At 38.1% G+C, this 60948-nt stretch overlaps 3 protein-coding genes across 3 annotated transcripts; 2 read left to right on the forward strand and 1 right to left on the reverse strand.

Annotated features, from left to right (window-relative positions):
• The first annotated feature begins 12607 nt into the window (after window positions 1-12607).
• Window positions 12608-21914, forward strand: CTSO (cathepsin O). Its single transcript, XM_061373759.1, has 8 exons — window positions 12608-12989; window positions 13751-13856; window positions 14852-14985; window positions 15826-15993; window positions 16260-16381; window positions 17585-17748; window positions 18206-18298; window positions 20046-21914. Exons 1-8 carry the CDS (start codon window positions 12789-12791, stop codon window positions 20078-20080), a joined length of 1023 nt encoding a protein of 340 aa, XP_061229743.1. The 5' UTR covers window positions 12608-12788; the 3' UTR covers window positions 20081-21914.
• Window positions 21915-22184: 270 nt separating this feature from the next.
• Window positions 22185-34821, reverse strand: TDO2 (tryptophan 2,3-dioxygenase). The gene is made up of 12 exons (XM_061373614.1): window positions 34682-34821; window positions 34224-34329; window positions 32693-32783; window positions 31834-31904; window positions 29968-30095; window positions 27792-27978; window positions 26443-26550; window positions 25430-25541; window positions 25257-25314; window positions 24675-24754; window positions 23869-23959; window positions 22185-22743 (listed from the first exon to the last, which is right to left on the reverse strand). Exons 1-12 carry the CDS (start codon window positions 34714-34716, stop codon window positions 22590-22592), a joined length of 1221 nt encoding a protein of 406 aa, XP_061229598.1. The 5' UTR covers window positions 34717-34821; the 3' UTR covers window positions 22185-22589.
• A 94-nt stretch (window positions 34822-34915) lies between these two features.
• ASIC5 (acid sensing ion channel subunit family member 5) lies at window positions 34916-59195 on the forward strand. Its single transcript, XM_061373603.1, has 10 exons — window positions 34916-35061; window positions 47565-47871; window positions 49187-49418; window positions 50495-50614; window positions 51573-51722; window positions 52285-52432; window positions 53432-53488; window positions 55342-55510; window positions 58262-58353; window positions 58959-59195. The coding sequence occupies exons 1-10, from the start codon at window positions 35001-35003 to the stop codon at window positions 59156-59158; spliced, it is 1536 nt and encodes a 511-aa protein (XP_061229587.1). The 5' UTR covers window positions 34916-35000; the 3' UTR covers window positions 59159-59195.
• The last annotated feature ends 1753 nt before the right edge of the window (window positions 59196-60948 follow it).

Here is a 60948-nt window from a genome sequence, read left to right on the forward strand (position 1 = left end):
CAAGTCCTCTTGTAAGAGCCTTACTTTTGATCCTTCTTGGTTTATAGTTCCATCAAATTATAGTAAATTAGTTCCACTGTAAACCATTAGTTAGTCTTTGTCTTTAGAAAATATGCAGAAGTGCTCAGGACTAGAAATGAAGCTATTATAATGCTTTTCATCCCTCCATGGGATTTTAGCACAACCCATGACTATTGCTAAGTATCTGCAGTGCAGAAAAGTAAAACTGGTGATAATACTCTCAAAGGTGGTACCTGAAATACCATAAATAATTCATTAAACAGCTTCTAATCAGATTGAAACTATTCAGCAAAGGAACCCCTTCTGTCCATAACTTACTGACTCATATATACTAACTGTTCTCCTTCCTGAAACAATATTGGGTGAAAGTTGCACTTAATTCTTGAACAAAGCCTTCAAGTAACACAGTGAAGATAACACTTACAAACAGTATTTGTAAAACCAGTCCCAGTGAGGCTTTTTTATTGAAAGGATATTAGAAAATGTATTACTAACTTTAATTTGGTAGACTGTATTTACCCAAAATAAAATCTAAGCCATTTCTGGACCATGACAACTCATCAAGTTAATTTATTACATGGGAAGAATTTCTTAATTGCCTCCACAGTAATTCATTTTAAATGGAAGCAAAAAAAAAAAAAAAAATCACAAATTAATCATTCTTTTCAATTATTTCCTTCTCAACTTAGTGAAACTGCTTATCTTCAAGATTTTGTTCCTACTAGTCCAACATAAGTGAAGTCCACTGAGCATCCAATTTAGCATCACATTTTGGTTAGCGATACAGCTGCTTCCCTGACATTATCAGTCTTCAAAATGGTTACAAGAATCTAATTGAACTGTCAAAAACTAAGATGTCAAAATTTGAGTCATCTCTGATGATTAATCAGTATTCAAGAGCTAAGCTTGTATTCAAACCACTTTATCTTTCTTCTTTACAATTACGGAAAACTACTTTAGCAATCTGTAGTCTGATGCTTCAATGAACCACATGCATTTATAGGCGTATTTCATTTGGCAAGCCATAGAGCTATTTCTAGACTTTTATCATCTTGTTAGACTCTTCCTAGAGTCCCCAGAGGTGGTAATTTAGTAAGTGCAGGATTAATCCTGAAAAAGGGCAGTCAGGGCTAAAACCTACTTGAGAGGGTTTTTTTTAATGAATCTAAGGAAGGCTAACCAGGCAAGCCAGAGGGGTATGCAATTTAGCAATGACTTATCAAGTTTGCATGGTGCAGTAGTTGTTGCTATCCTAATTAGGTACTATATCCATACTTTAGAAAAGAGCTATGCTTGGATTTATAGCAAACAGACCAGATGCTGCTCTTTTCTCATATTTTGATTTGCAAAAGAGGCTGTGGGGGGAAAAAAAAAGTTACTTTTCCAAGATAAGAAAAAAAAAGGTGATCAAAACACTACAGACTGATGGGATATATTTCTGAATATCAAGGAAAATAGCTCACTGCATACTTAGCTTTCATGTGAGATGGCACTAAGCTTGTCTTTGAAGTCCTTAAAAGGGTCAACACTGACAAAAAGGAAAATCTACTAGGATAATAAGGAAGTATCAGACATTTGTCCCAACATCCAAATAAAGCAATTACTATCTCCACTTTTGTTTGCATGTGACCTGCTATCTCTTGAGCACAGGATGCCTGCACCAGCTGCTCACCACATACACACATGGCTACCAAGTCTGCCATCAGTTCTGGCTGCTGTGGTATAAAACTAGAACTCTTGCAGAGGCCATATCCTCTATGCCAAAGAAGAAGAAACCTCTCTCCTTTCAATACATTGGCTCTATCAAGGAAGTATTTTTAAGGCATATAAAGAGATAAGTTCACCCCACCCTAATAGCTCCACTTCCTTTTCTGCAATGCACTGGAAAAACAGACAGGCCAGGACTACCCCAGAAATCATGGCTTGGTGGCCATTTCCCAGACCATGCTTCCCTGCACTGCCTCCCTGCCTCTGCCCAGCTGGCCACTTCTGTTGCTCCCCACCCTGTGGCATGACCCAGAGAATATCTTTGACTATGCATAAATAGAAGACAAGAATGAGAATTATTAAATGGTCTCTAATAAAGTTCAAAGGAACAAAATTAATCGAAGTATATAGGTATAAATATACATATATACACACATCAATGATCTCTGAAAAAATTCTCCCACAGCTATAAGACCAGCCTTAAAAAAAGTGCACCCCCAGCCTTTGCTTTGCTGATAAGCACACTGTTTCTGTTTCATAGCCCACAAGGCAAAGAGGAGTTCACAGGTTATAGCTAGGGCATTGTGGTTGCAGGCTCCAACCCTTCTTTATAAAGAAAGAGCAACTCCTCTGGCAATTCAAGCTCAGCCCTGAATCCCACCTGCACTGTTTAAGGCAGACTACCTGTATAATTACTGAGGGCAGAGTGTAATGTGGCAGGCCTGCTGAGGAAAATGAGCTCCTGAAACCTCTTGAAGCTGGGCTTAGGTAAGCACCTCTTGCCACAACAGTTAGCTTCCATTTTAATTGCACACATTTCACCATAACATTGGTTCCAAATTACAATAAATCGTTAAGGCAAATAACATCTCAGCAATTTAATTGCTAGGGCCAGCCAGTCTGCACTTTATGGACCACGTTTCAGGTAATGCATATTCTTCCCAATACCAAACCACAAAAGTACATAGTAACAAACTCCTAAGCACTCATTATTGCTCATTTCCTTCTGTAGTCTACAAATGTGAAATCTAATTCGATGGTGCTTTTTTTTTTTTTTTTTTTTTTTTTTGCATTAACTTGGGCTGGGGATAAATGGTTGTATTGGGTCTGGCTGAGATGAAGTTAATTTTCCCCATAGCAGCCATCATAGTGCTGGGCTTTGTATTGATAGCTAGAAAAGTGTTGATAACGCATCAGCATCTTGGTTACTGCTGAGCAGTGCTTGCACAACATCAAGGCTGTCTCTCCAACATTCCCCCCTCATTAGCAGGCTGGGGGTGGGAAAGATCTTGGGAGAGGGCACAGCCAGGACAATTGACTCAAACTGACCAAAGAGATATCCCATACAATATGGCAGCTGTGCTGCAATAAAAGCTAAGAGAAAAAAGGAAGAGGATGGCAGTCATGTATAATGTTAGTCTTCTAGAGCAGCTGTGATGCCTACTGAAGCCATGCTTCCCAGGAAGAGGCTGGACATTGCCTGCTGATGGGAAGTAGAGAACAAAATCTTTTGTTTCTTTTCTTCCACGTGCAACTTTTGGTTTTGCTTTATTAAGCTGCCTTTATCCTGACCCAGGAGGGTTTTTTTTCCCACATCTTATTTTCTCCCCTCCCTGTCCTGCTGAAGACATCAGGTGGGCACCTGGTGTCCAGCCAAGAATAACCCACCACAATGGTGGTGTTAACTGAAAAAAATTCTCCCCTCTTACAACCAAAACGAAGTACGCTGGCTTAAGAAACCTACTCCAAACACATCCCCAATTACCCTCAGCTCAAACCAGACCTCATTTATTTTCACTAAGTTTTCAGTCTTCTCGAAATACTTAAGCATGAATAACTCAATGAGACAAACTGTGTTTTGAGCACAGAAAATATTAAAATTGTTGTTGTATGTTCATGGTCTACCAAAAGAAGCAGCATGCTTGGTGTTGGCTCTAGCCTGCAGCTATCTTCAAATCAACCCAAAGAGAAATTCTGTTCAAATTAAATGGAAAAGCAAGTACCTCAAACTCAAAATAAAAATGTTGTGTACCTGTGCATAGTAGCCTGTCAATAAAGAGCAGTGCTCTACTCCAGAGCTAACAGCAGTACACCATGAACAACTGGGAGAATTAGTTGCTTTTTTTAGTCAGAGAAGCCAGAGCATGTACCAATCTAGGCCACACATGCACACCTATCCCATAAATATCACACCTATATTCCCCAGAAATGACCGCACAAAGACAAAAAAAAACCATAGTGACACCGCCACATTTCACCAGCAGTATTACAACCCAGAGACACACTAGTAACTAACACAGGCATCTAGATGAGGTTACAGGCTCAGAGGATAAAAAGCTGTGATGTAACTTTCACACAGTCTTAGCTTGAACATTTTCCACATACATGTTTATTTCCTCAGAACATATGTTCTCTTAAGAATTACCTTAATCTATTTAACAAAGTTTTTTTTAAAAAGTATTACAGCAATGTTTATTTTAACTGAGACTTAAGCATAGATATTAAATTAGATGTTAAATCCTTTGCATCTAATATTAAGTAAGGATTACTTTCCCTCAAATTCTACCACATTGTGGTTTTATACTCTTTGATACTCAGCTATGGCAACACACACACTATAAATGCTCTGTACGTGGTAATTAAAATATATTTAAAAAACATAGGAGAAAAAATAAAAATGTCAAATGCTTTTTGTAAAAGCAGAATATACTTCTTGGGTGTTTTTTTAAGAATGTTTTTAATGATCTCTCGGATGAAAGGCTTCAAATTGAATAAACTCTCAACCTCCCAAGGAAAAGCTGAGATACAAGAAAGATTTTCTTTTCAGAAGCCAACATGTAGCACTTGCCGTGATCAGGACTTTCAAAAGAAATTGCCTCTCCGGTTCTTCTTTGTGCTTAGCTACATATGAGAAGCTATGAGGTACAAAACAGGGAATGCCAAGTGCATCACTAAGAAACTGCTCTATAAAAATACAACCTAGAAAGTTTCTACTTCCCGAGAAAATTACAACAGCAATGCAGTACCTTCATAAACCAAAACAAGCCACACTAATACCCTAAGACTTGGTATTATCTTTCTAAAAACTAGGATTAAGTTTTGCTAAGAGAGAAAGGGTGAAGTAAGCTGCCACTATGTTTTTAAATGACCCTAAATACAATAAATATTTGAGTAATTAATGGAACTTTGTTTCTTTGTGCAACAGTTTCTGACATCATCTAATTTTTTTTAAACAATGTAATTTAATCAGCTGGGAAACTCTACTTGCACTGCCATGTATGGTCTTACACAGGAGGCTGACAGTACTGGTTTGTAAGAAGAAACCTAGAAGCTGTACTAGAATTTCTCCCTTCCCCCTGACAAGCCATAGATGGAAGTTCAAGGTCCATAACTAAGATAAACATACAAGGCTCAGCTGCACTCACCATAGCATTAATTTTGAATCAGTATAATTCCACACTCACTCAAACGAAGCTCCTCTCGGTTTACATCATCTAAAACCACCACTAGGACCATGGAATAGTAGAACTATCCTTTTGCTTACAGTCTTAAAAAAAAAGGAATCAGCTTAATCAAACATTTAAAATTATATTAAAATCACATGATTTTTGGACTTAGAATGTTAAATATAAACAATTATAAGCCCAGTATTGATTTGCTTGGCTGACAATTTACCTATACGTAATTTATTTTCCTATGAACCCCTAACTTCCAAATATGCTCAAATGCCAATTCATAAAATAATTACATTAATTTTAGTGAAAGCAAACCTTTATGAACCCTGACGCATTTTGCCTTTCTGCATAATAAAAGCATTTTTGCTTTTTACTTGGCTCCAGATTTTTAATCAGTACAGTAACTGTATATGATGCATTCCTACTGCACTATTTTCTTTCTAAAAAGCAAAATTGGTTCTTACTACTAAACAGAAAATAGCTCAGAATAAGGAAGGGATTCCACTAGAAAAGCTGTCACTGAGTCACAGAAAAAAAAGCCAAGGGTCCTTATCTGTCATCCAGCTAATTTCCTCGCTCTTCAGAAAGTGAACTTTTTTCCAACATACCATTTATAAATATTCAGTGGGTATCTTCTTTTTTTTTAGCAGTTCCATGCTTTAAGACCATTCTATTTTAGCTTAAAATATTTGTTGTCTTCAGTATTGATCAATAGTTACTGTCTGACTGGAATAAGACAGACGCCAATTCCCTAGGTGTATTTGTATCACCCCTCAGAATCAGAGGACTAAACCACCAGGACAGACATAGCACTGACATACTGGGTGCAGATGCTAACTGAACATGACAACCACGGCAGGTTATGTGCTCCCCATGGTAACAAAAGAGGAAACCAAGAGCACAGTCCTAATCCTTGCTTTTTCGCCCTAAGTTTATTTTCCTGCATACTAACCCTGACATTCACAACAGGCAGCTGGGTCCTACCCTCTTAGCTTATAAGAGCTGCAAGACTTTACAAAAGCTCAGCACCTTCAGCAGCACACATGGAAATGGTGACAATGTGAATTTCACACAAGCAGCAGTAGGGAAGACAGGGCAGTCACTCCTCCTGCATAAAAGCCTGCTGTTAGAACAAAGCCTAAAGCAATAAAAAGAAAGTTAACCTTTCATCAAAACTTTATACAAAAAATCAGTATGTTTTCTTGCAAGGATTTTACCTTATGCCAGACCTTAACAGCATGTGTCATATAAACAACAGAATCTAAGCAAGACTAAAGTTAGCCACTGATGCACAATAGACCCCCTATTCCTGTGCACAGGTTAGTCATGAACACATAGACCTCATGCTTGAGGTGCAAATTTGACACTGATTTTACATTGCTGACCTTGCCACAAAGAGAACTTGAAATCTATCGATATAAAGCACTACAGTGACAAGGTATAATTTCAATATATTATAATCAGCAATAATAGTCATAACTGATTCACAGCAATGTGACTGGAAAATCAGTCCTTTTAAGTTTCACAGCAAAACCAAACTGGGAGGCATTGCATATGTAAGAGGAAGAATATAAGTCCAGATGATTCAACACTTTTGAGTTATAATAACTAGTGGAAAAAGTCAGTAACTAGATTTTCCAAACATTAGTCCAGAAATCTATGTAGGATGGAAATATCTGGATTCCTGAATGAATTTATTTCTCCTTTTTTCTTTTTTTTTTTTTTTTTTTTAATTTGGAAAGTCCTCCTACCCTGTTCCTAGATTCCTCTACCAACGGTGTCACTGATGAACTCATGAAGGATGTATAAACAAATTAACTGGGGGATTTACAGAAATTTGCAAAGTAGATTCTGCAAAACAGCATTATTTCTTCTGATGAGCACCATCTTCCATAATGTAACAATTTGATGGAAAAAATAAGAACAATTAAGGTGAATAAATGTTTAACAATGCTTGTGGCCCTAAACCAAGCTGCACCCAGTACTGTCTGAATGTCTTCCTGAAAAGCTGACCACTTACTTCACTTTCTGGGGATAATTAAATATTAAAAAGAAAGAGAAGCCAACAGGAAAATATTATTTGAATGACCTAGATCTGAAAAGTTCTCAGCTGAGAGTACTTAATGTCAAGCTATTACATATACTGGCACATAGGACTGGCAATGAGGATAGAAAATCAGAAATGGCACAGTCACCATCTTAAAAACCAATTCTCAGCTCCCTAAAACTGTCAAGATTTCTTACTTCAGTCTTACTCAGAATAGGTGTAGCTCATTTTCAAATTTTGATTCACAATTTGGTTTGAATTATTAGCTCTGCTGCCAGCCTTCCTCATTCATAATTTACTCCCTACTGACAAGACTGAAGGAGATAAAAAAAGAGCTAGAGACTTACTGGTGTTTAGGATATTCAGCTGAGATTCAGAAGAGTCAGGATTGCAGGTCCAACAGTTACTTCATTATTTGCAAAGAAATATAGCACTACCAGGGAGACTTCATGGTGAACACAGACATTTATCATGACCTAGGTAAGGCAACTCCCTGCACAGCCTGGTTATTCCTGCAAACCCAAATATTGCAATGTACAATTTTCCCTGCTTCTCACAAACTTCAAAGCCTACCTTGGGGCTCAGAGAAGACGACTTCTGAACATAAGCTACAGGAACACTGCTTATTTACCCTTACACTGCCTTAAACAAGACCAGATTTCATTGCAAGATTTCAATTTACACTTGCTTTGCTTATATTTAATAATTGTTACCAGTGCAACTATATTAGCAAACAACACCTCTGCAAGGTCTTAAAATAAAAAAATCTTTAGGCTTATCCTGAAATAATTTTTCCCAACAAATCTTTTTAAGAAAAGGTGCTCAGCTCCATCTGCTGTCAAATTTAGATTATTTCTCTCTGAGGCTCAGAACTGCACAAAGGGATTTATTTTCCATTTGTTAAACATCTTATATGCATGCAAGAGGCAGAATTACAAACTGCTACTATGAAAGTGCCTATCAAAATTAAAGGCATCCCTCCTCCCCAAAGATCCATTAACATAGCTCATTACTGCCCTTAGCAGCTGCAGTACCAATCCTTGGAAGACCTGTCTTCAACTTGAAAGTAGTTTATCGTATTTTCCCCTTGTTTGCTATGACAATTATAAACACACAGACCAAGGGGCTCTGAAGCTGGGCTGTCTAACAAGAGTCAATTTACAGAATATTAACATGCTCTCTCACTCTGACCCTGTAACACTATGAAAATCCACCCACTAATTACACTTACAAGTGACAAATAATTTTAGAAACTGGTGTTTTGCACCTGATGAGAAACAAATTCCCTTCATAAAAGAGTATCTTCAGTTACAGAAAACATCTTACAAGTTTAGAGATTCCTAAATATATGTTCATTACTGCTTCTTCCTTAAGTATGCATTGCTTGTGCTCATGAAATACTTCTAATGAATAGCCAGAACAGGAAAGAAATATGTAAAATGCCATCAAAATACATTTTAAAAATAAGAATTTACAATTATAAAATTCTAAATCAGAATTTCTGAAAAAATCTTGAAACATAAACAAAGCATATGCTTGAATAAAAATATTTTAATAACCTGTCTAGAATAACGTGTAACTAACATATGGCTCACCTGTGTCAATGAAGCAGTAAGAATTGGTAGCAATAAAACCTTAAAAATAATTTAAAAACAAACAAACAAAAAACAAACCACCAAACCACAAATTTTATACCTTATTCCTTTTTATAGGCCTCCTTCTGATATTATTTTTACAAGCGTATTTTCTTTTATCCTAATGAAGCAAAGCTAGATTCACACTGGAGTAATTAACTCCAGTTAATCCAGTAATTTAACTCCAGTTAAAAAAAACAGAGCAGGGTCTGAGTGACTATAGACAGAGCTCTCCAGGTCCTTCAGTGGGGTTTTGTTCATCTAAGCACAAGTACAAAACGGTTTAATAGCATGGTAGTTTAGTGGAAAATAAAGCATTCTGAAACACTTTGGCTGTCAGTCACCTACCTTGTGCTGTTTGCTACACTTCTCCCCGAGCCAGTCATCAGAGGAGACACTGACTTTTCTAACATTGTCTCCTCTTGAACAAGATAAATTGACATATCTACTTAGTACACAGAGAGGGCAAACCCCTTAGAAATACACTTTTCCTCCTGCTATGCTCTACGGAATTTTTAATGCAAATCAATCTGGAACATATCTGTTTTCCCAAAATAGGACGGGATTTTTGTTTGTTTGTGGTATGTTTATTTTAATTAAAATGAAAATTAACATTGCATGGCTTGCAACTAACGTTTCAAAAGTCCTTTGCTGCCCCCATGTGTTTCACAGGAAAAGTAACTCTTGAAGTCGACATAAAAAAATAGCTCTCTCTCCAAGCAAGACAACAGCTTCTCCTGCTATGAACAGACAGTCATGGAAATAGCAACAACAAAAAAAAAAAAAACAGGAAGTTTATCTCTCTCTTCTAGTAAAGCTGACCAGCTTATAATTTAATGATTATATACTAAAAATAAGAAAAAATATTCAGTTTGAGATAGTTATAATTCCCAATGAATAGATTTCAATGCTAGCAGGCCAATTTAATCCAAGTGGATGATGACAGCCTGATAGAAAATCTGACATGCTTTATTTCAAAACTTACTTTTCATTAATGCTAATTTCAGCATCTTTCCACTGATTACACTGACTGGAAAAGTAACTTCTTTCCTGTTCCATTATATTATACTATACAGAATAAAATCATGCGGCAATTGCATTAAAGCTTCTGTTTCTCTCACTATCAGTACATCCAAAACTATGGTTCCCATATCAAGCTTTCCTTTGATGTTCCTGCCAGCCACTGCCCTGCGTTTCCCCCAAGGGTCACAGTGCGCAAAGTCAGTTTGACGGATTTTTACCTCAAAATTTGGCTGCTGAGGCTAAGACCATCCGTAAAAGGGTTTCACTGTCCTCTTGTGCTACAGACTTCACCCCATCCAGTCCCTATGCTGATCCCAGACCTCATTACATCAATATAAGTTTTTAATTTATTTTAGTAACACCTCTTTTGCCAATCCTGGGGTTACAAGAATAAAACTAATCAGAATAATCAATAAAATCTGCCCTTTTAAGGTTTCATACTCTGGCTATAAGCCATAAATAGCCCTCCTGTACCAAAACTGGTGGCAGTTTAGCTGATGCCCCTGATAGCCAGTTCACAGGAAGAGGAAAGCAAAGGCAGAGCTGGATTATGATACCCACAGGTTTGCTAAATCCTGGACATAAACTATTTCGTAGGAACAGATCGTAAACTTTTATTTATACTGTCAGGAGGTTCCTGAACTGCCATGATTGTTTTATCGTTAATCTACCTGCCACCATTTAAGTGCCTTTAAAAGGCCTCAACTTCTCAGAAATGACAGTGTGTTAGATTTTCTCTTCACTACAGAAATATGTATAACTGCAGGCTATAAAGCAGAATAATGAATTTTTCTTTCCATCATTAAGAAAAGGTACCTGCATGGTAAGCATTCTGCAAGTAAACACAAGCACTCCTTCACCAGTGGGGTGGACTAGAGAGAATGGTTGTCATCTCATGACTGAAGTACTGGTGTTTGTTCTCCCTTTCCCTGACAGATAACAACTCTGGTACTGTAGTCTCACTTCAGAAAAGTGAGTGGTTTGTTGTTTGTTTGTTTTGTTGTTGGGTTTTTTTTTTTATATAAAATGACTGGTCAGTTCCTCATTAAAAACCAAACAAACCAACAAAACCAAAAAAAACAAACCCACCAAGCAAATGCAGCATAAGGCCAGCCAGTATCAAAATACTTCTGCTATAGAAAAGAGCAAAAGGCCATTTTATGTGAAGGGGGAGAGGGGGCTAAATGCCTACATATCACAGAGGACTCTGTAGTGCTGCTGATTAAAGTTATCTAAATCCTTCTTCAGTCACCAGTGGGGAGATGACATCAATCAGCACTCATGACTGAAGCTACCTGGACCCCCCTCAAACAGGAGTTACCATTCCCAGAGAGGGACACTACAACAAAGCCAGCTCACTGAAGCCAGCAAGCGTAGACATTTGGACTGGGGTGGTGAGGTAGAGAGCTGCAGCTGACAGTGGCGCTGCCCCAACTGACCCTCCACCAGGCATAGCCTTAATCCTTTGTCTTCTACTTGCCAGATCTGCCTATACCTACTGATTGAGAAATTAGAAATATATAGATCTCATTATACCTCATATAGGTACATTTCACACAATACAATTCCACTTTCAAACTTGTATTGTTGAATAAAATGCTGCATGCCACAGAAAAAAACAAACCCATGCACTGTCACAATTCTGCACCTCACACTTTACGCAGCACACACTCCTATATGACTTTGCTATTACACAGCACAGCAATGGTAGAAAAACTTCACACCCTGTAAAATTTCAGTGCAAGGAAAGCCTCATGTTTCTCATCACACTGCAAGGTTTGCGACTGGCACCACTGCACTGGGGTGGCAAAATGGTGGGGAGAAAAGCAATAGGGACAACTAAAACATAGAATAGCTTTAAACAATACAAACACTGCATAACATTGGATGCCCCATACCTGGAAGTGTTCAAGGCCACTTTGGATGGGGCTTATGAGCAACTTGGTCTAGTGAAAGGTGTCCCTGCCCATGACAGGAGGGTTGGAACTAGATAATCTTTAAGGTCCATTCCAGCCCGAACTATTATGATTCTATAAAAATATCTATTGATGGAAATTTACAAGAACAACTGTGTTAACTTATACCAGCTTAACAAAGATTTAAACATCAAACACTAACCTGCTTGATGGAGTACCAGTACTTGACTAGTTCCTAAGGAAACCTGTGCGCCACCGTAAGCATGCACAGAGGTTTCTCTCGAGCATTTTCTTCTGGCACAACCTAACTGGACACCAGAGGCTGGGGACACTGGCAAGTGCAGCACAGGGTAGATCTCTCCCCACCAATGCCCTCCCTTGCTGAAGCCTACAGGCTGCACTTCTACTGCCCCAAAGGAGCAACTACACCTTCGCCTTCCTATTGGCAGCCAAGTTTGCAGGTACCAACTACCTTTCCTTCCAGCAAAGATCTAGCATTAGGTTTCCCCTTAGTAGCTAACTGAACGGTCAGCACCTCTTCTCCCCTCCTTTGCAGCCCTGTGAGACTCGCATCTCTCACATGTAAAGCACTGCGTTAAAGTCAGGCTTTTTCCAGGTGTTGCCCAATACCCCAAAACACAGCAAAACCTCCGACAGAAGCAGGATACCCGAGTACGGCAAGGGCCGTGCTCCCAGCGCTTGAGGGCGGCGATCATTGACGGGGCTTGAGAGCCCCGCCCCGGTCCGCCCCGCGACAGCCGCAGCCCCGCTGGCTGCTTGTGCCAGGCCCACTGTAGGAAGAAGTGGGGGCTGCCTCCGGGTCCTTAAAGGTTTCAGCTCATTTCCACCCCCAAAACAGCCCGGCCTACAAGCTCTGTGGGGTGGAGGTGCGACCCCCAAGCCCCTCCCCGCCATGACATGGCGGCTGGGGGAGGGCCCGCAGACAGGGACCCGGTAGGGAGCTGGCCCCGCTGGCCGGCGCAGCATGGCGCGACTTGTCGCTGAGCCCGGCCGGTCAATGAGGGTGCGGGCGCTGGTGATTCTCTGCTGCCTGCTGCAGCTGGGCAGCGCCGCTCTCCTGGCGCCCGCGGGCACCTGGCTGGGGGAGCAGGGCGGCGGTGCTGCGCGCCGCTCGCCGTGGGACGGAGACGGCCGGGAGGAAGAAGTGGCGGCGGCGGCCCTGCGGGTATGTGTCCGTGCCCGCACTTATACTGGCTGCGGGCTCCGCCGGAGAGGGAGGGCTGCCGAGGTGCCGCTTTAACCAGAGAGTGGGACGTGGAGGAGGGTGGCACGGCTGGAGCGCTCAGCCTGGCGTACCGACACCTGCTCCGGTGTCCTCTGCTGTCTCGTTCCTCTCGGCTTCCCCCCAAGCTGCAGGCGCTGGGATTCCGCCGCTTTTCTCCCCTTCCCCGGTTCTGGCGCCAGGTGTCACCCTCGCACCGAGGAGGTGGCTGTCCGATTGTCTTTCGTAGATCAAAACCATGTTTTTCGCAGATCTAGGATTCCTGGTAATTTAAAGGTTAGGTTTTTAGGCCATTATACTGTTCCTTTCTGTCGTAAGGACATGAAGCAAAACAGGGTTAACTCTTATCATTTTTACATCTCTGAACCACAACGTTTGTTTTGCTGTCAAAGGGCATCAGATGGCTTTCACAAAATTTGTACTCAGCTTGTCTGTTTTGTCTGTCTTGTATCAAATTTTTACCCTCTGTGCACTTAAAAAGGCTTTTCTGCTATCTCTCTTGGAGTTCAAATTAAGTCTAATGGCTTTCATGTCGAGTTGCTGGGAATCCACAATGAATCTGAGGTGAACCTGAAGTGAAGAGCTGCCTTTTTACCTGAGTTCATGTTTACCGTTGCTAACCTGTTTTTTTTTCTGTCTCTGACGGTTCTGTCACTACTGCTATCTTAATAATGCCCACAAGACATTTATTTTTTTTCCTTCAGGAAAGTGCTAAAAGAATTAGCTTACTGAACTCGGCATCAAAAGATAACACAACCGCTTTCTATGGAATAAACCAGTTTTCTCACCTGTTTCCTGAGGAGTTCAAAGGTACATTTCCCGATTGCTGCTAATGCCTTTTCTGTTATTTTTCTTATTCTTTCCCAGAACCTTGTGTCTTTCATATTTACAGATTCTTCCAGTGCTGGTAGTCAGCTAGTTTACAATGTCTGATACCAAACTGTAAGTACTTCTGAAGAATACAGTGATCCTCTTCATGTTTCACTAGTTTTGCAAGGTTGAATTGCCCAGAGCCTGAATATGATTTAGTCTATAGGCTGTCCTTTCTTCCCACTAGGCCTTAAAGCTTTCTTTGATTGCAGCAGTTTTAAAATTGGAACATACACAAGGTTCATAAGTTCCTATTTCCTACCCTGAAACAACATTGATTATAATCCAGACAATGCTTGGAAGTCCATAGCTGTACAATGATATCTGTGACTTTCAGGAGCAATGACACATTTGATTATTGATTATTTTTAAGGGTTTTTTTTACTAAGAAAATTTGTCTGATACATAACCTAATCTTCCCTTCTTGCTGTTCATGTCAGCCGCTATATGTTCTACTCATCAGGGAATTTCACACCTTCTTTAATCTTTCATAATTACGGATTATTTTTTTTTTAAGTTAAAAGCCAGCAATCTACATGTGTTTCAGAATCTTTACATTATTTTCCTCTTATTTTTCCCCTTCTACCTGGCTAAAATAAAGTAATATGTTCCCAGTAACTGTTGTGAAAATTATCAAACAAAACTTGGTTTATGGATTGATTATTGATCAGCTTCAGTAGATCTTCACACTTTCTACCCACATTCCCTACATGGAATATTTCTGTTCTTTCCAGAACTAAAGGATTATTCACATTCATTCTTCAATTAAATGAGTATTTTAAAATCCATGAATTTTCTATGGATTTGAAATGAGTCGTAGTCTCACAATTGTAGCTACAGATCAAAGTTACTTCTATGCTTGTAGTAAAACATTGTTTGTGGTTGTTATTTTTTTTTTGTTAGTAAATTTATAGATGTTTGTATTCTGTGTTTAGCTATTTATTTAAGAAGCATACCTCACAAACTTCCCAGATACATAAAAGTGCCAAAGAGAAAGGAAAAGCCTTTGCCAAAGAAGTTTGACTGGAGGGACAAGAAAGTCATTGCAGAAGTGAGAAATCAGCAAACAGTAAGTCCTGGTGTTTTCTTTTCCTGGTTCTCAAGCACTGCTCAGAGACAGCTCCAGCAGGTACGTGATAGAGCACAGTGAAGGCTTTGAAAGGGACCAGCACTGCCTCAAGACTCCCTGGAGAGCTGGCACAAGTATGATTGGTTGAACAAAGTCACGTGGCATTTTATGCAAAGTGGGATTAGATTTAAAGAGGTGTAAAAGTTGTGCATTTTTTAAATTGTGCAATTACAAACTGTAAAACATCTTTTAATCTGTTTAAATAAATCTGCAAGTCTTCTGCAACATGTTTTTTTGTATTTTTCTGAAGAGACTGAGGTAAGTTCAGCACCTGACCTCATTCCTCCGTTTTACCTGGATATGGAGATAGACCCTCTGCTGTTGTTTTCTCACATGAATGAATGCCGTCAACTAGTCTATACCCATATCTTTACCATTGAACACCTCAGGGGATGATAGGAAAATAACCAGACCCTGCATGATTACAGTTAATCCCAGTGTGGTTATGGTCACTGGTAAGAAACAAACAAGCTGTTATATCCAGTGTCTTTTCTTTCTGCGCTTTACACGGTGTAACCTGACCTTAACTAGGAATAAATTCTGCTTTCTGTTTTGAATGCCACAGTTTAAATAGCCTACAACTGTAGTTTAGATTCTGTTACTGTCTAAGGAATTTTTCTGTTCTGTTTAATTTCAGTTTATTGTTTCTTAAACTATAATCTAATATATTTCTATAACATTCTTCAGACTGCAGAAAGTTGTAGACTGTCTCCTTGAATGCATTCTTTTAGAAACCACTAACCTTTTCTTTCTCTCCTGTTTCCCTTCTATTTATGCCAGTGTGGAGGCTGCTGGGCTTTCAGCGTGGTGGGTGGTATAGAGTCTGCCTACGCAATTAAAGGAAATAACCTGGAAGAACTCAGCGTACAGCAGGTTATTGACTGTTCATACAATAATTACGGCTGCAGCGGGGGATCCACTATTAGTGCTTTGAACTGGCTGAACCAGGTTTGAAACTCCTTATAAATCTCAAACCCTTCCTTAGCTTCCATATTAACATTCTTTTTAGTGGGAAAAAGTTATGGGGAAGATGGAGCATACAATTAAACTGATTTTTTTTAATGTGTGTGTGTATATGTATGTATATATGCATATACATACATGTGCATATATATTCTTGCTTATTTAATCTGGAACCAAAAGAGACTTTGTTCAAGCAGAATGGAAACTAGATTGGAATTTTATGGTCTATATATTACTTTTTCTTCTTGCAGACAAAAGTAAAACTCGTGAGAGATTCAGAATACACTTTTAAAGCTCAGACAGGACTGTGCCATTATTTTGGTCACTCAGATTTTGGAGTTTCAATAGCAGGATTTGCTGCATATGACTTCAGGTAGCTACTATTGATTCTTCTTATTTGCTGTACTTTCCCTTCTGCTTTCAGTAACTGTGGAGTAAGCGAGAGCCAATAGTGCATTGACCTGCCAAAGGTTATGAGGTTGATTGCATCAGTTCTGTAGCTGTGTAGTGGATAAGAATTAATACGTAACATTTTTGAGAGTTAAGGCTTATGCGATGAATCCACTCAACCTTGCCATCACTAGTCCTGCTCAAATTATAAAGCTATGTCTGTGTCTTGAAATTACGTCTTTTAAATTGGCTGTGTTTAAACTGGAACACTGAGTTAGTTTCAATTTTTAATATATGGTAAGTGAATGTTACACTGCTTAAGTATCAGCAACAGTAAATCCTACCAATAGTAGTTGGAATTTGTTGAAAAAAAAATTAGGAAATACTCAGTTACTTAAGTATTCATCCATTTGCACAGCCACCCTCATCCTTCTCCAGTCCATGACTTTATGAACTGTATTGTCAGCTGAATTTTGTAAAGACAACTGGTAGCTTTTTAGGTTTCTGTATTAAGAAAGTTTGTTTCTAATCTTTATCAGTACAATACAGCTGCATATTGAATTTAAAGACAATAAATTCAGTTTTGACTAGGAATTGAATTGCTGCCACATATGAGTAAGTAAAATTTATTATAGCTTCGCCAGTCTGTATTTGCCAAATTTAGTTATTGCACGTATCACCCAGTGATAAAGGTTTCCCGTTCCAGTACATTACATAAGTAAAACTGTATGAGAATGTCTGAAAGTAATAATGTCCTGTGTTTTGATGTGTTTGAGATACATATTTGAGTCTATTATTATGTGTGATAGAAGAGGTACTTCTGTATGTTTGAAAAACTAATGGGAAATAATAATATAGATGAATATTTTGTCCAGAGCTGGGTTTAGTTGAGAAGAGTGGTAGCTGAAAGTTACATAGTGCCCACCGACTTGACCCAGGAACCTGCTGCTATTTAATAGCATTATCTCCTTCTATCTGCACCTTTCCCGTAGTCAGTGTGCCCTATATTTGTATTATTGTATTCTATGAAATACATAATTACTGATTTGTTATGCGCTGCATAGAACTCACAGGAAACAGTTTAATTTTTTTTACTTTTAAATCATACTTAACAAGCAGATTACCACCTCTCAGATTGCTTTAGTGTGCTAATGTAAGTAACTTGGCATTATCGCTTCTTTCACAGCAATCAAGAAGAAGAAATGATGAGGATGCTTGTGAACTGGGGCCCTTTGGCAGTAACAGTAGATGCAGTTAGCTGGCAGGATTATCTTGGTGGGATCATACAATATCACTGCTCCAGTGGAAGAGCAAATCATGCTGTTCTTATCACTGGTTTTGACAGAACAGGTGCGTTGCCATCAACTGAAATTCAACTCAGTAGGTTTTGTGGTTTTTTCTCTTATTTGCAACTTGCCTCCTGCAGGGTAAGTGATTGAAATCCAGAACTGGGTGTTCTGCTGGGAGCTGTTGGCTTGGTGTTACATCAGTTATGGAAATGCAGCCTGATCCCAGGAGAAAAACTTCCTGTCTGTGCTCCATTACTTCTGTGGGATTTCATGTCCTTGTAAAGTCAGTAAAACAGTTGTATGTGTCTTTACGCCAGCAGAGGATATAACCAGTCTGTTCAACACTGGCATATTAGCTCTGTCCTCCATGTGAACCACATTAGGTTTTCTGTACTGTATCATGAAACCATCAGAAACGATGAGATATTAAAATGGTAATTAATTCTGTAGAATGTTAGAAGTTTTTTATGCTTCCCAAATCTCATGTTATCTCTTGTTTATGAAAATATCTCTTCCAGGTAGTGTCCCTTACTGGATTGTACAGAACTCTTGGGGGCCCACATGGGGAATAGATGGCTATGTTCGTGTTAAGATAGGCAGCAATGTCTGTGGTAAGTCTGACAAAAAATAATTAGTGGTAAAGGCCACCTGCTGGGATATGTTTTTTTCTGTGTAAGCAAAGCAATATAATGGGATCCTCGGAGAGCAAATGCAAGTCATTGCTACGTTTTAGAAAAGGTTAGATGAATTCAGATGGAAAAATAAATGAAGCAGTTGCTAGTTCAACCAAGCCATCTACCTGAGTGATTGAAAAACACCATGGAAGGGTAATGCTATATAAGGCATAAAGTTCTATTGTACCTTACCATGTAATGTATACATTACAATGGATACATTACATAACATATACATTACAAGGCAAAGTATACAGTTATGTGTCACTGTTCTAGATTAATGCCATCACTACACTCAGTGTAGATAAATCAGTTGCTGCCCATGTCTGGTGGATGGAATTGTCTCTAGACTCAGTTTAGCAAACAAGTATGGAAGGTGGATCTGCCAGTACTTGGGAGTTGTGTACCCTGCTTGTGGCTTTTCTTGTTAAGATAGAGATACATGCTCTCAGTGCTACTTCCATCTCCTAGCTCTTACTGTTTGCATGTGGCATTTCCTGGTGCTTGAGGGGGGTTTTATCATGTTAAATATCCAGTTTCTTCTGAATTGCTGAGTAACTGCTGAAGGTAAGGCAGGTGGAGCTCCTGTTTACCGCAAAGACTGCTGAGCCAAATTGCTAGGATTGGACTATTAGTAAGTGTTGTGTATCCATTGATTCTTATTTTTTTTTTTCTTCTGTTAGATAAATGCTGGAGGTCTTCTGTTGGCTTTCATTTCCATGCATGTTTCACAGTAGCTCTCAGTCATTGTAAAAGGTGTTAAGAGGATGCAAATTATCTGCAAATAAGAACAGATGGTCTTCAGTTTGCCTACACCCAGTAAAGATCAGGACAATGTATCCCATCAGAGCTTTTCTATGTTGCTGAAACTTGTGTGCTTGTATAAACAATTTGGAAAGAGAAACTTAGAAGTAGTGGTAATTAAAGCAAGTGAATTGTAGGGCTGGTCAGGAAGAACAGATGTATTGTTTTCAAATTCTGTTCTCTCAAAAAGCAAGATCTTTCATGTTTTCTGTAGTGTCCCACACAAGAACAATCCAGCAAAAGCCAGCAGTTGCTTTCTTCCCCCCACACAGGATGTTTTCTGGTTTAGAGGTGCTCTGACACAACTTCTGAGGGTACAAGGGCTATCAACCTTTGCTACCTGTCACAGGCTGTAGTCAGACTTTGCTTTTAGTGCCTGGAAGGAGTACAGCAATACAAAAAGAACTGAGCATAAAAAAAAAACCTGGTTTGTTCTGTGTTTGTATGGGTCTGAGTGTTCAAAAGTGTGTCTAGTAATGGAATTTGTGATCTCTATTCTCTTGGTGAGCTTTCAAAGCTGCACAGCTTCATATTGTCTATACATTGCTAATGCATATGATTGAAAGGGAAGAGGATATCAAGGCTTAGGTTGCTTATCAGCACCCAAATTGGACCAATGCTGAATCCTTAGAAAGGATCTAAAGTTTTGACTGGGAAAGCAGAGGAAGGAGGAAAGTAGACCACAACTATAAACAGTGTCAGGCAAGGAAGAAATAAAAAGGTTGCAGCTGGTTTCCTGCCTTCTCTTGCCCCTCAGGAGTTCACCTGGTGTCCTGGTGCATAGAGAGGGTATTATATAAATATGAATTCTGGTAACTTCTTTCTGGCAAGTCTCCACTTTCAATATTTATTTAAAAATAATATTTTGTTTCATTTGTAGGTATAGCAGATACAGTTTCAGCAGTATTTGTTTGACACTTACTGGCCAAAGACCCCAAGAATCATTTGGACATACACTGTACATGAAGGTTTACTTCAAAACAACACTTTCTAAAATAAGAAATCTCTGTAAGGGCAACTCCTCCTTTTAAGCAATACAGGAATGGGTTGGCTGGAGTTTTTAAAAATGTTTTTATTTGGAATGTGGTGTATGTCGAATCTCTCGTGGAATAAGAAGACTTGGAATCATCTGCAGAGTATACAGAAAGAAGTTACAATGATGGACTGAAAATGCGAGTGTGATCTCTATCCAGGTGTTGAATATTACTCCATAAAAAAATCTTACAGGAAAGAAGTGATGATGAATGATGAGGAATTTGGATCAAATAGTCAATATTATGACAAGGTATAATTGAAATGCTTAGAATATAAGAACTACCATGATCAGGTCTGCTTTTATTGTGCAGGGAAGAAAGTCAGAAGAATATATTCTGTTTGATACTTGGCTTTTCTAGCACCTCTGACAGACACATACATTTTGTCTTCCTCCTTTTTGTGATATCTTACTCTTCCTCTGAAGTTGGAAGAATACAGGAGGGTAACAGATACTCAGCCTTGTTGCCTGAGCATCCAGTGTCTCTGAAATGCTGCAGTTCTTCATGTTCAGTCTTCAGACCTTTGTTGGGTAAAACTTCAATGCTCTTCAGAGCAGGGAATGTGTTTTGGAAAGTGCCTAGAATATCAGTCTTCTGCATTCATTTGTTAGATGGATAGAAAAGTAATAAGTAAGTGTATTTAGACAAAGAGAGGCAGTTCTAGTGGTTTAACATCCTATGTCCTGGCAGGTTGTATGTGTTTGCACTTTCTGTGCTTTGAGAGCTGTATCAGTTTCATGCCTTTTTTTCTTCTCTACATCATGAGTTACAGTGAAGCCAACTGCAAAGTACAAATTAAAAAATGTGCTTGCAGAAAAAATTCTGAGGGTGGGGTTTGTTAATACACCTTTAGAAAGTCAGTAATTACAGGATACTCCAAATAAAGTGGGGTTTAGATTTCCCTGCATTAATTAATCGAATTCATAGATGGGAATTGCTGGCAATCAGAAAAGAGATGCCAGGTTTGCTGGCCATAACTAGATTTCACAATCAAAAATGTAACCCTAAAATGCTCTGAACCTTTCATCTATTTTGTGATGTGTATATTTTGTGAAGCACCACTGTGAAAAATACTGACGCAATTCTGTAGTTTTTACATCCAATTACTGTACCATGTTACTAGATCAGTGTATTTATAATCTTATGACAAACGCAATGAGCATTCGTAATTTTCTGTTGTAAGAATTGCCATTTTAGTCATCTACTTCTAAGTGTTAATATTTTAACAGTTTACAAACAACAAATAGTACACTTAACTTCCATAACTGGAAAACAATAGCCAAAGTTCCCAGTTGGCATTGATAAGAGTGATGCTGTTATAGTAGTATCAGACACAGATTATTCCACTAGTGTTTGTGAAGTGTGTAAGTACCTAAGGCACAGAGCAACTCAGCAGAAGTTAGGCTAAAGTGTATGTATATTTCCAAGGGAAGTGATTAAGAAGAGGAGCCTCCGTCCAACACAAAGACTACACAGTTTTATCAATATTCTATTGCCAATTTGCCTTGATTTTATTATGTATCAATTTTATCCTTACTTCAGTGATATTTGAATAAAACCCACTTTAAATGGCTATCATACTGTTTTATGAACTTTACTCTTGATTTAGAAGAAGCATTAGCAGAAGGTGAGCTTTAATACCACTGTATCTGAAATGCAAAGTAAGTGTATCTGCTACTCTTAGTGTTTCTACATTCACTTGTAGCAGATAGGAACATGATATTCAAGGCCCGCCTGGACAAGTTCCTGTATGATGTACTCTTAGGTTACCCTGCTCTTGCAAGGGGGTTGGACTAGATGATCTTTTGAGGTCCCTTCCAACACTTGGGATTCTGTGATTCGTGTTGTATGTAAAACTTCAAGATGCTTGGGTTTCTATGGATTTGGGAATTATTTTCTTAAATCTAGCTTTTGAAACTCTTAGCACAAAATTCCCTTTGAAATTCCACAAGAGCTCAGAAACTAATACTTTTCTGAAGGTGATAAGACTAATCATTAATTTATTAGAAGTAAATTAATAACAGCCATTAGGCAAACAAATACAAAAATATGTACAAATAAGACATGATCATAGTAATTCTGTATAATTTGCTGTAGGTTTTAAAAACATCCAGCTATAGGTTTTAAGAAGCCAGTGAAGAAGTAAGTTGGTCATTGAGTTGAATTGGGGTATCATTTTAGTCTTAATATAGGTTAACGCAATATGGGTTATTTTTTGTACAAAAATTAAGATTCTTCCACAAGCCAATCATACTATTCACATAGCTGTCATACATAAATACATATTTACATGCTCACACTCTATGAGGGTAGCTGTTACATTTGAGGGACAGCACCACTGGAGGTGAATGTCCTGTAGTTCTCTACAGCAAAGAGTCCAGGGAGGCAGGCTAGTCAGAGTCATCACTGCTAAAATAGGAGCTGTCACAGTATTCTGCAGTATAAAGGAATTTATGAATGCTTGGGTTCATCTTTGGTATCCAGTGTCTTGGCACTAAAAACGTTGAAAGATTGAACAAATCCACAAACACCTTGTATCTGTCACTGAAAAAGATAATCAGAACAATTAATGCTGTGGTATTGTCAAGGAATGTCATAATATCAAAACTGTCAGGAATCATTCCATCTCTATTATTTAATGAGATTTCTGCACTCCTCTTCAGGATTCCAGAGTAGAAATACAACTCTAACTGCTTATAAGGCATATCAGATCAGACTTAAAAAGGAAACATGGTTGCATTAGTCACATTCTTCTCCTAAAAATGCAGTGTGTAGGCTATAATCTCCAGACCTCCACTCTCATAGTAGATACAAAGTAGAATATACCTAGGAAGAAGGTTAACTTGAAAGCAAGGAAGAGTGAGAAAGCTTGCTGAAAAAGACAGTGAATCTATAATCTTCAATGTAATCATCTGATTTCCATTCCACCCTCTGTAACAGTGGTTGTGAAGGGAACTGTTGCCCACAGACGACCATAGCAGTCACTGGCTACATACGGTTTCTCTCTGAAATCAAACCTCAAAGAAAATGTTCTAAAGATGTTTGCTTTTTTGACATAACGCTGTTCAGGACTATCAGGCCATAGTGGCAGCTAAAGGGACTGAATGTTCTAATTAGCTAAATCCTCTAATTTGTATAAAAAAGTCAACCCATTCAGACAGTTCTGTGCTCAGGCCCTGAACAACCCTTCTAAGTTCCTTTTCTGCTTCAGCAAAAGGAATCATACTTCTGATTACTGCCTGCACAGCTTGGGAGTGTTAATTACTGTCAGCTCTCAGAATATATTCAATCCTAAATTTAAGTACCTTATGTTGTACAATTAGAGGTTATGCTAAGAAAGGAAGTTATGCATCAATAGTTGCACACAAGCTGAAAAATGCAGGGTTAATTATTGCTGCTGTTACACTAATGCCTAGATCTCTTGAGTGAGAATTATACATAGCACTTTGCATGTGCAAAAAGGAGTTATTTTTGCCCCCCTAAGGCTTTAAATTTGTATATGTCAACCTGAAAAAACAACGTTACAACCACCAGGAGGAAATGCTAGAGTCCCAAAAGAGAAACAGCAGCTCTCCATCCTTTACTGAGCTACCTGAAACCTGTCTCCTGGCATTAGAGTACGTCTGAATGGCAGTTTTGCAGGTGATGGGGGAGTCACATTATTCTTACCTCACTGTTGAGCGCAAATACTGGTAGCCTGATGAGCCACCAGTTCCAGCCTTGCTGCCAATCATTCTGTGAACCATGCAGACATGGTTATCTAAGTAACATAAAAGAAAGTCAGGATGTATGTTCACTGTTAAGGTACAACAAAGGGTCACATCAAGGTGCATCACTGAAATATTAAAGATTCTACAGAGATCTTTAATATAACACTACTAGGTATTCAGCAATGCAGGAGTTAATTCTGGCACTCTTCAGTCAGCTAATATAAAATTATTGTTAATATAGAAAGAATACATTAATTCTTTTACATTATTGTGCTCTGTTAATACAGAATTAATTCATTTCTGGATGTCTAGATAGAGAAGGAGCAGAAAGAATGTTTGCATATGAGGTCTTCATGAGTTTGGGTAGGGCTTTGAGCAACCTGGTCTAGGGAAAGGTGTCCCTGATCATGGTAGGGAGATTGGAACTAGGTGACCTTTAACATTTCTTCCAACCCAAACTATTCTATGGTTCTATGATGAAATGACATGGTCACATTTTGGGAGACATTACAAAATATATACCTGCCACTTAAATAGAATTGTATGTCATAGAAGTGACAGCTATACCTATATATCTAATGACCACAGAAGAAGTTATTCATCTTTCCTCTTGCATGAAGTTTAAAAAAAAAACCCAGTCATTCCTAAAGGATGAACTCAGTTCAGTTCTGAAACTCTGGGCGTAACTTGTCTAAAACATGGTAAAACAGAGCAGTTTGCTTTCTTCTAAAAGAGGGAGCGTCACAATCAGACAGTGGGACTTACATCTCCATTTGGTCATGAGCACATCTATATCCATAAGGGAAGTAAGAAGCTGAAAGGGAACCTGAAAACGAGGCTCCTCCCTTGGAAAGAGAAGACAGCGGGACCTTTTACAATATGCTGTATTTTTCAAAGTAGCACTTCATCAGTGTATAATAATGACACAACATATACATTTTTCCTAAATTGGTATTGAAATGTCACTAGATATTCTAGGAAGTGCTTCTGCTACAGAAGCCTGAATCTGCTTTTCCCCTCATACTTGGAAAATTACTCTAACTCTTCCTAGAACGCTTTGTAGAATAGTCTGAACAAGGCATTTGCCAGTTACACTCTGAGGAGCAGCAGCTGGACAGACATGAACCAGCTGCCCAAAGAGGCCAACTACATCCTTGAAAAGATACTCAAAATTCAACTGGATTCATCCCTGAGCAGCCCAACCTGACCTTCAAGCTGGGTTTTGTCTAGGGTTGTACAAGCTTACTTTCCAAGGCCTTTTCCAACCTAAATAAATCTGTGCTGCTCTCTTTAACCTTCACCTCCCCTCCTGCCAGTATGTATTAATGATAGATCTTCTAACTTTACCTGTAGAAGTAGATCATTAGGGCGCCCTTCAGTGCTTTATAAGACAGTCGTCTTTCTCCTGCAAAATGCAAGCATCCTTAGTCTGTTATTGATTCTCTTGCAAAAGTAATGCTGTTATGTGTTTATATAGATCATGTATAAAAAAACTGAAAGTACACATTAATGAAATCTACCTTTACTAAGCAGGTGTTCATGGCGTTTTTCATCAAATAACGAAAGTAACACATCTTTCTGTTTTTGGAATTCAGATAATTCATCATCTTTTTCTTCTGATTCTGGTTTGGCCTTTGATATTTAAAACAAAAAATGGTTTTAGAATTCAATAGGGAAAATTAAGAGCTTGAATGACCCATAATGTAACCGCTATTTTCATCATAAATACTCTGTAAGTTCACATCAAAAAAGAGCTGTATTTTCAAACAAGATAGATGAATTGCTGAGTCACTGTCCTTTAAGAAACACAATTACCACAAAACGTCCTATTAAGTATCCATCAGCACAATTCAGATGAATGAATATTCAAACAAACTGGCAGCTTATCGCTTTTATTTGGGTCTAGAGGCCTTAAAAACACTTAATCTTCAAGGCAAAAAGAAGACAACCTTGAATACCTATGAGTAAGAAAATTGTAAATAAAAAGGTTTAGATAACAGAAATTCGTAGAAAATTGATTAATTCTTATGTTATGCCTTTTTTTTTTTTACCATTAAAAATCTACTTAAAGCTACAGGTCTTACAGTATTTCAGGGATTTTCTTTTGCTAATTAGCTAGTGTAAGTCAAACAATCACATAGCAGCAAATCGCCACATACTGTTAAACAGAAATGGACTGTTTATAGTAACATTCCATACTCACAACTCAGGGCCTCAAACTTCATGTTTACCCTCAACTGTAGATGCAAGTGCTAACTAAAGGTGAAGTTGTAGTTTCAGTAAAATCAATTTCAGTCCTTCTATTGATAGTATCATTTTCCTTTTGCTATCAAAATCATACATGTATCACACACTTTAAACTGTCTTAGATGTCAAATTACAAACTTATTCAGCTTTCCTGGGCAAAAAAAATGCAATTTTTTCCACTTCTTGCAGATTAAGTGAAGCAAATGAGCATAAAGTCAAAATTATGTCAGGATGTCATTTTTACCGCAACCTTTGCTTACAGCTAGATCAAGAGTATACTGTGTACCTGCAACAATGTAAATTCCTCTTCTAGACCTTTTAAAACATTCACTTCAAATTGTCCCCAGAAATCAAATCCTTCAGCATCGAGTCCTGGAGTTCTTTCCAGCCATGCCTTTAATAATAACAATAACAACAATAACGATAATAATGTGCTCAAGCATTAATAATGTAAGTACATTACCTTACAATTTCAAGCTGCAGCAGCATAAATCATACTGCTGCAGTTGTTCAGGTTTAATATCCCATTGAGGTGCTTATTACTTCAGTTAGCATACCCATGTAGATGATTTATACCTACATAATGGTGCCATGCAAACACATTCATGGGTTCCAGGTGAGGTGACTAGTGTTGAAAGACAAAAGCTGTGCACTATCTTTAAAACCAGCTTCCTTGTAGATACAAGATAACAACCCTATTCCCCATATACAGGATAATTGTAAAAATAAATCTCAGAAGGAAGGTGTAGAACTATCTATACAACCAGTTTCTATCGTGTCAGCTGAATATTGATCAAGCAGTCTTGTCATTAATTTCCACCATAATGTGATGATACAAGACAGAAACTTACTTGTCAGTTAACAAAGCTTTCTCTTTGCTTTTGTTTTAATAATGGGAATGAAATTCAGAGGGGAAAAACTAGGAACTTTTAAGGTCAAACTCTCTTTTGAGATCACTCTTCATCTCAAAGATACAAGTACATGAAGTCGTGACAAATGAAAAGAAAGCTAGAGAAATTTCTTATATATTCTGCATTAGGTGCCATTAGTCAAATGGCTAGGGCTAAGAAGATTGGATGCTTTTATTGAGGTTTATATTGCATTATTCTGTATAAAGTTATGTAAGTTTATGTATGAAAATGACAAGGAGAGAAATTACTGAGTCATTGATAGCTCTGAGACAAAGTGATTAAAACAAGGCAAGTGATAATGAAACATTTGTTAAATGTCTTTTCTCATTTCCTTTCTGAGTTTTTATTTTTCCTTTTCTTGTTTTAACCTCTCTAATAGCCATTCCTAATAGTGGAGATATTTTTAAAGGTTTTTTTCTAAAAAGAGTTTATGGTGTGAATGAAATAGTACATTTATATTCTTAGCTCGTAGTTCCACAACGCAATTTACTAGTTTAAGAATCAAACTTTTCAGACAAGAGGAAATGCTGTGAAAAATCAGTTGGTTTACTAACGACTAACTCTCTTTCATATAAAATTCGGTAAGAATCCAAGAAACTGACTGGGAAATTGCCAGCATGCTTGCTTCTCTCAAGAAAGAAGAATTTGTCACTGGCACCAATGAAGGACATTCTTGGGGGGGGGGGGTGTAAAAAAAAGGAAGGTCTAAGACAGACGTTGCTACCTCCACAAGTTGCAGCAGTGTTGGTTCTTGCTCTGATTGAAGCAGCAGTTCATAATCCTGTCCCTTGAAGTTATCACGATAATGCCTTCTGTTATAGGGGACTCTCAGACTTTGGGGAACACCAATTTTGTTCTCTAGCAAGCGGAACTGCAGGCTCTGAAAACCTGAGGCTGGGCTTAGGTAGTATCTTGGGGAACAGAAGAAAAAAAAAGATACAAAAAGACAGGATATTATTTAAAAATGATGAAGTTTTCTGTTTCTCAACAAAATAAGAAAACATTTCACATTTGAAGAATACTGAATAGATATTATAGAATAGTTAGGGTAAATCTGAGCATTTTTATATTATTTCATTAGGAGAAAAACAACCTATTTTATAATGCAACTACAATGCATGTATTTGATGGATGGACCACTCAGTGGATAAAGAACTGGCTGGAGGGCCACACACAAAGAGTTGTGGTCAATGGCTCAATGTCCAGCTGGAGACCTGTAACGAGTGGTGTCCCTCAGGGATCGGTGTTGGGACCAGTCTTGTTTAACGTCTTTGTCGCTGACATGGACAGTGGGATTGAGTGCGCCCTCAGCAAGTTTGCCGATGACACCAAGCTGTGTGGTTCGGTTGATACGCTGGAGGGAAGAAATGCCATCCAGAGGGACCTTGACACGCTTGTGAGGTGGGCTGATGCCAGCCTCATGAAGTTTAACCTTGCCAAGTGCAAGGTCCTACACCTGGGTTGGAGCAATCCCAGACAAAGCTACAGGCTGGGCAGAGAAGAGATTCAGAGCAGCCCTGTGGAGAAGGACTTGGGGCTGTTGGCTAATGAGAGAATTAACATGAGCCGGCTTCAGTGTGTGCTTGCAACCAAGAAAGCCAACTGTATCCTGGGCTGCATCAAAAGGACCATGACCAGCAGGTCGAAGGAGGTGATCCTGCCCCTCTCCTCTGCTCTTGTGAGACCTCACTTGGAGTACTGTATGCAGTTCTGGTGTCCTCAACATAAAAAGGACATGGAACTGTTGTAACAAGTCCAGAGGGGGGCCATGAGAATGATCAGGGGGCTGGAGCACCTCCCATATGAAGATCGGCTGAGAAACTTGGGGCTGTTCAGCCTGGAGAAGAGAAGGCTGCGTGGAGACCTCCTAGCAGGCTTCCAGTATCTGAAGGGGGCCTATAGGGATGCTGGGGAGGGACTCTTCATTAGGGACTGTAGTGGTAGGACAAGGGTAATGGGTTAAAACTTAAACAGGGGAAGTTTAGATTGGATATAAGGAGGAAATTCTTTCCTGTTAGGGTGGTGAGGCACTGGAACAGGTTGCCCAAGGAGGCTGTGAATGCTCCATCCCTGGCAGTGTTCCAGGCCAGGTTGGACGAGGGCTTGGGTGATATGGTTGAGAGCGAGGTGTCCCTGCCCATGGCAGGGGGGTTGGAACTTGATGATCTTAAGGTCCTTTCCAACCCTAACTATTCTATGATTCTATAACATATTCTGATTTTCTAGAGATATATATTGTTTATGCATACACAGATATAGGGAGACACTTATGTTTGTAACGTGTTTTAAATTGGCAGGTTTGTATGTGTGATGTACAGGAGAAAACATTAGTGAACATATTTTCCTTTCCAGACAGAATAAGTAGCTTCACCACGAATGACTACTACAGAAAATTTCACATCATTAAAGTGCCAATGAATGCATTTTAAATAGGCTTGTTATACAGAATAATTGCTATGTACACAAAAGACTAACATTCAGAAGAACATTTACTGCATTTTGTTTCATTAACAGCATTCTTTCAGAGTTAAATTGTGTGATCATGCTAAAATAACAATTAATAAAAGTAATCTGAAATCCCACAGGGCTAGATTGTAACGTACTTTGCATTGCAAGTACAGGATCTGGCAGAAACAGATCATTGATTTGATCTTATGTTTGCTTATCAAATGACAGTATGTGGTTGAAAAGCAGAAGCAAGAATGCATCACAACAGACACTTAGCCCATGGATTGCCCTGCTGTAGTGTGCTGGGTGATACAGCCAGTTTACATTTCCAAGGAAAGCAAAATTGTAGTTTTGTGTGCTTTTTAGCTAAGGAGCATTAAAAATTTACCATGAGCTCTAAGGATGGGAATTATCAGTTCACAGATTACTATGGAGGAATACCAAGTATTTACCTGAAATCGAAGAAGTCCAATGCAGTCATAGTTTCCAAAACTGAGAACTGTTCCACAAGTAATTTCAGAATCATTGAAATTCTATTTATTCTAGTAATAACCTTCAGCATGTTCCTCTCATCTCTTACCTGTAGAAACCATAAATATCATAATAAGAGTGGTATTCTCTTCATATCCTATTTATTTCAAGTCTTTTCACTGTTGTACAGCACTATAGTTCCCAAGTCTTTTCTATGTGAAATCCATAGCCGCAGGATCTCATCTTGAATAGAGAGCCCTGTTTTTAACTGAAATTTGAAACTACAATTTTCAAAGATTGAAATGTTTTTCTCAGACTGATGTTACAACTATGCCAGACATATAGTTTGTTTTTTTCTTTTCTACCTTTTTGACTGAGATAGAAGTCACCACAAAAAATTAAACTGTAGACTGAAATAATTTATATCATGATCATTTCCAATTACTAAAATCCAGTTTTAATGGTACATGATAAAATATAATCATGCTTTCTATTATAATTGCTTCTACAATCATTTCTATTATTGTGAAGGAACAAATCATAAGGCAGATGTGGAAAGTACTTAAAAGTTGAGAAACAGAATAATCTCAGAGGTACACATCGGGAGAGCACATCTAAAAAGATATTCATTAGAGACACGCACTAGCAAGCAGAGGAAAGCAGGGATGACTACATCTGGTGGGAAATATAAAATATTAAATGGAAAACACAGAAGCTCTCTTCTGGCTAGGTTGAATACTTTGCCTGAAGGGGAGTCTGCTAAAATTCCTATTAGTTTCAGTGGGATTAAACTTCTCTCTATGCCCTGGGCATGCAACCATTAAATATCAAGCTACAAAAATGAAAGATGATAAGCCTTTCCTTAATTGCCTGGCTGTGTACTTAACCTTAGCATTGACATTTCAAATTCTGGTTATAAACAAAGTTTTGTTTTTAAAACAAATAAATTATGAAAAATTTTTCGGCTTAAGAACAGGGTTTTGTCAGTTATAATTTGATACAACGTTCAACTAAAAAGCCAACAAAATTATGAACGTGGAGGACAACAGAGAACATTTTCATTGGACATTATGATAAAAACGCTCCTTCTTTCAGTCATGTCTAGTTGCAAACTTTCTTCATAATCACATGCTTTTGATGTTATTTAAGGTATTTCTCAAGTTACATGCAGTCAGCCTTTTTATGTGGATGCAGTATCAGGCAGGACTTTTCCTTTGTTATTTATTATTATGAGTTGTATGCGGCTTTGGAAATATGTTTGGAAATGTTCAAAGTATTCCTGTTATATTTGTAATTTTCAGAAATTCTCATAAAATTTTATGCTGTAATTTTTATTATTGCTTTTCTGATAGAATTAAAATATTCAACTACCAAAAAGAGTTTCCCTTTTGTATAGCAGATATTGGATGGAAGGATATAGTGTGTAGACATCAAAAAACTGAACAAAGGCAGAAATGACTTTTCAGCATAAAAATACCTGGGAGCCCTCTGGTTTTCAGTTTTGCCTCTGAGTATGCCTTTTCTGCAGTAGAATATTCTCAAGTTGTTTCTGCTGTTATTCAGTACTAGTAGGAGAGTATAAGAGCCTTCTGGCCAATGAAATTGGCCATGAAGTTTGATCTGCACAAAAGGCAGACTCCAGGAGGGAATAAGGTTTTGCTGATCAAACACCTGTTCTATCAGGATCTAAGAGCCACTCTGCTAAATTTCATTACGGTCTTTGTGATGCTGTTTTTAAAAAGAGCACATGTTGCTTCAGTAAACCCAAATCTATCAGTCTGAAAGGCAGGAGGCAAGAGAAATAGAGGGCTGCATTTTCCCAGAATTAATATTTGCCTTTAACTTACATGGCCATTTTGAAAGATAACCCTCACAGAGTCCATTTCCCACAGAATCTGCTTAAACCAAAGTTCATAAGCTACAAAAAGAAAGGCATCATTAGCATTAACTTCAACATTATATTGCTTTTTCTTCATAGCATCTTACATTTTGATTTGAAATGAATAGCCTACATTTACACAGCTGGTGTACAAAAGATGCTGATACAGAAATGCATTACCTGTTACAGGATGTTGTCCTCTACCTAAACTGTTACAGGAAACAATCTAGCATTGAAAATGTCGACAGAATTTCTAAAGTGTCTTTTACACTGGAGATATTTCATGTACAGGATGTTCATTACAAAAGGAAGAAACAGAAAATCTAGATCTGATCCAATAAAAGTTAACTCCAGAGCTGCTTACAATCTTTATGTCACCTACATGTTTTCTGTTAATAACAGGAAAATAGCATTAGGTGAGTGCCTGCAAAACGCATATATATTAACAGTTAGGGAGCACCTAACCAGTGTGCTGGCTTCTAAACAGACTCCAGATGGTTAGAACTGAATTGAAGTTTCAGAGAAGGCACAAGCCAACGCACAAATTTGCCTACAATAAACTCCATAGAAGTCTATTACTCAGATGGTGAATGAATTTTGCTACTTTAATTTCTCTAGAAACAGAATAGTCCAAATTGTGATTTACCCAATCTAAAGATTATACTTACGGCTTCATAAGCATAGAGTTGATTACAGCCTTACAAATTATACAGGGACATATACAAATATAAATACAAAGCAATTGTATTGATTGTGTCTCAAATGAAAACAAACTCTGTATTCCATGTTGGTCAACCACCAGCAATGAAATCCTTCCAACCACTTACCTTGATGTGTTACAATGAAAAGATGCTCATCATGGATTTGCTTTCCTTTCTTCTCACTTTGAAGTTCTTGAGCATTCAATATTTTGTTCAGCTTAAAAATAAAGATAAGACTTTTCTGTAAAGCTCTCAATTCTGCTATTAGCAATGGTAATTCTACTGTGTAGAGCTAATATTTAAGGATATCAAATATATATCGGACTCATAGAATCATAGAACAGTTAGGGTTGGAAAGGACCTGAATATCATCTAGTTCCAGCACCCCTGCCATGGGCAGGGATGCCTCACACTAGACCATGTCATCCAGAGGGCTCTGTCCAGCCTGGCCGTGAATGCTGCCAGGGATGGAGCATTCACAACTTCCTTGGGCAACCCATTTCAGTGCCTCACCACCATTACAGTAAATAACTTCTTCCTTATATCTAACCTGAACTTCCCCTAAGTTTGGATCTGTTAATTCTTGTCCCATCACTACAATCTCTGATGGAGAGCCCCTCTCTATCTCGCATCCTTGTAGGCCCCCTTCAGATACTGGAAGACTGCTATGAGGTATGAAAAGTTAAACTAAATGGTCTCAGGTGGCACTTTTACTTTTTAAAAAAATCTTGCCTAAAACGGAACATTTAGATACATCAAGTAATAAGGTTTGGAAAATCATTTTAAGGATATTTTTAATTATGAAAAAGGAGAAAACAAAATATCCATCCTGTTTTCCAAACCTTACCGTCTATGCTGTCATGTTCCATGACAACAGAGCTCCTATACTAAAATTCTGTGTAATCATATAATAATCTCCACAAGAGCTCTTAGTTGAGGCTCTACTAGCAGTTTCATTTCTGGCATTACTGATTTTTTTTACTGAGTCAAGTTTACAGTCTAATCATAGTTGTTTTAAAAGAAATCTTTGCAAGATTCCATATCATATGTCAACATATCAATCTTCTGTTCACAAGCACAGAGTAATCTCACTTAGTTCATTATGTCACTAAAAGGCCCCACTCCATAATCTTTTATTACTTACAGCATTTCATTTTTACTTATTTCTTAATTACTGCTAGTTGTGGCATTTTTTGTTCAGTTGTTTGGTTGGGGTTTGGGGTTTTTTTTGGTTTTGGTTGGTTGGATTTTTTGCGTGTGTGTCCCCCAGTCATCACCCTACCCCCCTGATTTCTGCAATATATTTTTCCAGCCAAATGTTCTGGGCTTTCATGCAATAATTCGGGAAAGTTGCCCACAGCCTGCTGACATGGAGAAATTGCCAAGTGGTGGTTGTCAGACCAAAGAAAGACTTTCTGGTCACCACTTCACAGTTTAGGCTTACCAATGTAAGTAATTCCCTGCAGTTTGAGAAGCCATACCCAGTCCACCGGACCCATCCCAGTTGAGAAAGGCAACTGTGCCCATGACTGCACATACAGGCAGATGAAGGGCACTTGTAGACCTGTCATAGTGTCTGACTGGTGGGAGAAGCATCAGTCACACATCCTGGCTCAAGTCTTAAGAGCAACCAGGGCAGTAAACATGAAAAACTTACTTGTAGGTATTCTCCATAGACAAGTCCACCTTTGCTAGCTTTATTTATTCCTTCTTGTGATTTGTCATCTTTTTCATCTTCCAAAGACAGTTTGCTTAAGTTAAATCTAAGAAGAAAATTAAGTAAATATGTAAACTATTTAATTAAAGAGCTATCAATATACCTGCCTCTTTACTAACAGATGTATCTACAATTCAAATGCTTTGTTTTGAGAAACCAAACCACTAAAGCAGACAAAGACCAGTACACCTGAAATACCTCTTGTCACACTGACAGCTGGTAGCATTACATCTACTTCATCAAATAACAAGTGTTCAGACAACCTTTTCCTTTAGCGATAGCTACAGTTGTCTATTTATTGACAGTCATTAATTTCTCTCTGAGTTTTCATATTTTACATCAACATTCTACTGTTTGAACTGATGTTATGAAGCAAAACACAGGGATGAGGGACTCACAGGTAACTGTTCCCTGCGAAGGGGCACCCGCTCATGATTCCAGGATCGAAACTCGCTGAGCTGCGCACTGGTAAACGTACTCCGTTAGTGTTCCCAAATCACTGCAGCTCCCTTATATGTAACCTTACCTCATTGCCTAAGCCAGCCCTTAAACTCTCCTCAGCCTATCCCCACTATCCAGTAATTCCAGAAACTATCACAACACAAAGGTCAGTAAGTTCATGTGTTGTTGGCTTTCCAGATTTGGTTTGGATTTCTTTCAACCAGTCAAACCAGGAATGCCTGGTATACTTGCTTTGTCCTGTGGCACACGCTTTACATGCTTTTTACTGCACATTTTCCACCAGTTACTTCTTTGAAGATTAAGGCTGGTGTTTGGGGTAAGTTAATGAGAGGTGCGTATGTGAGAAAAAGGCAATATTTAATAAATGTAGGAATTGTTAAAGTAAGTTTTTAATTGCAGACCCCTGTATCAAGATATCAAGGTACTTTTAAGTTGAAAAAATGAAACATGGAAAAGGAAAGGGAAGAGGAAGTAGAATGTTAGACTGAATAATGATTGTAAGAGTGTTCAAGTGATACATATACTTTCAAAAAATGCACACAGATTAAGTAAAAGCACTAAAACTAATCATGTACATCTCATGCTGGTTTTCCAGTTGTTTAACTCATGGCAATTTCTTGATTTTGTTTCCTCACGCAAAAGTTTCACTTATTGACAAATGTTACTCAATTCTATTTATTCATCAGCTTAACACACAATGATGTAACATAACCAGTGCGCACTTCTTTCCTGCCTGCCAGCCTTCTCTGAAAACAAGTTGATGCTCAGTTTTACAGCAAACAAAGCTGCAGGGCCCCCATGACCTGAGACCATTTGCTCTCTGCAAGACTTGTTCTCCTTAATGGTGACTGTGTCACTTTCAGTAGTTCTAGTCATTTCAGAGTACTTGGCTCATTAAAAGTGTCATACGCAGTATGTGGGTGATGGAATGTGTACCCTGCTCAGCCAGATGCCGTACGTCAGGCTGTACAAATATTAGCTTAAAACTAAGCTGAGCCACAAGTAGGACTCCACTGAGGCAACCCATCAGGCAAGGTCAAGGTGATCCTCCTTCAGGATATAAAACTTGTCAGAGGAAAATAATCCTCTCACCACACACATCTACACATCTGCTCAGGATGGAGGCAAGTAGAGATGAAAATGTAGACCATGCACTGGCACATACAGCAGAAATAAATGCTGAAAACTGTGCTTTTCACCATCCCATTTGCACTCAAGAAGCTTGATGTACATGCTGGTACCTCTCACATGCACAGACATCAAAGACATGGACAAGTAATGTTTACCTTGTCATTTCTATACACCTTCACCTGAAACGTCCAGTCTGAGCCTCCACAGTGAAATCAGAATTTTTGTTACCTTTTCTCATGGCAGAAGCAAAGAAAGAGTGTGAACCTAATAAAAAACAAGAGTAATTGAAAAACATCGAACTCTTAACCTCACCAAAGAAGTTATCCATTTTCTTGTGGAGTTTTAGTTTCTTCTGTGGGATACAGAGAATAATAAACTTCCAGAGCAATGGTCTCTGAAATTCAACCTTTACATTGTCTACCCAGCAGGCAAAGGACTTTGAAATATCAGAGACCTTTTAAACTCTGTGCTTAACAAAACATTAACTCCCTATTTGGGAAGTAATACTACCCTCAATTGGTTCAGGGTTACCAAATTCCCTCAAAATCTAGCTGAGGATACTGTCTGAAGCAAGCACTATACTCCTCCCTCTGATTCAGCAGCAGACGAGCTTCAGTCAATCAGATCAGCCAGACTACAACAATTTAGAAAGTTATTTCCAGTATTTCCAACATGTTCAAACTCTGGTTAGGTGTGTGATAGCTGATTGGTTCCAAAGTGCCTCCATTCTAAAAACCACCAGCCTAGTAACTCTTGTGAAACTTGACAACCCAAATCCACCTGCATCTGCATTCACATCTCATCATTCTTGCTCAGTGACCATGGTCGCTTTCTCCAGTTCAACCCCCTTGAGCTGGTGCCATTAGAAAGCCTTGCTATCCCCAGGATCCTCCTGCAGAGAAAACATTCACAAGTGTGTCTGAATCCTTATCAACATTTGTTTTCCATCAGCTTCCCTTGTAATTCACTAGCAACCAAGAACCTTAAGGTATACATGAGAAGATTAAAAAATATGATTCTCCAAATCATCAGAAAACTGCAAAGACATTGGGGAAAGTAACATGAACCATTTGTTTCAAGCCCACACTTGGGCCATAAATACATTACTCTACTGAAATAAATGTTCAATCTAAAATGTACGTTAAGTTCAATCAGTATGATCTGACACTGCACTGCAGAATTTCACTGTGATTTAACAGTCCATGTTTCCCTATGAAAACTAGAAATGTTGAGATTGGCTTCATGTTAATTTGTTGAACAAAAGCCTTACCTATCCCTGCTTCACTTCAAAACCAAGCAAACCAAATGAGACCACCAGATTCATGCCTTATAGAGAGAAGCAAAAACAAGTATGGGACTTAAAGCTTATAACTCCTACCTGCACCATGTATCTACCCAGAGCAAACTCTGTAGACTGATCATTTCTGGAACAGCTGGGTGATATTATGGATAATATCATCCTCGACACCATGCAGGGAAATTTAATCTCACACTAGCTGAGTTCCGCTCTCTAACTATTCCCCAGCTACAACAGATCTCAAACTATCCAAGATCAATGGAAGAAAAGGTCTTAGTGAGGACTTGAAAACCCCTGCAATAAAACCACAGACAATACAGAACTATCATTCATTCATCTTACTGGCAGCCTTCACCGGATCTCAGCAAGGCTTCACAAGTCTGTAATGAACTTGGTACTAAGCCAATGTTTAAAAAGTGACTTGTACTACAAAACCATGAAACTGTCTGTTAGCAGCGTAGATGACAATGCAGATTAAAAGAGCCTTCAGGGCTGGGTCAGCTCAGAGCCCTAAACTCTGGCATGGCTGTGAGACCCTTAGAAATGAATCTGCTTCTGCCATGCTGCTCAAATTTGGGACTCAGTGTAGGGACCTGATTTCTGAGAGAAGCCTTTATGCCCTGACAGAGATTTTACAGCTGCTTTGCCATCTCTTTATACTAGCATTACCATAAATGAGTCTTGACGCAAAAAGCTCTTCCGTGTGAATACATCTGAAAGCAAAACACAACCTTCATTTTAACTGACAGCATTACTTTTGTTTTTCAGAATGCACCGTCATTTCCCTTCCTCATGCTGAACCCTCAGAATCACATAGAAGCAGATGTGATTCTGACTGTTCAGCATGAACGCACGCACAACTTGCTGTTCGTGCTGTGAATGGCTGAGCAAAGCCATGAAGACCAGGAGTGTGTGTATGTGGCTTTGAGCTTTTATTTAGTTGTTTATTTACTTCTAAAGCATGAAAGTCAGACAGAAAGACTTATGCTCATCCCAGAAACCTATCAAGAGAATTCTGACCTTCAGCAGACAGTGAGAATGCTCTGTTTCATGACTGGGCTGAATACAAGACCAACACAGCAGAAAAAAACCCACGGCTTCACAGAACTGCACTTTGTGGCCTTCAAATGAACTGTCACGGCCTTCATGACCAGCATGGGGATTGTTAAGCACACTTCTTAATCCACCCTCATCCCCTTTCTGTTTACCTCCCCTTAACCAGGTGGACATGGGGTGGCTGAGCTAGCTTCGCTCATCTCAGCTGCAACAGGGTTGCAGTGTGGAGACAAACTGAACTTACATAGAGAGAAGTGATTCATTCATACATACAAAAATGGAGCCTCCTTCTAGTCTGGCCAAGGCAAGGTTTGATGAAAGGTGGAGGTGGCCAGTAGCATATTTTGTAGATAACAGGTGGAGTCAAGAGTCTCTGTGTTCTTATTGTGTGGGGCTTTATGTCTAAAATATTAGTCTGATGAGGACAGGTAAGTAAGAATGACCGCCTGTGTATTGTCATGAATCCAGCAAGTGTTAGATTAGAAGTGATTAAATTAGAAGTGACTTGTTCACCTAAGCCAAATCTCAAGTTATCCCATATGAAATCACTTATGGAGGAAAAAACAAAAAGACCAAGGCACACACAGATGGTTTGGATGGTGTCACCAACTCTTCTGATCAAAATCTCATTCTGATTACAAAATCATCACAGATCAATGTGTTTTTGCAGTGTTCATTAACTTGAACAATTTGCTTGGGGACCTTCTGGCTACAAACAAGTGACGCTTGGAGCTTCCCAATGTTTGTCCCAGAATTACAGACTATGAGTTATCCATCACAGATTGCTTCTACCTACAAAACAGTGGCTTCAGTGAGTTGGATAAGAGTTCCTAGTAGGTCATGCCATGCTGAGGAGTGTGAGGAGTTTCTACTAGAAAATAGCAGATTGCTTGGAAGAGGTGTTAGAACAAAACAAACAATAAAACATTCAATAGCAAATAAAAAAACAAAAAATAAAACAGACCTAAAAAGCAAGCTTACAACGAGATAATTTCCCTGGTATATCCATCTAGCTTTCCAATATTGATAGCCCAGGACTTCCTAAGATACCCAGGTCCTTGCACTTAAAAACCCTTCTGTGAATCCACAGTCTGCAGCAATGACTTCCATAATTAAAGTGCATATCAGATGAAAGAGTATTTCCCTGTGCTAGTTTCAAACTTTCTGCCAAGTAATCAAGTAATTTTCATTTCTGCTTGGTAGTAAGTCATGGCTTATGATCTTATGACAAATAACTGCTATACCTTTATCCCAGTCACACTCTTCTGCACTTGTGCAGATTCTGTTGTGACATTTTTGAGGTGAAGCATTCAAAAGGCATATATCTTTTCAATGTATAGATGTGAGCATTGTTAGCTCCATAAAATCATGGCAATTAAAAAAGTTTGGACACCAAATGCACAACTATAATAGTGAAATGCAGTACAGAAGCTATTGGTATGTTTTGGTTGAAAAGGTACAACTCAAATTGCACAGCATAAGTCAGACCCTCACTGCGTAGGCTGCTTGCTGTACAAGCACTGAACCAAAATTACTTCCCCAGCTAGTGTAATAAAATAACAAGAGATAGACAGGTGAATAAAGACACATAAAAAGAAGAGAGGAAGATAAATTTGGCACTAAAACAGGTCCTCTGCTCAAGTGAGTGCTTTGTGATTTTCAAAACTGGACTTGCTGTTTAACAAGCATTTGAAATTAAGTCAGTTTTGAAAAAACTAAAACTTGGTGACTCAAGGCTAAAACAAACAAGCTTGAAGTTGATGCAATATTAATAATCCAATCAGACATTTGTACATGGGGGAGGAACAGAGCTCAAGGTCTTGCAAGCTACAAAGAGAAGAGATAGCACTGCAAGGATCTTAATTTGTTTTTTCTACTTAAACACAAAGAAATCTGTCATCACTTCCCACCATACCTTTAACTCCCATTTATGTTTCACACATCCCAGCACAATACCCTCACCCCACTGTCTATCATTTGTGGCTCAGCGGAGTGCAGCAGGATTTCTTTCACATTGCACAGTATCTGACCCTGTTAATGCTGGTACCAAATCTCCCTCCCCAAGAGGTGCTCGAAAAGGAACTCTTCCAAGAATACCACCAGGTCATCCTACACCTGTATTTTCTAAATATAACAACCAGAACTCATGCTGACTGCTTTCATAGGTTACCTGCAAACTGTGCTCTGACAATGAAGCAGCATGCTCTCTGAATTGTCCCAGAGGAACGATTTATCTTTCTCATGTTCTGACTGGTAATTATTTTCCAAGTATGCAGAAAATGTGCTTTCACTGTTATTGCCAAAACTTCCTCCTTTCATGTATGAAATGTGCTAATATCAGCCAAAACTATAAACTTTGGAAAAAACCCATATCTTGAATACATGCTACAGAGGTGTTCTAAGGCAAACCTATCCTCTTTTAATGCCTTGCAGCCTCACATTGCAAGGTACAGTTCTTTAGTACAGGAAAGCTCTTGTTTTTCCTCTCCTAAACTGAATCCGGGTTATGTCAGGTACAGTGAAGTCAAAATCTGGAGTCATAAGCTACACCCTTGCCTCCATGCCTCAACTTGTACTACTGTCTGCTCCATGGTACAGACGGCTAGGGAGTTCAGAGGGCTGGTTCAGGGCAAATGCTAATAAAAATTTGCTGAACTCATCCCATTCAGTATATTATTAATGACGTGCGTGATAGAATAGGTTGTACACTACTTACATTGACAAATGAACAGCCTGGAAGGGGAACAGCATGTTGTTAGATGGGGTCTGGAATTCAGAACTATCTTAATCACTGAAATAAATAATGTGCAGCTTCAGTAATGCAGAGAGTAGCACTTTTGAATGTTGGTTGCTATAACCAAACTAGCAAATAAGAAATTCTTTAGAAATTATCTGGATTTTTCAATTATTCAAAAATAACATGTTTAAGCAACAACAGGAAAAACTGTGAAAAGAGCAAATTTTATACTGGAAATTTTAAACGGGAACTTTCTATATGGCATGGAATACTTCAATTCCATATAATCCATTGTATTATGTACTGGGTACCACTCTTCAAAAAGCATGAAGACCACTTGGAATTGGCTCAGGAAATGATAGCAAGAACAACAAATTAACATAGAAAGTATGGCCCATTAAGAGAAATGGAAAGAATTATACATGACCTGTATAACTAAGAGAAGACTATGGGGCAGAAGTGATAAATACCTTTCCTCCAAAGGGAAGAGTATAAAAATTATCCATATACAAGGGAATGAGAAAAGGAGTAACCAGTTTAAATTCTGGCAACACAGACATCAGAAAACAAAATGTAACGACATTTCTTGTATCTGTAGAGCACTACAAAAAATTGAGGAGAGCTTATAATTTCTCCAGTCATAGCTGATTCTGCCTTGATGCACAGACAGACCCAATGAGTCCCCCCTTCTAACTATCTATGAGGCCCTTTTCTACATCCCCTCTTCCCCATTTCTGAATCCACTGACATACCTACTTTGAAGGAAGGAGCAAGACAGATTCTTGCATGTACAATTAGTTAACCATGTTTCACATATGCCAGTTTTTCATTTGCCATGAAAGAGCAATGACAATACATTAAAACAGTCCAGATGTTGGTTACTCTTTTTTCCCTGCTTTTTCTTTTTTTTTTTTTTTTTTGCTAGTATATTTTGTATAAATTGAGTATAAGTATTTGATGTCTGCTATATTAGCAAATGCATTCCTTGATCTGACTTAAAAGAAGGTAATAATTGAGAAATTTCTATTAAAAAAGAGAGCTAAGCAAAACATTATAAGAAGCATTAATGCTGCTAAAGCACTTGCAGAGCCTCATGCAATGAAACGTAAATTGGAAGGAAGCACTTTAACATTCTGGGGGAAAAAAAAAATGTCCAATGAAAGCTAAATATGCACTGAACACATATTTGTGCTTGTATGTATGTAATTTCTCTCAGCAGCTCACAAGAGTTCCTATGAGACATTTTGCTGCAATGAGGCTATAAAGAAATAACTTTATCAAGAACACATTATCTCTTTGTCTCAGCAAATAGCTGTGTAGTTATGCTGGCTGCAGCATTTTGTTTAAATTTATCACCTTAGGAGAACTGAACAGCACTGAGGAATGCCATTTTGAGTACAAAATTTACAATATGGATGGACAAAAGCCATCACAACCACCTCTTCATTGGCTGCTTTTCCTAACCTTTGCTGCATTAAATATTAGGGAATGTGTTATTCAGATAACCAGATACACACTGCAAGAACTGAGCGGACAAACCAAGCTGGCTGTGACTATAATCTGGAAGCTGTTTGCGCAAGCCATTTGGGAAAGGTGAACAAATACAAGGTTGGTCTTCGCCCCCTAGTGTTTGCTTCAGAATTACTGTAAACCAACTATAAAATAGTCTTTTAAAATCGCTTTCTTTTGTAAAACACAACCAGACAACACAAGCCATGTCTGTCTAAAGTATTACATAAAGGTTCTTTGTAAGACAACAACTCACAGAATTTTTACCACAAATACCAGTAGGATGAATCGTATTTGCTGTATAGAGAGCAATTTACAGTTTGTATTCCTTAACTGTATGCACATAGTGGTATAAAGACCAACATAATTTGCTTTGAGAAGTCAAGCAACTCAAGCAAGAGGCATCATCTGGGTACTGTGGATTAATGTGGTTTGCATTAATAGGACTCAACAGATCTGCAAATCAGTGCTCACTCAGCAGGGCACTAGATGTGGTTTAGTTACATACAGATGCTGAAAAAGTTTACTGTTAAGCACTTCACTGCTTGAGTAAACGCAAGTGCTGTGCAAAGCTTGCCCCAGCAAAGAGCCTCAGTGATGAGGCAAAAGTGGCAAACGGAGCTAGGATTTCCAAGAAGCCAAGTACAAAAATCTTCTGTTTGTCACACAGGAGCGACTAACTGGAGTTCAGTGCTTTAGCTTGCTGCTTGTAGTTTTAACAACATGGCAGAAAACAAGTGCCAAGTTGTCGGCAAACAACTAGACAGTGAGGCACTGAGGGACCAAGTTAATATACCTGATAACCCAAGAACACTATGGGCAATCATATGGACCATTACTAAGAGAGTGAATGAAAGAACTGGATCAGAGAGGGAATGTGCAGAGGGGGAGTTGATTATTATTTTCTAAAGAATTAATCAAGCACAGCCCAGGTCTAAAATTATTTGTATTTTTAATTGCCTTCTATTAGATGCTTAGTTTTTAAGTTGAAACAAACTTCAAACAAGATCATACCACACATCTAAGACAAAAGCGGTCTCTGTCCTTCATCTTAAGGGGTTACTGGAATGATGGACTCTGCATGCATTTTCATTCTCACCCAGAGGGTCAGTTCTCAGGAATAAGAGCTCATTTTTGCTAAAGCCCACAGGAACATGAAATCTGGAGCTGGTTATGAAGACAGCTATTCAAAGTGTGGATGAACTGAATTTTGCTGCTGGTGGGAACCTAGTGGCAGACATTCATTGCCCTCCAGAGCAGGAAGGGTTCCTTACCTAATTAAAGAGAATCTATTCAGTTCTGAACAGCACAGTATTTTAGTTTAGATAACTGGTCTTTCTAAAATAACAGGCAAAAATACAGAAAATATTTGCAAGGTGATGCAAGACACCAGTCAAGCCTGCACTTGTACTATCATTAGTATAATACTTACTTGAAATGTATATAAATATGATCCTGTCATAAAAATAATCTATTTTACATTGCAAAGCACTTTACTTAAAAGGCAAAACATAGCAACCCTGGCAGGTAAATTGCCCAGTGTTATGTGTCATTGAGCATCACCTCCCATTTAGTTTTCTATAAAAGCCATTACCTAACAATGATCACAGTGATAAGACAGCTTGTTATCCATTCCTTCCTTACTGAAATAAGCAAAGCCTCATGGACCAGCTTCGGAGATTCATTCAATCAGATGTTAAAGGTATGTGACTAGACATATTAGAGTTCTTTACCAAGAGTTTTTTTTACATTTTGGTAGGTTTTTTTCAGGACTGACAACCAAAATGAGAAAATCTGCCTCGTTTCTCTTTTAACCTTGTCCAAAAAGAGCACTAGTGTACATTTTCAAGATATAAAGACAGAGATGAAAGAAGCTTGTAGAAAAAAATAAATAATCACCCAGTTACTCAAGGGGTGAGGAAAAGTCTCTAGCTATTTAGAATAAAGACAACACAGTTTTAACTAGGCAACTACTATTCTGAATGATATAACTCCTTCCAGGCAAGAGCTCCTGCTGCTGCTGAGCTATATCTTAAAAGGACATTCTTTTTTAATACGTTCATTAATGAAAATCCAATCACACTTAAACACTGGGAATATAAAAATGAGAATTTTGTACCTTATTTCTGCTATGCAAAACCTTAGCTTCCAGTTCTTCCCACGAGGTCCTGTTACATTTTTCTTCCTCACTAGATCAAAGAGCCTATTACTGTTATCTATCAGTATATGCAAGCAGTTATAGACTGTGACCAACTAATTGCTGAGTGAAATTAAAAAACACTTTAAATTCGATTATTCAATTTACAGTGTTAACATTAAAGATACTGTGAATTTCTGAGGTTTTTATATAAGCTGATAACTGTACGTCCCTGGCCGTGTGTCCCTGGTGCAGGGAACTCATTTCTTCTTTAACAACACTGACTGGAAAATCAGGTTTCTCTTACTAACCATGATGGTTCTTGGGGCTTCTCCAGTAGTCAGGGTTTCCTGAGGCAAAGCATCTGTAGCCCATGCTGAACATATGAGCTACCTTACAGTTCTTACATTTATGTTCTATATTTGGCTCCAAATATGTGATTTGCTCCTAGATCTGAATTCCTCTAATTTAGTTACCTCCTTGCTTTTTCACTTATCCATGCTCTACCCTTTGGATCTTCTATAAATACTGGGTTTATTCACATCTTTGACAAATTATGGGGTATTTTTTAGCTTAATGCATACATTAAATGTACTTTGTATTGGTACTAAAAGAACATAGTGCTCTCAAGACCTTACTAATGGTCTGAGGTCTTGCAAGACCTTACTGTCTCTCCAGCAGCAACTTGGATACCCAGCTTAAAGCTAGTTCATCTGTGTTGGTTACACAGCCTTAGTCCAGATACACACAGCTCAAGCTTTGCATAGGATGAAGGGTTAATAATTTATAATCTCACACCCAGCCATTATTGTGGTGTATTATTATTTATTAAATGAGATCTGGAATAATCATTCTATTATTAATTATATATCACTGAAATGTACTTGTTCCTCAAATAGACCAAATACCAGAGCAAATGGCTACTCCTAATTCACATATTTCATACTGTTTTCCAATCCACCACATGTGAGAAATTTCATACCAGAAATCTACCACATGATCCTTTGTAGTTAAAAATCTTTTTTTCTATTTTTTTTTTAATTATAGCATGTTCTAATGAACACTGAAAGTAGAGTAAGGATTCTTAAATGCACTCACCTAGTAGTGCTAATTCCTCTGGGGAAAGACAGCAATGAAAGCAGCAATATGATATTAGATAATCTTAAGTACTAACAGCAAAAATTTCACAATCAGATAAAACCATGTATATTTACAGTAGTAGCTATGCACAACTTAGTTACATATTTGCATAGACTCCAAGTTACACTTCTGCTGATTAAGCTAACTAGTGGGTTTTGATGGCAGTGCATTCTTATGTAGGGATATGCTATCTTCCTCCTACCTAACACAGTGTATATAGGAGGAATGAACACACACAGCACTTTTCCTGAGAGAATAGGGTCTCACTGCTTGTGGTCTCTTGCTAGAGGCTATGGACAGCAGATGCAGACACATGGTAAGAATGTAATTTGCTCTGCTGTTACTCAGGGAACAAGCAAAGTACTTGTCCCACTGCACACGCGCTGGTGAAAGGGAAGCCTAAAGCAAGACAAAAGCACACGTGGGTGAACAGCTTTGCAATGGGATCTAATAGTCACTAGAGCTAGGAGAGAATCTTCTGAACAGTTTTCCAGCAGAAAACTGATGATGAAAAGGGTTCACAGTAAACTCAACCAGTACTGATCAAAGTTCTTACGTCTTTAAAGAGAAACAGAGAAAATTCTTTCCCTTCAGAAATATTTTGAAATCTAGCATCATCTGAGATTTCATTATCACAGTCCCCAGATCGTGTAGAGACCAAAGCAGCATCCCAGATTGCTGATGTGGTCACGATAGCTTTGGCAGATGACCCTTTCACATCCCTTTGATCCTTTGACCAACTGTAATAGCCTCAAGTAAATCAGTCTTATAAAGGGTATATTTTCTTCCTCCCATGTATGCCACACTATTAAATCTATTTTCTGGTTAAAAAAATGGAATTAGGGAAGCACTTAATTGCTGTTAAATGCTAATCTAAACATATTTTCAAGTCCTAATCATTATTGTCTCAAAACTTTCTTTAATTTATGGCTCCTATGGACCTTCTTAATGACAAAATAAAGTAGCAGATAACAATCTGAAAATGAAACACTTTGCAAAGAGACTGGTCCAATTATAACTAGATACAGGAAAGGCCTTATTAAGTTTCCCTCATCTGGATGTTTGGAGAGAACATTTGTTCAAATCCATGCCCAAAGATCATTCAGCAGCAAGCATAAGAAAATGGCTACATTTCCAGGTACTGATAATATTCATTACTGTTACTGTTTTTAAACATAGATCTAAAAATCTTTTTTTCTTAACATCACTTGGCAGAAAAGTGGGATAAATGAAAACTAAAATCATTCCTATTTCAAAGTTAAGGAATCAGACATGAAGAAGCCGAAAAAACAAGACAGTAGCTTTCCTTTTGAACCTGTAACTTCAGGTTTTTACCCAAAAACTTTTAATAATGAAAAGACTAAAATTTCCTTTAATATGATTCTATATCTTTCCATTTCTACCTAATTTCTCAGAGCAGGTATGAAGGACCAGGCCTTTAATGGGATGTTACTGCAAAATCAGATGTTCAGCTTTTTACAGTAGGTTCACAGCAACCTCTGGTCTTATATCACTGAGGTATGTCGAAATCCAATATTTTCGACAGAAGTGGAACTACCCTTTTATATTAATGTGCTTAAAAATTTGTGTGCTTCAAATATTGCAAGATATAGTCTGTTCCCAGACAGCACTGAGCTCATCTCGCAGCACACAATTCTTCCACCCTCAGAAGCAAGTTCACTACTGAAAGAGAGGATTCACAGTTAAAGAAAAATTTTACAGCTGCTTCCAATATCAAAATTATGTGGTTTCCTTTAAGTGTCATTTAAATGCTAATTTTACAAATGTGTTTTCACTTTGTTCCATATTAAGGAATATTGAAAAAGATACAATTGTACTTAATAAAGAAACTGGTGTCACATTTGGATGACAGGAGGAATTATCATCAGGAGTTTGCCTCATCCACTTCATTTCATGGAGTACATAATATTGTTGAAACTCAGAGCAAGACTCGCAAAGTGCTGTGGCTGTTTGTAGTCATGGGCTGTTTTGCCATTGTTATATGGCAAATCTGCAGTCGCTTCATCTACTACTTCACCTGGCCAACCACAACTACAGTGGTAGTTCAGTATGTGGAAAATGTCCAGTTCCCCGCCGTGACTTTCTGCAACTTGAACAGGTAAAAGTTGTATTTGTTATTTGCTCTTTAGAGGCAATACCTTTACATATGGAAACAGCTGGCTTCCACAACATGCCTCAACAAATCATGTAAAATAAATATGGCTTTGAGGGGCATGTCTTCCATACCACCAACGGGATTTAAATGAAGAAAAAAAGTACAAGAATCAAGTAGTGGGTTGCTTTTTTAATCTTCCCCTTCCTTCAGATGAACAATTGCACTACAGATTTTTAAATTTCAAAACATAAGTAGGAACAGAAACACCTTTGGTGGTGTTCTTCTATGTACAAGCGCTGCTTCTAAAGTGCAACTAAGGGACAGTCATCAGTTACACCCAAGTAAAAAATAAAACACAAGGTTTGCAAACACCAATATTCAAACAGAAACCTCATACATATGTTCTAGCTGGTATCAGTGGGATTTTCAGGACGGAAACATTTGGTCTGTTTGGAAGTCATGGAAGTTCACTACAGGTTTCTACATCTGAAGAGAATAGCCAACATTCAGATGCGGCCACTTTGAAAGTAATTTTACAAACCTACAGCCTGATTTTTAGAGCAAATACGTAATTTAGGAACAGTTTTAGAAATACAGAAAGTTTACCCACATTGTTTCCTCAATCTTCTGCCTTTCCCTGGCAGTATCACCTAGAAGTCCCAGTCTCAAATAACTGGAACTGTTTGCATCCCTCGCATTGCCCCACGTAAAGCCACCCTGGGTTATTTGCACAACATTCACCACAGATGGAGCCACAGAGCTTACGGGAAGGTAGACTGTCTCTACACTGGGGTGTAGTGCCTTAGTAAAGTAGGTATATGAGAGCACTGAAAATGCACTTACAAATCAATTTCATAAGGGATAGAAGACAGCTTTTTTGAAGGGAATGGCTCCTCCCAGCTAGTTTCCCACATGTAAATATAACTGTTCAGTTTCTCATCAGTTCTACAAATCTGGTTGTTGTCTTACACAGATGGCAAATCTACAGAAATGTGTTCAATGACTGACCAGAATAGCCATGGGAAGGTGGCCATTTTCTGTTTTCAGATATGGAATATAGCTTCCTAGAAATGGAGACAGTATTTTTATTCTATTTATATAATATAATATAATATATATCTACAATATATAATACATAATTAAAATTATAATATAGAATATAGAATTTATAATACATATTTATATTGCAGAGACCAAAGTGCATTGTGGTGGCCAAGAATAACATTTTGCAAGCAGACAACAAATTGTGTCACACATTAGGCAAGAGCAGCTTTGAGATGCACAGAACTAAGCAATTTTTTTCTCCTTCCCTGGACAGGTTCCAAACCCATGCAGTAAGCAACCTCAAGATAATTTTTTTCATTTGGAACATTGTGTCTGGAGTACTCCACAATTTTTCTATGGAAAATAAATATTCTCAAGAGCTCAATGATTTTCTTCTTGGGAACCAGAACTTCAGCATCAAAGAGTTTACAAAGAAAAATGGGTTTTATCTGAACAGCAGCACATTGCTAGAATGTGACTTTTTTGGAAAGCCATGTTACCCGCAGGTAAAGATGTTTATTTTACTAAAACAGTAGCATGGAGGAGAAGGGGGTATATTCTTACCACTCCCCACTTGAGACACCTATCTTTGCCAGCTACTCCCCCCTATTGTCCCTTTAGAGTTACCCAATGGAGAAAGAAAGTTTTGCTCTAAACTACCCTGAGTACCCCAGTTCTCCCACTGACTGTGGAGACAGCCTGCAGGACTCCCTGAGCTGTAAAATGGGATTTTGGTCTAAATTTCTCTCAGTCCAGTACCACTTCTGCACTGGAGATAGCAGCCTTTGGCAAACCTTCAGGCTGTATCTAACAACCTTGTCCATAAATGGCCTGTAACGAAGGTCAGTTTGAAAAGTCTGATTGCAGACTTTCGTTCTTGAGGTCAAGAATACAGACAGCCAGGGTAACTACATGGAGACTCCACAGGAATTTTAAATAATGAGGTGAAAATAGTCCAGCTTTGAGAATTTTGGACAACAGCCAAAGAATATGATCATTGCATTTTTATGTCAATTCTTCCATACAGTGATTCCCAACTTAAATAGAAAATGTGAACAGAAAAGTCAGGACCTTATTCTTTCAGATATAACCTTCAGATATGCTATAACTTATAAAATTAGGCATTGGAGAGCCCTCTTGACTGAAAGATACTAGTGTTAATAACTAAAACTAAAGCAAATACTATACTTTCATGTGTAACATGACATTTAGATTTGAAACAATCTTCACTAAACATGTACTGAAAATATTAAACAAGTTGGTTTTGAATATATGTCTATTAAATAATATATATTTCTACATAATGTACCTATATAATTTCTATAAGGTATAGAAAAGCAGGACTTCATTAAATGATTCTGAGCAGCTGACAGATTAATAACATGAAATTTCTCCTTTAAACTTCATTTCCTACAGAAAGGGTGAAATCTGTCTGAATATTTCCATCAATTAGCACTTTTCTGATTGAAATATTTAGCATTGCCTTTAGGAAAAACAAACACTTCAGTAGTCGATCTCTTGCATTGTAATTCACTAAGGAAACTTCTTTCCGTTTACTCTTCCCTATTTTCCTTTATTGAAGGATTTTGAACATGTTTTCACTGAATATGGAAACTGCTTTACTTTTAATCACAATGATCTTGCAGCAAGAAGAGTGAGTTTGTCTGGAAGAGGCTTACATTTGCTTTTTGATGTCCAACAGGTACAACTATCCTAATGATTATAAATCACATTTCATGTAATAACTTACAGCTGAATGGAGTTGGGTTGGTTTGGATTTGTGTTTTGGTTTGGCTGGTTTTACACAGACCCTCAGAATTTCATGCACAGATTTATCATTTCTGAATGAAAGGGTATTTTCAAGGGAAGATCTAACACAGATTTTAAGTCAGAATTATTGACTCTGTCCCCAGCTAAATGGTTCTGAAAGTTGCAAGTGAATGTGTATGTACATATGCACAGTCCACCTACAGTCAAAACATGTCATCAGAGCAGTAATCTCATTTTATACAAGCACTTTGGGGTGACATAAATTCATTTTAATAAAAGGCCCAGTAGGGGAGGTCATATGGTGCCAGCTTTTAAAGCATTACTGAATTTTAGTTGCATCAGCTCTAAGTGCTCAATGACAGCTAAGATCTGGTCTTTGCACTATAGCCTCTGGCCTCATTAGAATTACCTTTGAGCAACAAAACCCAGAAAATTACTATCACCTTATGAGGTCAGCGAGGAAAAGTAATATTTTGAGTGATAAATGACTTAGACATTCACTTTTATTCTCTAAGAATTACGAGACAGGAGTGACAGGTTCTGGAATGTAATGGAATGTTTGCTGAAATGTGATGGGTAGTTGCAAGTAAAATGAGAGAATATCCAAGTTATGAGTAAATGTTTTTCTATGTCTTCTTGCTTTTGAAACCGGGAGATGACAGAAGGAGTAAAAAACACCCCTGAATTTTATGGTAACTGGAAGAAAACCCACAGAAGCCATTAGCAAAGAAAATTCAAGTCAGTTTGCTTCTATATGTATCTGTAAATTGCCTAAAATGCGACTAGAGATATAAGACCAAATCAAAAAGCACAGCACCATTTTAAACACAGCTAAAGCTTCAGGTGGTAAGCAGAGCCAAAACTACTTTAAATAATTCTTTTTGCATCAGGAACACTTCACCGATGAACCTTCTCTTGGTTATACTGATGCTGGTGTAACTTTTGATATCCATTCACCCAGAGAGCTTCCACACTTTGATGGTTTAGGTTTACTAACACCAGTTGGAATGCATGCACAGGTTGCAATCCGCCAGCTGAAGGTAAGGACTTTGTCCAGCAGGGGAAATATGGGTCTTTGCTGACTCCTTTTCTGAAGTAGGACCATGAGTTAGACATTTTGGAAGTTAAGTATTTTATCATGCCAAAGTGACTCCTAAAAGTAACATTTCCTTCAGACACAAACAAAATTACTGCAATTTTGGGGCGGCAGAGGAGGGTATCACTGGTCATCATAATCAGTATCTATTAAAATCAGCCTTTCTTCCCAAACATCTTAGAGTCTTGCTGACATATAATGATACAAGGACACCAAAGCATATTCTGTTAGCATTAATGATGTTTCAGATTCCTAGTGGAATCCAAGTGGAGTGGACTACTCTTCACTAGGCTTTCTGATCAAGTCCTACTTTTGCTGTGAGAGGAGCTGATTTTATAATTCCAAAAGCATAACCTGTAACTGCCTCCAATCAAATCACAACATCACTGGTTATGTCTTCAACAGGCTTCCTTAGTACTTTAAATTGTGAGAAAATAACATCTGAATTTAAAACTGAGACTACCTATCTATCTATCTATCTATCATCTGTTATTATTATTCTACAGTCAATTATCCAAGAATACCCATGGGGAGAGTGCAAACCTGATAAAAAGCTTCGCTACCACAGAATTTACAGTATTAATGGATGTTTGCAAGAGTGCAAAGCCCGGTACATACAGGACTGGTGTGGCTGCTTGCCATTCATTCTTCCAGGTATTTCCCAGGAATATCATACCATACACTGATCATCTTGCTAGGAGTCCTCACCTATTATTGAACAGCAAAGAAGACAGGGAAAGTCTCCTCTTTCCTACCTTTTCAGCATTAAAAGCAATGATAATAATGTCACCTCTCTCTAGAGCAAGAGCTGGAACCCAAATCTCTGCTCCCACAGCTCTTTTTTCATGATTAGGGGGCAAGAAAGCACCTCCACTTTCTGACTCAATGTATTTTTAAATATTCCCAGGCAAGGTAGAATGTTTTCACTAAGGGAGACCCTCTAATGAGTGATCTCCAGTCCATTTGTTTGGCAGCCTCTTGGAAAGGAGGTTGTCAATCTCCTGGAAACTCTCATGGAAAGGGGTTTGAGAACGAAATTAAATCTAGGTCTCCCTACCCAGGGCGCGAGCTTTATACAGTAGCAGTTAGAAAAAGGAGGGCAATGCCTTCTTTAACTGTGTGCCAAACTGCAAAGTAGTATTTCCATGCAAGACAAAAATCTGGGTGAAACTGAGGTCATCTGAAATCAGAAAAGTTTACTGTTAGCTCAGGGTGCTGTCTTACCCATCTTGCATGAAGTTCCAAACTTTTGCTGAAACACATGGGGTGTAATCATACGGGGGTGTAATCATAGATGGGTGTAATCCCATCTACCCTACTTTGTTTTCTCATTTCCGCTCAGAAAACCAGAAATTCCCTGCTCCAGCAAGCTAACGCAAAAAGTGCACCACAAGCTTAAAGGCAGTTCTGGCTGGCAAACATAATAAAGATGTTTGCTCCAACAGCAAGCTTCCTGGTTTGGTCTGTTGTCACTATGTGCCCCTTTTAGTGTTGGTAACTGCATCATGCCCAAAGAAATTGATTTCTCAGTTGTATAATGATAAACATGAAGTGCGAAGCAGGCTTCCATGACATTATATTTCAGTTGGGTACAAACAGAGCTAAGGCTCAGACTCTAATTGAAGTTCCTAAAGTTTGTTGTTTATTTTTCAGGAAATGGAACAGAATGCGATTTGCTGAAGTATTACAATTGTGTTTATCCGGCAGTCTGTAAGTAATAACTACATATTCTCTAAGCCAATTCCAAATAGTAGACAGTACCCATCAGTTAAAAAAAATACCAAAACCAGTACTGAAACTGAGTACATCAAGCCTCTGTCTTGCTTTTCTGGATCTTCAAAGTATCATCGTTCTAGCTCCAACGTTGTATTCTTTTTGTTTTTGACAGAAAAGTGAACAGCACAGTAATAACAGGCTTGCCAGCCAAAAGAAAATATAATTCAAAAATCGCTGGACTTTAAAGTTTTATCTTTTCAATAGTAAATTGAATTATAGATTTTCAAAGTGCTCCAAACACAAGTAATTTCTGTAATCAATGTGCACACAATAGATATGGAATCTGTAAATCACTACAGCAGATTTTCTGGAGAATACTGCGACTGGTAATCTGAGAAGTAATTTCTCATGAACTCTAGAAGGCCTCCTTTTCAACTGTGTTGGATTCTTGACTCTCCCAAAGGAGTGGGTGATTAAGATAACAAGTAGAGGAGTGAGTCTTGGTGGGCCTGTGCAGGGGTTTATTTCTGTTTTGATTAGGTTTGTGCAACATTCATTCAAGATCTGCTACTAGGAACAATGATTATTTCTCCTGTGGCTGTCTTAAAATCGATCCCACCAAGTTCACAACCTTATATAATCACAGTCTTTGACAGCCTGTCATGGTGGAAATGTTTATTTTTTTTTACTTAATGGATATTCTGTAACCAAGTTTCAATGAAACCAGCGAGCAATATAAGAAAATAACCCCAAAAAGCCTTATCAAGGATTGTACCCCACAAGTAAATGGCATCACAGTACTGTACACAGGGAACCTGGCTTGTAGGCATCTGGTCTCCAGATCTCGAAGTTAGGCATTAAGTCTCCCTTTACAGTGCAGGAGAGGTTAGGCATCTGATAAGAAAATCTCAAATGACAGCACTATCTGCAGGACCTACCATTGGTGAGAGCATATATTTTAGGAACCCGAAGGGCTGGCTATCAGTAAAATCCACAACACCAGCATCCCTGGAGAGCACCTCAAATCCTCAACTAGCAGGCTGAGATATCTCCTCCCCTGCAGGTTGCAAAAGCCCAAAAACACAACGGCCACCACCACGAGGACAAACACAGCACCACAAGCAGGAAGCTATGGTACTCATCTCAGAGTACCAGATACCTTTGGGTGATGGTTTATGCTTTATGAAACATTTATGCCTTACCATTTTTCTTCTACATTAATTTTCTCCAGGTTTCCTGGTTTTCTATAACAATTTCTTTCTGTTAGAGCCTCATCAGAGATATAGCTCCTCAACTTCATGAGCAGTCAGACCTGCAGAATCTTGTGGCTTCTCTTTGGTATTTGAAGAAAAAAAGTTGTCCTTAAGCCCTCTTAGTTGTCTTAAGCCCAATTATCAAATTGCAGACAGGGGTTAAGGTAAAGTGAATGATCTTAACCAAGATTTTTATGTAGTTATCAGATAATAGTAAACTGCAACTGGCATTGCTCTGGAAGCTGTTTCTGTACACTAAAAAGAGCTAGGCAGACATCAAGGCACTAAGACCAAAGACTATATACCTAAACACGCAATCAGAAAGCTAGCACAGAACATGGAGAGTCTTCTGTTGTCCTGCTGTTTAACTGAATGAGAAATAACAAGCACATAAATCCCTAATGAGGAGGAAACACTTCTGGGTGCTGAATTTCCTTGGGGAAAAGGGACATAAAAATCTCAACCCTTATCAGTGTGCACCAGTTTCCCAAATGCCAGCTACAGGTACTTATTTAGTAAGTTTTAAAAGAAGATTTTAAGCTGTATGCTTTTTTTTTAGAAATTCTATGTAGATTCTTTATCCTGAAATTTCAGATGACATAGAGATGAAAGGATTATGTACAGTAGGAACCCACAATTCCACTTGCCCTGCCCCATGTGAAGAAACAGATTACCCTACTACTGTCACCTATTCAAGTTTTGGAGGAGAAAGCGCTATAAAATACTATTCTGCAAAACTGAAGAAAAACCCAGAATACATCAGGTAATCTTGCTTATAACACCTTGGCTAATAAAGAAATTATCAATTACTTTTAAGTGTACTAACAGAGCATATGATTCAAATATGACCTTTAAAAATACATTCTTACGTGAGATATTAACAATGCTGTCTCTGAGACAAAAAAATCTTAGACAAAATTCGCTAAATTTATACATATTCATATATATTAAAATACTTAGATACATCTAAGTCTTGTGGATAATGTGAAATATATACTGTAATTAAAAAGTAATGTTTTCAATTAGCTACTCTGTCACTGATCTTTTGTAACAAAGTGGGTTTTTCTGATCACTTTTGTAAATAAAAATAAGGAGCAAGGTTATCAACTCTATCCACAGTCCACATGAACAATCCATCCAATAGAGAAGATAAATCTTCACTCTTCCACAACTCAAGTCAACGAACCACCTAAATAGATACTATATTAAGTTGCTTTCCTTTCTCTCAACCCATTCTCGAAGGAAACTCTATAAGCACTGATGAGTTAGGTTTTAGCGTAGGAATAATGTCACAAGTTGATTACTCTTTTCTATTGTTAGTAGAATCCACTAATACCGTTTATATTATAGAAGCTATTTAGAAAATATTCAGTACAATATTAATTCTTATGAGACAGTATTAATTCTTATGAGACAGCAGAAGAGTGAAATAGCACAGTTCTGTGAGACTAAAAGACTACACAGCAAAAGAAGTAGGTCTATGCCCAAAAGAAGGAACCATCTAGCATAAAAACATGTCTCAACAGTATTGACTACACCTTTTATCCAGGAAATGATGTTAGAACTTGTTATGCATAGTACTGCGTCACTCAGTAGTAGCATCGAGCTCACAATCTGCATGCTTTCAACTTCGTAGAAGAGATATCCTATATGTTTATGCTTTAATAGAGCGTACATGCCTTATGGTTACCATATAATAAATTGATGCCAGAGTTCCTTGCAAATAAGTATTACATATCCAAAAATAGAATGATTTGAGTTTGAAAGATACTATCTAGTGGTCAAAGAGCATTTCATACAGTTTTAGAGACTGAACTGCCTCTTGCTCACAGACGTAGATGTTAATATTGCAAGTAAGTATTAAGACATGCTACATGAATTTATAGTGTCCACACATCAAAATATGTTTCTAAAGAAATGTAGAAAATTTGGCTAACGAAGTATCTGTATTTCATCGTTTCAGTGACTTCACTGTTCTTACTCTTGAGGCCATCAGTCTACACATGTTTACATGTGAGCAGTAATTATGTGAATCATAGAATAGTTTGTGTTTGAATGAACCTTTAAGGGTCATTTAGTCCAACCCCCTGCAATAAACAGGGACATTTATTAGATCAGGTTTTTTAGTGTGCTGTCCAACCTGACCTTAAACACTTCCAGGGATGGGGCATCTACTAACTCTCTGGCCAACCTGTTCCAGTGTTTCACCACACTCATTTCTTCCTTATATCTAGTCTTAAACTAAATGATAGTCTCAACCCATTACTGCTTGTCCTGTTGCTACAGGCCCCATTAAGAAGTCTGTCTCCAGTGAAAATTACGAAAATCAAACATGCTGTTATATGCAAAACTATTAATCCTTATTATCTCTGTTGATTGTGTTATTGTCTGTAAACATCATGCATGACTCAGTAATTATTCAGTTGAGCAAGTTAAAATAAAGAGCATTCCCCTGTTACCAAGCCTTAACCAATAGAATTCCTGCCCATGTATTAATGAGTACCTATTCCAAACTATAAAACATTGAAATATACTTCTGTCTGAAAATGTAAGGAGGGAAAAGTTAAATGTTTATTTGGATAATTCTGCTAGCAACTCCATGACAATGGTAGGAAGTCTTACTAATAGAAGTAATGAAAATTAGATTATTTTTATTATCAGTGCTACCTGAGTTTTAGAATTATCACCTAAAGAGACAGAAGTGATTATTTTGTACAGCAAATATTGCATTATCATGAATATTGTTAATGAGCTCATTATCACTGTCAAGCCAAAAATCTGTAGCTGTTTGCAATTCTCAAGAATAATCAGTACTTTTATTCCTAAAGGTCACATCATTATGTTTGCAATCAGGCTTTTTTTGTCTGGTTTATTCCACAACCGTTACATTTATATTCTGGTCAGGAGTTAGGCAGATTCTTTCTGCAGACATGATATCAATGATGAGCTCTTTACTCACACTGAGTAATTTCACAGGTCTTGCTCCAACTCAGATTTAACTACTCTTCCACTTCTGCAACAGGCAAGAATTTAATCTACAGATGAGGTAGCTAAGTAATAATTAGGTAAATGAGGCTATTAGCACAGGATAGAACTAAACATCCTCATATAGGACAAAGCCCCTTCTGCACAAACACGCTCATTGAAATAAGCATAGCTAAACAGCAGTTGCACACAGAAGCAATAGACTGTGCTTTCAAGCAATGTAGTTCGGGATGCTTGACACTTTCGCTAAAGCTTATCTCTGTGACCCTCAAAAAGTACAAGTCTATCTCACAGTACAGATCTACTTTCTCAACACAGCCTGAAGATCTACTCCTCTGATAAGTTTCTGTTTAACAGTTGGTATTAGAATAATTTTTCCTTCAGTCATTTAACTCATTTTGGTAACACTCTAATTGTTCTTTAAAAGACACCATCACACCTCCCTGACTCTGTCCATGATGATAAACATTGCTGAAAGTGAATAGCAGTCCTGAATGTCTCTAGTAAGACTGTATGTGTTTGTCATTAGGCAGAACCTTGTGAGTATTGACATTAAATATAGTGATCTGAGCTACAAAATAACTCGGCAGCAGAAGGCCTTGACTATATCTGAGTTGCTTGGTAAGTGAATGTTTAACATTTATTTACTGCTGATTAATAATTAATCTAAAGTAGGCCACACAAACAAACCTGGTTTTTATTCTCTCCGCTCCCAAGTCATAGCCTATGTGGGTTTCTAAACAGAAAGGAATACCTTTTATGTTATAATGGTAATAATCATGTCTGCCCCATGGTCATTTTTTATATTCTCTCCTCTCATCCCATTAAAGAACCCACAGTATGGACAGCAGATGAGGGTAAGAATTAAGTTTGGCACTAGTTTACAGTTGTATCACACACAGGACTAAGAATACTGATGTTTAGGGGATTCAGAGAGGAGAGGGAGAACATGAGGAGGAGATGCAGGAAAACAGTTAAAAAGACATAGAAACAGGAAATATTTTAAGTATCTGCTTCACAGCGGATGTGTTCTGTTTACCTTCTTTATTTAGAATTTTAAGAGACACATTAGTCTTCTCTTATAAACATTCTTAAGAATATTAATTCTGTTTTCTTAAAGCAATGGATTATTTATATTGAATTTATATAGCACTTGAACCTGGCAAAGTTTTGTTTCCTTGTTGGACTAAACCAAAATGCTGGATGTTTATTTCCTTCTCTTACAGCTGATGTAGGTGGCCAGCTTGGATTGTTTTGTGGTGCCAGTATGATTACAATCATAGAACTGCTTGAGTACGTTTTTACTAACTTCTGCTGGATGTGCATCTTTCTTCTATTGAAAGCTCCTGAAATGCCTCAATGGAACAATCCATCCCACAACCACCCAACACACAAGGAAAAAAAGAAAGGAATACAAGAATGTTAGTGTCTTGTAGAAGCACAGAATTGTTTCTGCCACTTCTCTTCCTGTCTAAGACACAAACAAAACTAATATTACGCATTGCTCCCTTCCCTGCACTTCTTATTTTTCCTACTTTTTTTTTACCTGAAACTATTTAACTGTGCTGAGTTAAGAGTGAACATTGGAAAGTCTCACTTTCTTTCTCATGTAAAGAAAAACTGAATTTTTGCCTAAAATTTTAAAGAATTACCAATTTTTTAAAATAACATCGCAAGTGGTACTGACATACAATGCAATTTAACATTGCTGACCCAGTTCTTCTCTGTTTTGTGAGAGGAAATAATACACACAGCAAATTAATACACACAAGCTTTTTAACCACCATAAAGCTGCATTGCTATGATGAAAAAGCATTTGCTTTATTAACAATGAAGTCATCGCTAGTCACTTACAACCATTACACTTTCCAGTGAGGGATACCCTAGTGTTGCCTATCAGAGTTAGGAGTGTGCCTAATAATAAGAACTTCTACACTGTTTTATTCATCTATCTGAAATGCATGAAAAAATATAAATTTAATGAGTCTGCAGCTACCATGGGGAACCACAGGGCATCTGAGTGGATGGCAAGTGGGCAAACATAGGTTAAGTTCGGAGTTTAATCCCAGAATCACATGAAATGCTTTACCTGTGTCGTCTTAAAAATCAGTGAGTGTAAGATCTTGTGGGTTTGATGCTGAATCAGGCTTCCTGAATGTTTATTCCCTTAGAAGTGCTAAGAAAAGCTTTTGTGCTTTCCTACTTCTGTGTGGGCCTATGGAGCAGTAGTGGTTTATAGTCCAATGTTTTTAAAGAAGACTTCTGTGATTAAATAGAATTCCAAAGATGCAGAATAGTGCAGTGTAGATAGACACGCTTTCCACTGCTCCCAACACTAAAGCTCACAGAACAAGTTTGCACTGGAGGGGGGTCTTGTGTTCTTTTTAAGTACAACATCTCAGTAAACAGCATGATAATTTTTAAATGTGAAAGTTAATAGGATAATTTCAATTTATACAATTAAATTAAACAGTATGTCTTTAATGCATGTCTTTCTCTAGAATAGGTCTTTACGGATCTGCACAAATTCATGTTTCCTGACCGAATCTATAAATCAGAGCCTCTGATGCACTTGCAAGTGCCTAACAGACTGGATGGAAACCCTTAAGGAGAGGTTGACACAAAACAGTCTTGTAAAAGATGCACCCAAGACTAATTTTAAGACGACATAATAAAGGATTATCCTGATTTGAAGCATTGGCTTCTTCTCAATTAACCATACATAACAGTAACAGGTAACTGTTCACTTGAAAACTTAGTTTTCTAGACTTCAGACTAGCACCATACAGACTTTGCTAATCAGAACATTTTTACATTAGAAAGCTTACAAAGGCTACAGCATCATACCTTCTTGAACGATGGTTCCCCAGTTGGTGCCTGGGCTCTACAACACTCAGACTACCCAGAAGCATGGCTCTGTGCCCTTATGTCAATGTCGTGCCAGAAACTCCAGGCAAGCAGTCATAGCCATTCTCTGTAATTCACACTATTATTCCATACTGCCTGCTCAGATTCAGCCACTATTAATGAATTATTTTCTACACAGAAAGCAATAAGTGTAATGACTAAGCAGCCAAATCTTTAAAGTTAGATATAAAATAATGAAAATACTACTGTTTGACCATCATGGGCAACAGCGTCTCGTCAACAAAAGCCCCAGGATTCAGGAAATGAAGGAAATGGTTTTGCTTCCTAGAAAGAGATGCCTTGATTTTA

This window comes from Neopsephotus bourkii, unplaced genomic scaffold, assembly GCF_033783945.1.
Source record: "Neopsephotus bourkii isolate Nb327-2 ecotype Australia unplaced genomic scaffold, CSIRO-AGI_Nbou_v1 NB_168, whole genome shotgun sequence".
Classification (NCBI taxonomy): Eukaryota; Metazoa; Chordata; class Aves; order Psittaciformes; family Psittacidae; genus Neopsephotus; species Neopsephotus bourkii.

Coding starts and splice junctions, on each gene's coding strand:
- CTSO (XM_061373759.1), top strand. CDS start 12,789: ATGGCGCGACTTGTCGCTGAGCCCGGCCGGTCAATGAGGGTGCGGGCG. Junction 13,857..14,851: donor GTTTCCTGAGGAGTTCAAAG/GTACATTTCCCG, acceptor TTCTGTGTTTAG/CTATTTATTTAAGAAGCATA. Junction 17,749..18,205: donor CACTGGTTTTGACAGAACAG/GTGCGTTGCCAT, acceptor TATCTCTTCCAG/GTAGTGTCCCTTACTGGATT.
- TDO2 (XM_061373614.1), bottom strand. CDS start 34,716: ATGAGCGGGTGCCCCTTCGCAGGGAACAGTTACCT. Junction 30,096..31,833: donor TTATCTTTCAAAATGGCCAT/GTAAGTTAAAGG, acceptor TGGTTTCTACAG/GTAAGAGATGAGAGGAACAT. Junction 26,551..27,791: donor CACTGCTGCAACTTGTGGAG/GTAGCAACGTCT, acceptor TTATTATTAAAG/GCATGGCTGGAAAGAACTCC.
- ASIC5 (XM_061373603.1), top strand. CDS start 35,001: ATGCTTTTTACTGCACATTTTCCACCAGTTACTTCTTTGAAGATTAAG. Junction 49,419..50,494: donor GAAAGCCATGTTACCCGCAG/GTAAAGATGTTT, acceptor CCTTTATTGAAG/GATTTTGAACATGTTTTCAC. Junction 50,615..51,572: donor TGCTTTTTGATGTCCAACAG/GTACAACTATCC, acceptor TTTTTGCATCAG/GAACACTTCACCGATGAACC.